The sequence below is a fragment of the Ischnura elegans genome, chromosome 11, assembly GCF_921293095.1.
Source record: "Ischnura elegans chromosome 11, ioIscEleg1.1, whole genome shotgun sequence".
Classification (NCBI taxonomy): domain Eukaryota; kingdom Metazoa; phylum Arthropoda; class Insecta; order Odonata; family Coenagrionidae; genus Ischnura; species Ischnura elegans.
The window spans coordinates 70,530,610-70,602,698 of record NC_060256.1 but is presented as its reverse complement, the minus strand read 5'-3'; the positions used below and the strand labels follow the sequence as shown (position 1 = coordinate 70,602,698).

General features: G+C 38.5%; 3 protein-coding genes across 3 annotated transcripts; 2 read left to right on the top strand and 1 right to left on the bottom strand.

Annotated features, from left to right (window-relative positions):
• Positions 1-29,068: 29,068 nt before the first annotated feature.
• LOC124168001 (DNA repair protein RAD51 homolog A) lies at positions 29,069-54,824 on the bottom strand. Its single transcript, XM_046546079.1, has 7 exons — positions 54,432-54,824; positions 54,203-54,340; positions 53,920-54,129; positions 49,539-49,747; positions 45,593-45,722; positions 41,184-41,305; positions 29,069-29,398 (listed from the first exon to the last, which is right to left on the bottom strand). Exons 1-7 carry the CDS (start codon positions 54,510-54,512, stop codon positions 29,275-29,277), a joined length of 1,014 nt encoding a protein of 337 aa, XP_046402035.1. The 5' UTR covers positions 54,513-54,824; the 3' UTR covers positions 29,069-29,274.
• Positions 54,825-54,914: 90 nt separating this feature from the next.
• LOC124168002 (N-acylneuraminate-9-phosphatase) lies at positions 54,915-66,241 on the top strand. The gene is made up of 3 exons (XM_046546081.1): positions 54,915-55,042; positions 59,496-59,670; positions 64,409-66,241. Exons 1-3 carry the CDS (start codon positions 54,932-54,934, stop codon positions 64,996-64,998), a joined length of 876 nt encoding a protein of 291 aa, XP_046402037.1. The 5' UTR covers positions 54,915-54,931; the 3' UTR covers positions 64,999-66,241.
• Positions 55,140-58,438, top strand: LOC124168000 (neurochondrin homolog). Its single transcript, XM_046546078.1, has one exon. It carries the CDS (start codon positions 55,617-55,619, stop codon positions 57,837-57,839), a length of 2,223 nt encoding a protein of 740 aa, XP_046402034.1. The 5' UTR covers positions 55,140-55,616; the 3' UTR covers positions 57,840-58,438.
• Positions 66,242-72,089: the final 5,848 nt, after the last annotated feature.

Below are 72,089 nucleotides of genomic sequence, written 5' to 3'. Positions count from 1 at the left end.
GGTGTGGAGTGATATTAAATCTGATCCATCCCCCCCACAAATCCATGTCCTAGTTACGCCTCTGATTGTCAGGGAATCGAGTTCAAGTAGTCACACTGATGAACATCCTGAAGTTATGCAAATCCCCTAAACAACGTATATTACTCCCTAAAAGCATGCTGCCCGCTATACACTCTGCAGAAATGATATTACTTCCTATTTGTATTAGTTGGACACCCTGAAGTATCACTGTCCATCTGTAAAATTCGATGCATTTTTGACCTTTTGATCATTGCATAAAAACTTATCCAAGGTTACACTTCATTTGGGCTGAAAACATTTTGCATTCAATATTTCTGGTGTTTCTCATTACGTTATATTTCTATGATCATTATACATATAGTTTTTATTAAATCCTGGAAAAATTTTAAGCCAAAATAACTGAAATTTCTACGAAATTCTTAATTTTTAAAGGTAGCCGGCCTCTCGCCTCACGATACCTTAATAATATTAATGAAAATAATTGTAGATTCAGACGAGATGTATTGCGATAGTATTTCTGGGAGAAATATAATCGGTAAAATAAAATAGATTCTGGCAGAAAATGATATTTTACCCAAATTTTTAATGTATCATTTATAGTTCAATGCGGTGAACTAAATTTTATTTTGATGAAGGCAAAACCACATTCACCCGCAGTCAGAAGCCAAAAATGGTCGGATCCATTATAACCCATAGGGTAGAACGAATTGAAAGACAGTTGTAAGGTATCCTTAGGCATATAAAATATGGATTAGTCTGGAAAAATTTAATAAATATGACTGTACACCGTGACTTTATTGTACTGTCTATCCCTGATTACAATCCCTAACTTTGATCTGATTGCAATTTTTCTAGATGTCATATTCATCCAGCATCTATTCCAATCAAGTATTGGTATATCGCGAATTAAGTATTGATTTACATATGCATAGTGAAAATATGAAAAATCGTGTTGGAAAACTGGAAGGAGTTTAATTTCACCTGGAAAAGTTAGGTAAATATGAAGTCTCGATTATAAATATGAAGTCACATACAATTCGAATTAATATTTCTTGAGATATTTCAGTCGTTAGTTACGGAGAATTGGCTTGTCCTCTATTTTTTAAGTTATCGCTTGTGATAGAGAGAAAAATAAAGAGACTCATATTCATCCGTTTTTCGATTCGCCATCAACCTCTCGAGGTATTCGCGACAAAAAAATTGATGGTCTAAAACAACTTTGCAATGTGTGTAAGGAAAATAACGTAAATTTACGTTTTGTGAAAAAACATTTCTTTATTCGTCTACATTAATATTTTCACTTTCAAAATAGTCTCCATTAGATATTATGAACTTGTGTATCCGCTTATGTAAGACTGTAAAAAAAAGGTAAGTGAAGAGTCTGATTTGGAGTGTAGCTCTTTGTGGTACGGAAATGCGGACACTTGCGAAGGAGGACTAAAGAAGAATTAACCCTTAACCGGTGACGTGCGGTCTGAGAGACCGCTGCGTTTCTCAAATTTAGAATATTTTCAAAATTAATATTTCAAAATATCTATAATTCTCGTTAGCTTCATATTTTTGCATAACAAGGACATCCCACTCTTAAAAATTAATGTTCCTTTTATTAAACTTTGTAAATTTGAATTTCAATTCGATTAGCGGTCTGCGAGACCGTACGTCACTAGCATAAGAAAGCATCAAGAAAGGAATAAGCTGGATAAATTTCATAGGTACTTACTACTTAGCCTTCCAACTTTAACATTTAAGGCTTTTTTTAATCTGGCGACATATTGATGCATATATAGAATAATTATAACTCAAGTGTTTTGGGCATTAGTTGTTTGAGCCTGCTTCAAATCACAATTTTTAATGACAAATTGGTTCGTATTGGTAGTGTAAAAATTTTAATATAAGTTTAAGAATAGTTAAGCATTCAAACAAAAATTAAACAAAACAATAACAATGGCGTTGCAACATTTTATGAATTTTTTATTTATTGCGGTCTCCAAGACCGCACGTCACTGGTAGTGTCACAAATATTTCACGTCACTGGTTAAGGGTCAAGGAGTTCGAGATGTGACTTTGGCGAAGAATAGAGAAGGTAAAGTGGACGGAGAGGAAGAGGAACAACGAAGTGCCGGACATGGTGGATAAGGAGAGGCAGCTTATGGATGGCATACGGATGAGACAGAATTTACGGATGGAGCGAGTACTGAGTGGGGAGGGGATATCGTAAACAGTGTTAGAGGGTAAAATTTTAAGTAGACAAAGGAGAGGAAGGAACGGAATAAGAATTTCGTTTAGAATGTAAGGGGGTAGGCCTTACTGTGAATTGGGGGGGAATTACGAGAAAGAAGGTGAGGCTGCTAGAATTATTATAAAGTACTCCATTGTGACCCGTCTTAATCGGTAGAATACTTTAATAATAATATGTCACTACTTCTTCCGATCGTCGAAACACTTCTCATATTCGATCCTTGGGATAGCCTGTAGCTCTGCCAGCCCTATTTCTATCAATGCCATCTATGGTGATAAAATTAAGGCCCTATAAAGGCTCTCTTTATTTTTTTTATAGGAAAAAATCACATGGAGTCATGTCTGGCTGATATGGAGGCTGGGGTATCGTTATAATTATACACTGTTTCAGGCCAAAAATTCACCAACAAGCAATGAAGTGTGAGACGAAAATTGCTGACTTCATTAAAACACGTCTAACCTTAGCGGATGCCGCAGACAATATAAGCATTGAATACTACTGAAAATGTATCATAATTCAGGGGCTTGTACAGCAATGTAATAAAAAATGTGAAGATTGGACTTTAAAAACTCGTGAGAAATTAAAAAATTTAGTTCCGTTTTTTTTTTAAGAATACACTTCGTGCATATAGACTTAATAGCCCCCTGCCCTATGAGTGAAATATTCCACCATCCAAAGATCATTCCATCTGTCAATAGTGAAATCGATTCAAGAAAACTTCGGATTGTTCATATTGCTGTCCATAGATATTATTATATTCCTAGTCACTGGCTACTTCCAAAGGATATTTGATCTTTTTTCATCTCATGACCAATCCAAGTATAGTTGCGCCATTCTTAAGTTTTTGCGAACCAGTAGCGCTATCCTCAAGTGTTCAACTCCATGGTACCGCATCTAAGTTGTTGATAACGGAGCTTAACCCTTTTTCTGATAAGTTTATGACGTCAAGCACTCCTGTCGAGCGGGTCAACGCTCCTGATTAACTATTTGTCGTCGCGGATCGGTTTCGCTTGATTCTTGGATTATAATTGAGGGATAAATTCCCTTCCTCAATGTAAGGTTATGTCAGGAGACGATGAATCGGAACTCATCTTACAATTTTTTAATGTCCAACTCATGGGCGTACCCAGCGGGGGACTGCTGTCCCCCCCCCCCCCCCCCCCCCCCCCCAGAAGCAAAAGTAAATTTAGTTCAAAGCGAAAGTTTTGAACAAATTTCTTTTTATCCAAGAAAATTGATACCTATTGGTGTAAAACATTTAATTAAACTAAAAATATTCTTTCAAGCAAATAATCTTTAAATATAATAAAGCGCTGTCATGATTGCTTTGAAATTTTGGTTTCCTTAATCTTTTCTGTGTTACAACTGTAACGACCACGGCATGCCCTCCGCTAGTTTTGATCCTGGATACGCCCTTGGACCAACTGATAAGAATATTGGTGAATGAGAAGGATTTTTTTTCGCCGCAACTAATCTTTCCTTACTAACTGCTGAACTCTTTGCATGAATTGCAATCCTCTGAGTGAACCACCCCATTGACTTCCTACACTGTCTCTGGTGATGCCCGTCTACGCTGAGCCAAAAATTGAGATGACGAAATGGCGTTTACCAAAAATTCCTGTCGAATTCTGTATTAATTTCCTACGATTCCATCCCACATATCCACAATCAAATAATAACGCTGCAAATATCTTGATATCCGCGAGACTTAGGTCTCTGATATCCCGTTTCCGAAGGCATTATTTCATTGGAATAACGGAGTATTACATTAATGAATTTTAATCATCACAGGTCAACAATCATAAGATTGGTTTGACGCAGCTCTTCACTCAATTCTCCTATCAGCTAATCTTTTCACACATTCGTATTTCTTCTCTTACACAGCCTTCTGTACCTGTTCCATATATTTTTCTCTCCCTTTTCCCTTCTTGCCATCAACTCGTTCCTCGACGATTGTCTTCATCAGGCCATCATGTCTCAAGATATGAATTGTAAATCAGAAAAAAATTATGAATGATACTAAAATTATAATTAGTATGACCTACAAGTTATTGAGTTCCATCTTTTAGTTCAATAAAGAAAATTTAAAGCCCTATTCGCTATTACTAGATAGAGAACAGGTGACCTCTTCATCCTGAGATGTCACAGCAGCTTCAATAAATTCTGTTACCAGGGATTGGAGTAATAGTGTCAAATATGTGACATTTCTTCAAACAGTTTTGGATTTTGAGTTAAATGTTTGCTTCAGTTTCGTAGTAATTTTCAACCGACCAAGGTTTCGACACTCATTCTCATTTTCAAGGTAAAAAGTTTTGAAAATGATATAACATGTCGGAACCATGGTCGGTAGTGAAGTTATATATTAAAGTGTGGAAACAACCAGTTATGGTTTATATTTGATTGAAATATGTATTAAACTTTTTAATAGTCATGGGTTACATTAGTGAAAAAGAATATTTTTATAAGTGAGGAAAGAGGGGGATCAAATATGACATTTTTACGAGTCAATTTGTTCCAAATTAACTCAGTCGTGCTCACAGGTTAAAGAATTTTTCATCGAAACGTCGCGTCGGCAGAAATGGAGTCCCTAACCAGGTGAGAAGCCCGAGAGACATTGACAGACACATGCCTCCATAAATTCATGCATAATGTCGTTGTCGCCTTTAGCCGTTTTTTATGCCTCCATTAATACCGTGATTTATTAGGAAGGGGTATTACTATTTTAAGTTCTTACTTCCATGTGTGTTGCCGAGTTTAGTTATAAAGTAATGTTTCACCAAAAGGTATCAATTTATTTTTTGACATTGTCTATATACCAAGTTGTACCATTCCTGCAATTTCTTTGCCTAAAATAAACCTCACAACACCATGCGTTTTTAGCAATTGTCTGTTCTCATTTAGTAGGCTGATAGATATGATCGCCGAGCACGTAATGATTTCCTGCTTCATCTCAGGCCATTTTGTGGAAATTTTAATAGAAATAATACACAGTAAGTACTCACCCTTGTATGCCTCTCTTTCCGCCAGTTTGCCTCCATCATCTCCGCCGAAAAACAGCAGTCTGATACGGCCTCTGTAAGAACTCAATTGCTCTTCCGTAATATTTAGTATAATTCATCAATTCGCAAAAGGGGTTGGTTTCCACCGAAAAAAATCCTTCTAAAATCATGAAATTTGTGATGAAGTATGTAGTACAAAAAACCACAGTATTTTCTGCCCTCTGAAAATTTAGTGACGAAATCAATTCTCTAGCTCAATACCCGATTCCCTCGCTGGATGGAGTAGTAGGATACTGATTAGCACCACAGGTCACTGGACAGTAGCGGCCAGATACTTTCCTGAAATAGTCAATCATTAGCATCGATTTTTCGTCTCCATTTACTTGGAAAAAAGGCAGTGGATATAAAATGGTAAATGAATCGTCTTTGAATTTGCAGAATGAGATTAAAACCCGAATTAAGCGGCAACCGAGCAGATTGAAGCGAAGTTGCCGCTTAAGGAGGCGATCGCTGAATATAGTTGGAGGTTTGGCAGATGTCGCTGTATCTGAGGTACAACAATAAAAATATATGGGATATATCCGAGATATTTGTGTGGGAAAAAGATAATATATCTTATACGAACGGATACAGCAGTAAGGACATGAGGAAGAGAATTGCGTTGGCAAAGGAGGGGTTCACGAACAGGAAGGAGCTTATTAGAGGTTCGTTATATAAGAGTTTAAAGAAAAGGTTAATGAAGAGGCTGACCTGGAGTATAGCGCTTTAGGAAGCGGAAACGTGGACACTATGAAAGGAGTACGATAGAAGACTGGAGTCGTTCGAGATGTAGGCGTGACGAAGACACATCTCATCGGTTGGGTCTGTCCAAACTGATTTACGCTGGTAGTACTGGTCACACGCCTTTCATCGAGCCTTGACACGCCATCATCTCCTGCCATCGCTCCGCAGCAAGAGAACGCCGATTGCGGCAAGAAGAAAGCGCTATTCCCATACTGCCATCGGCAGTAGGTCCTTAAAAGGACCATTTTTGAAGACGTCAAAAATTTTCCACATTCTACGCCAAAACCTTCCAGACACCAAGGGAAGTCGAGCGCCCTCACGGACGCAGGCCTCCGAGGCCATTAAGAGGACCTTTTTCAACAAACAAGAAGAAAACGCCATTCCCTAGTCGCAAAGAGGGCGCCCGAGGGGCTGCGGTTGGCTGCGTCTGTACCTACCATCAGGCGTAGTCACTGCGGTTCTCACCTTCGGGTGGCGCCGTACTTTACAAGCGACATTTCCCTTGGTCTTCTCGGCCGTTAGTACCCGGGCTTCTGGGCCGTTAGCATCGCCCATAGCACCCCCGGAGAAAGCGGCCGGGTCCACTTCTTAGGGACCCCAAACTGCCCTCCCTGCCCTCCACCACTTGAAATTGGCCGCCATGGACTCCATGGCGGCCTCTGCCGCCAACGATGGAAATGAAGAATCCGTCAGCAGAGAAGATGAAGACATGACGTATACTGATGAAGAGGTTGACTACTTATTCTCAGAAGCAGCGCAAAAGCCTCATACGAACCAACTAGAAAACGGAAAAAGCCGCCAATCAAGCCCTACTCCACAAACCTCAACTAACATTTCAACTCCCGCACCACCATCTTCAGCCACTTCTGCACCACATAGAAAGCTTATAACCATAACAGTTCCTGAAAAACTCACCCACGATCCCCGTTTTCGCAATTTTCTCAACCTACCTGCAGAGGCAATGCCTGAATTTACCTCAGATCCTGAACGGCCCCCTTTAGGGCCTTTTACAACTCCGTCTAAGCGTAGGCGGGTTAGAAACACGCCTTCGCCACCGTCTCCGGCTCCCATTTTGCTACAGAACCAGTTCGCACCTCTGTCAGCAGACGATACTGCAGCCCCTGCAAAAGAATCAACGCCACCCGCGCAACCAAGACTTCAGAAAACAATCCCACAAAAGAAATCATCAGTCCCGCCCATCTTTTTGAAGGAGCCCACGGGCTGGTCCGACAAATACCGAGCCATTAAAGCCGCCTGCGCATACCCACCAGTGTGCCACTCCACCGGCTCCTCGGTAAAGATACAAACATCTTCATCAACAGACTTCCGCGCTCTCGTGCGCCTTTTTACTGAAAAACAATGGGCGTATTTTACCTACCAACTACCGGAAGACAAAAAAACATTCCTGGTCATTCGCGGACTCCGCATAGACACGCAAATCAGCGAAATCAAAGATTCCCTATCAGAAAGGAACATCCAAGTTCAGGAAATCCGCCAGCTAAAAACCACCCGGCCCACTCAAAAACAACAGAAAGAACTGGAAGCTACTCCAACCGACGATCCTGCTTACCGACAGCAACAATACCCACCACGGAACCTTCCGCTGTTTCAGATTAAACTAATCCACCCAAACGACGTAGAACGCATAAAAAACGTCTCTTATCTCTGTGGCCTTTCGGTAACTATAGAAGATTACAAATCATCACCAGGACCGCCCCAGTGCAAGAAATGCCAGCGAATTGGGCACACAGCTAATTCCTGCGGCCTTCAAACTAGATGCGTACGCTGTGGCGGCCCACATTCCCACAGAGAATGTACAGTCGCAAAACCGGAACCGGCTAAATGTGCCAACTGCGGAGGGGAGCATCCTGCAAATTACCGGCAATGTCCAGCGTACAAGTCGTATGCCGAAAGACTGCAATCAGCCAAAAAGCAATCCTCTACCCCAGAAACGCCTGACGTCAACTCCACAACAACCTTCCCTTCTCTTCCGTCTCCTGCTCCTGCTCCCATTCAGCCACAACCACAACCCCCTGCTCCACCACAACCGACCTCTCAACCTTCTCTTCAAGAAACAATTGCCTCCTTCTTCACTCCTTCTATCAAATCGAAACTGTTCTCCTGGCTAACTAACCTTGTCAAAAAATTAATAACTCCATCGGAAAAATCCAAGACAGACATACTACTTGAAGAAATCATCCAGGCAGCGCTGTTATTCATCAATGATGGATAAACGCAAGGCCATTCAACTAAGAGCACTGCAATGGAATATGAATGGAATTGGATCAAAAACAGAGGAACTTATGAACATTCTACATGAACATGTAATTGATATTGCAATCATCCAAGAAACAAGGCTAAATAACAAGAAAAGAATCTACACCCCCGGGTATCACCAACTTCGTCGCGACCGCGAAGAAAAACAAGGCGGTGGCGTATTAATTTTAATCAAAACCTGCCTTATCTTCAGCCAAATTCCATTCCCAGAATTGGAATCCTTGGAAGCAATCGGCGTAACCGTCGGAACCAACATTGGTAGCATAAACTTTTGGAGCTTCTACTATCCCCCCAAAAAGATCAATATGAATGACCTCAAATTTATAACAGAAACATTAACAGGAAGAACCTTCGCCGGTGGCGACTTAAACGCGAAGCATACCAGCTGGGGAGCTTCAACCACCAACGCCGCTGGTAGAAAAATTCATTTCATTGCCGAAGAAAGAAATGCCAAAGTTCTCACCCCATCTACCTTCACCCACTATTCCGTCCATGGCTCCGCTGACATCCTCGACCTAGCTCTCACAACCAACCTCCCTGCAATAGAAAACCCTATCACTCTGGACTCATCTGCCTCCGATCACCTTCCACTCCTCTACTGTATAAACTGCTCCGCATCCGCCCGTATTCCAATCCCGAGAACTGGCATCAACCTTAATAAATTCAACCGTCTGGTTGCTGATAATATCTACAAGCTCGAAAAACTTCCGCTCTCCACCCGCACTGATGCCGACGCCTGCGTTGAACAGCTCACGGCAACAATCCGCGACTGCGCCGACGCTTCCAAATTTTCCATCCCAGAAGACAAAAATCCGGATGCTCTTCCACTAGAAATCCTCCAAGCCATTAAAAACAGAAACAAAGCCAGGAAACTGTGGCAAGCAATCAGAACAAAGGAAAACCACGACCACTTCAAGATACAGCGAAACAAAGTCAATCGCCTCCTGAAAAACCACCGCCAAAACCGTTGGGATAAAAAAGTCGCCTCCCTTTCCACGGAGGACAACTCAATCTGGAAGATGGCCAGAGCCTTAAAAAACCCCCTCAACCAGACTCCACCTCTTAAATCCGGAGACACAACTGCCTCAACAGACTACGAAAAAGCAAATCTCTTCTCGGACATGCTCGAGGCGCGATTCACAAACACCCTAGAATCCGAGCTTGAAGAAGAAGCAGAAGCACATTGGATGAGCCTAAGCTACTGTCCAAACGACCAGCCAGCTCTCACCTGCGACCACGAGATCATCGAAGTAGTCAAAGGACTCAAAAGGAAATCTGCGCCTGGCCCTGATGCTATATCGAATAAGCTACTAAAAAACCTTCCAGCCTCTGCCTTTTCCTTTCTTGCCACATTCTACAACTTCCTTTTTCACATCTCCTATTTCCCAACAGCATGGAAGCGCGCTAAAGTTATCATGCTGCCTAAACCTCAAAAACCTGCAACGAATCCTTCCTCCTACAGACCTATTTCTCTCCTCTGCACTCTTTCCAAACTGTTTGAAACTCTAATCCACAACCGCCTCAAACACCACCTATCACTAGAACATAGCATCAGGCCAGAGCAAACAGGCTTCCAACCAAAAACATCCACAACACACCAGATCCTGCGACTAACTGAGAAAATCGCAAATGGTTTCAACGCCCGACTCATCACTCAGGCAGTCTTTCTTGATCTAGAAGCTGCGTTCGACCGGGTTTGGACCTTGGGCCTCATCTTAAAAATCTCATCCTTCCCCATCCCAATGTACCTGCAAAAAACAATCAAATCCTTCACCACAGACAGAACCTTCTACGTTAAATTCAATACAGCCTCTTCTATTACCCTTCCTATTACCTCCGGCGTCCCGCAAGGCGCCATCCTATCCCCCACCCTATTCAACATGTATGTAAATGACCTTCCCTTAATTCCCGGCAACGAGGCTTTTCTTTACGCAGACGACACCACCTTCATAGCTCAAGGTTCAAACCCGCGAACAACATCTGACTTGCTTCAACGACAAATAGACGCATACGAAGACTGGGCAGACTCGTGGAAGCTGACGGCAAATCCTACCAAATGTATTCATATGACCTTTAGCAGGCGCCCAAAAGCGGGCACCGGAAATCCCATATATTACGGGACCAAAGAAATCAGAAGGCAAGAAACATCTAAATTCCTAGGTGTAACCCTCGACAGAAAGCTGATCTGGAACCACCATATCAACAACACCATCGGAAAAACCAAAGCCGCTGCAGCAGCGCTTGGGCCACTGCTCCAAAAAAGGTCGAAATTATCGCTAAAAACTAAATGCCTTCTGTACAAAACCATGCTAAAACCACTCCTATCTTATGCTTCCCCAGTCTGGCTAATGGCTTCAAAAACCCACCTATCAAGACTACAAAAAACAGAAAATGTACTACTACGGAAGATCGTGGGTGCCCCATGGTACATACGAAACAAAGATCTGAGGAAAGACCTCAAAATAACTCCGCTATTAACTGAATTGAAAGCAAACCTTCCCATATTCAAAAGGTCTCTCATACGCACAGGAAACGAAAAAATAATTGATCTCTGGGAATATACCCCAGATCTTCACTTTAGACATCGCACGCCTCTCTCTGCCCTAATCCCTGACCACATCCCCTCCCCATGAACAAAAATAAATAGAAACACTGAAATATCAATGAAAATATAAACAGTAGACGTGAACCCTGAAGAAACCCACTGGAGACAGCCAAAAGGCTGGGGCTAGTGACTCATAAATAAACAGAAATTCCGGCGAGGCGTGACGAAGAACGGAGAGGGTGACGTGGACGGAGAGGAGAAGGAACGACGAAGTGCTGACTGGACATGGTGGGTGAGGAGAGGCAGCTTTTAGATGAGTTACGGAGGAGACATATGGTATGGATGAAAAGATTACTTGGCGGGGAGGGTATGTTGAAATCAGTGCTAGAGGGTCGAATGTTACGTAAACGAGGGAGAGGAACGAGGAAAATAGGATTTTTTTTAGATAGAATGAAAAGGAGTAGGCCTTATTGTGAATTGAAGAGGGAATACCTGAAGGAAGGGAAGGCTGCTAGAATACTTCTTAAGTACTCCATGCAAACCTACCTTAATCGGTAGAATACTTTAAAATGAACCATACCAATACTTATGCACTTACGTTGGATTGGTGCATCAATGAAAACTCGTGAGTATGCTTCAGCAGTACCTCATTGGTTCCTTGTCGAGCCGCGGCGAGGCGCTGGTATCCCCAACCCGCCAGCCTTCTCCTGAGGGTTTAGTGACCTCCAAGGCCATTGAGCGGTGCTCACGATCTCGGATCACGAAAAACCATCCACACCCGAAGGATCATACGCCCCCTTCATCTCTTAATCATTTTATTCGCAGGTATTTTGGGGTCATAGCTGGTTGAACCCGTAATATGCCTTTGCCGGGTGACCATGCCTTTTCCGTTAGGTGCCCTTGCATTATTGTTCTCAACTGTCATGCCGATGATTCAGCTCTCTATGGCGCCTCAGAACCCATTTGAAGTGAGAGTGTTTCTCTTTTATTCGATCCTATGTATTTATTATTTCCTATTTGTGTGGTTATATCGGTATTCTATCGGCTTACCGTCATGATAAATTCTCTCCCGGCAGATGTTGATCCGTTTTCGTTATCAATAAAACATTTTACTCATTTGGCATCATCTCATTTAGCGCATAATTATATAATATAACTTGCTAAATACTGACGTTGTGGCCAATTTTTCGTTTGTTTTTTTTTTGGTTCGTTACTGTTTGATTTGAAATTGTAGTTTGCTTATTTGTTTAACATTAATATTTTATAAGTGCACATTACATTGACAGTATTGCTGTATGTGTACCGTTTCATTTAAAATCTAAAAAAATTTAAAAAGTATACGTGGCAGTTTACTCTTCTCCAGCTTAGGAAACATGATTTGATATATAAGATTTATGAGTGAATTTGACCAGATTGGTGACAGATCTCCAGGATAATGTAAACTGCGATTTCATCTCTGGAATCCGATAAGTTTTCTTGGAAAAGAACCAAAGGAAACTCAACCACCTGACCATGACATGGCTTGAAAACATTGGTATGAGCCTCGCTCGTAATATTGACCCGTGTAACAACTTGTCTTTTCATTAATTTGTGAATCAAAGGTTAGTGAAGAGATATGAAAAATCAAATTTGAGATCCTTGGATTACATTTAGCCAACATCGATGAAAATTAAGTTCAAATGGCCGGTAAATATGGTAGTAGTTCATTCAAGAATCGGATGTATCTACTCTGTTAATTACGTCAAAATATAAGGCATGACATTTCTATATAGAAGGGCAATCATTCCTTCATCTACTTTATTGTATTGTAATTAAGTCATTACTGCTTTTTCTAAATGGCAGTTTTATATGTCAAGAGTTTGATCTAAAAAGTTTGATATTTTTATGAACCTTACATCATAGGAAATGGCCTTACATGGAAAAAATATTCGTATTTGACTTATATGCCTTTTCTGAAAAAATTTATTATTATTGAATTAAGAAAGCAAACTCCAATAGTTGTTTTTCTTTGCATCTTACGTATCTACATTTTCAATTTACTTACACTCCCATGCCTTTAAAAGAAGAATCACACTCACGCTCCATGAAGAAAAGCTATATTTATTAAAGTTTGCTGATTAGCTTCGTGGGGATGTAATCATTGACTGGAAATATGTAATTTCTGATCATCATTTGGTTTTCTGAAGAAAACCGTCTTAAATTCCAATGAGCTAAAGTAATTATTTATATATATTTTTCGGTAGTTTCTACATCTTTTTGATAGATTATCAGCTGGGTCATCTTCTTTCCTATAAGCCAATCCAAATGACGATTTTATGTCAAACTGAACCTATTCTTCCCGGTACATAAGACACTTAACCAGGTATTAGAGAGCCAATAAATGATGAATGGGTTCATTTCTATTAAATAAATGACTTTTATCGTTTTTTACTGAAAATGTTAACTTGAGCAACGAGCAGAATATTTATGCATGGTTCCATTGTTTGAAGCTTGTTTTTATTACCTCAATTTACATTAACTTTGATGTTTGAGAGGAATATACGAGTGCTTGGTGTCCTCTCAGGACAATTCTCCAATGCTTTGAAAGCTTTATCTTTCACATTTCATTTCACCTAATCCTTGCCTACAAATCATCAACAAAATTCGCTAAGCCACTTCGAGTGTCCAATTTGGTCTTTTAACTCAAAATCTTTGTTGTTTTCTTGCCTTCATAGTCTAATTAATACTTGAGCTCACCAATTGTAAGAACTCGCGTTATTTTAAAGAAATGTCTATTCCTCCAACCAGCATGGAAGTACCGTACGAAATTTCCTCGTCATTCGTTAGCAGATCGTAATAAACACCGTATGTTAGAAGTTTTGTCACATCTCTTTCCTGAACCAAGATGCTTTATTTTTTTCTTTTTCGCTTCGCCATATTTTTATACATTCTGATATCATTCATTTTCTACAGATTGATGTCTGTTGACTGATTCCTCGGTTTGGATGGTCATCCCTGAACATTGCTGCAGGACGAAGAATGGCGGTAAGGTAAGCTTAAAAGGACGGTTGCCACCATGTAGCACTGCTTTTAACCGCTAAATCGTGTTTAAAAGAGGCCTGCAAGTACTCCTATAATTTTCCCTTTAATTAAATTTGAACCGTTTTTATAATCAAAGCTCTTAGTTCGTGTAAATCGTATCCGGCTCGATTTTGTGGATGTTCGATATATTCATGATAAAAGACCACAAATGATTTCCATACTTTTAATTCAAAACTCAACAACCGACCATGGTTTCAACACATTGTTTCATTTTTTTCACGAACTCTTAGTTTGTATTGTATAGGAAAATATAGGAAGCCAAACGTGTAAAAAATCATGTTTTGAGTTAATTTTTTAAATTAATATATACAAAAAAAATATGGAGTATTAGAATGCGTTTTGAAATAAAAGATAGTTGCACTAATTATTTTATGCAAATAACGCCCTACGGCTCAGAGAGCCATCTGGTACTGCTGACGATGTCTCTTTGAGTCGAAACGCGTCGTACGAATTAAAATTATTGCGGAAAAGTGCAACGAACATTTATTTTAATACGACGAACTTCCACTATATATAACGTCTGAATCGGTTGAATTTATTAAAAGGCAGTGTAAATGGCACATATTTGATTTTGTGAGGATAACATGCGTACATATATATATCTTTTGCTAATTTTAATAGAAAAGATACACCCTAAGTATGCCTCCTTTCGGCTAGTTGGCCTTCGTCGTCTCTTCTGAAAACCAGCAGTTTGATACGGCCTCAATTCGTTCATTTGCACCGCTCCGATATTGTCGTAGAGTCGTACTCATGAATTGATCTTCGGTCGCTACCTTCGTCGGTGAAGAGGTGAATTCTGTTAATTCTGTGAATGTGAGTGATTCAAACAGCCGAGGACCTAAAGATGAAAGAAACATCTTCCTCCGATAGGAATGCTGAGAATAGTGGCTTTATGTGCCCCTATTGGCAAATCATTACGTTTCTTATGGCTTGGACAATCAAAAAATGGCCTGAACAAGCCCAACAGGCCCTAAATGAAGGAAAAAAACATGCTACAATTAGCTCTTAACCCCAGAATGGATTAATACCTTAGACACTGAGGTCAGCAAATGCTAAGATATGCACAAACTCCAAACATTCCTAGGAAATTAGCTCCAATTATATTGAAATTTTTCCTCTTTTCATAAAGACCAGTAATTATGAATTGTGTAAGCCAGAAAATTCACACAGGGAAGCTACTTGAGCATGGAGGGGGTTAAAGAGGAGGGTTGGGATTCAGCTTCCGCAGTAATGTTTCAGGTTTTCATAAAAACATGAGCTTACAAATATTCGTACTATAAAAAATATTCTTTCGATTTATAGCAAATCATCAGTTTTTAAAATGCTTTGTCCAAAATCACGATTTAGTTAAAGGCGTGTTAATGGGATTGGTTAACATTTGCCATCCATGATGACTAATTTGTTACACTTTTCAGTAGACCTCGTCTATTAATATTCTAGAAGACTCTTTTCTCTTACCCTCTGGAATACATGAAATAACAGATAACTAGGACAGCACTTTCAGGACGTTTTACCACCCTCACTCATTTTAGGGTGCTGATGTTTGTTTAACAGATGGCTTGGGTACAAGGCTTCCTCGATTCATATTGTAATTGCCATTGATCCAATCTCTTAATACGATATCATTGAAAGTTAACTTCGTAGTTTCCATGCACATCACATATAAATTCCCATTCTATTTTAGACCTAAATTCATCACGAAAAGACATAATCAGGTGAAGTGGACGCCTTTTGAGAACGGAGAAAGAAACCTTAGAGATACCTTACCCAGGCGTTACCAAATCTTATTTTGTGAAGTATATTTTCATTTGATTCATTAGTATGTCTCAAAAAGTTACGAATTATATCAAAGAAAAAATAAACTGGCGTATATTGTAACAATTTACAACGCATTTTTTCAACTCGTCGGAACAAAATGTATATTTAAATTCGTTTCAATATTTAAAATCGTTTGGATGTCCTTTACCTTATCCAATTCCACCTGTAACTGCCTACCAGAAATCATATCTTGTTGCGGCATCAAAATTTTGGAATTCTCTCCCTAGAATACTCCAGCAGATAGGCTCCATTCATACATTCAAATATAATTTATACATGGCTCTACTCAATTGAGAGAAAAATTAAACTCCGCAATAAAATTCATCCCACATATTACGTTGTTAAATTATATATACGTTGTTAAATTTAACCCTTGTTTCTATGTTATCTCGTTATAATTTCTCCATCACAATGCGATAACTTACTTGTTTTTTTTTATGTATCTCATGAGCTTTTTGATAAGCCAATCATTGTAAATTATGTTTTACTCCAAGACTGATGCCCTGAGAATAAATAAATAAATATATATTCTACTCTATTCAACGTTTCTTATGATGGTGGTTTCTTGGTCAGTGTATTATGTTATATAAGAAAAATGTGGTGATAAGCAGCATTTCCAGAAACAAAAAACTATGGAGTCTTTTGAAACGACATGGCATGAATTCTAGTCATTATCTCAAGGCAGCCACTGTTCTTGACCCTTTGAGCCCCATGTCGCTAAGGAACTAACTGCTCTTCGGCCGCTGCCTTTCTTCAGTGAAGAGGCATCAGGAATAAGAGGAAAGATCGCAAGGGAAAGAAATTCAATAGGAAGGGGCTTGAAAACAATTATTGTGCTTTAAAGGTAACCCGCATTAAAGTGAATTTTAGGCTAAATATTGTAATACTCTCTTTGAGTACAATCTACCATCAGAAAGTTATTTTGGACATGATGATGATTCCGGAGATTATATTTATTGGTCATCAAAATAACGTTTGCCGTGAGTTTTCACTTCAACTCGATCATTAAATGGAGCGAGCGCTCATTACATTTAGCATTCAAAAGCTATTTTAGAAACTGGTTGAAGGAATTTTACCGGGTGTTTTAGTGATAGTCAGCATGATATCCTTTTAAATATTTTTTTTTAATTTTAACCATATCATGTTCATGAATGATCGCTGCGTGTGAAAGGTATGTACTTTGTTGTGTACTTTTTCTGTAGACTTAAAGAAGATATATTTTGATCTATCTGTTTGCTTTTGAATTTTCATCACTAGGCTGATTATTTAATCATTCTGGTCTTGCATTTATTATTTAACGCGTTGAAAAAGTTTAATAAGCGAGTAAGAAATTAAATTTAATACCAAATTTCACCATAAAAATCGCACCTCACCACCTAAGGTGAATCAATCTTGTTGATGTAAATTAAAACCGGATTTTTTTAAATAAGTGCGCGTAAGTTTTGTGACTGTAGCTGTGAAGCTGAGGAAAGAGAGTTTCTACAGGAGTTCAATTATTATCGGTCATCCAAAGCTACTGCAACACTTGAGTTTCCATACATGTGATACGTAGTCTAGACATGGACTTGTTGGGTAAAATCTCTGGCGAATTTCAATTAGGCTGCTAACTATCATCAAACATCGTTTCGGTTCTGTCAGCACTTACGAAATTTTGTTTGAATGTCATTAGGTATAAAATAAATTTAGCCTGGATATAGGCAGTATAGTGTGTAACTTAATTTAGAGTCGTTTTGGATATACTATATTGAATATTTTTCTAAGTAATAGAATACTTGCCATATATTTTCTCATTTTTTGATTCCCCACATTACGGCTCTCACCCATTTGCCTGCTCACTGACTGCGTAATTTTAACTGCTGTTATCTCATTCGTGGGTCTAATTTTAATGTTTTCTGATGATACAGAATCGTCGAAGTTCCCATTTTCGCATTGCAGTTCCTCCCACGACTAGCGTTTCGAATTACGTTTTCGATTTTCATTCGCAGTCTCCGAACTCCGCCACCGGCGCAACCACTGGCGCTGTTATCGACCAAGAGCTCACAGCGCCCGATTTCAAATCCGACGACGGTAACGGAAAGAATAGCTCACATATTTCATTAGGAAAAGTCCATCACTAAAGCCGGTCTAGAAATGTATTGCACGCAGTGATAAATTCTAGGAGATACAGGTTGGGATTTTGGGAATAGAAATCCAATATAGGCAATGTACACTTACGTAATGCACGGTACAAAAACGCTATGGAAACAATGAATGCGAGATAAGTGTTTTTGAGCATATCAGTGTTGTGACTAGAGCCGAATATCCAATAAAAGATTGTGAAACGTAGTAAATTCAATTATATTTAATAAACTTTTCTATTCTTTTACATATGTACTAAACTAATATATTCTACGACTTAATATTTATTTCCGACATCATTGCGAAACTTATAGCATAAATTAATTTATAGTGGGTTCGAATCGAAAACTCCCATGCTCCACAAATATAGCATAAACTCACTTCTCAAATTACTCATTGTTTGCGTAGAATGTATATTATTTTTATCACTTTAACCATATCAGTAGCAGGGGAGAGCATCTCACTGGGCTTCTCTTACGTCGAAACCCTTCGTGCCGCAAGGTATTTTCAGCTAAATCCGAAAGAAAGTCAAATCATAAGTGAACCGGATACGAGAGGCAGTAGCGGGACAGCTCAAAAAGAAACCTAGGAAGGCACCGAATAAAAAATGACTGCCACGGTGGAGGAGTAAAGACCAAGGAATGTCTCGACGGAAGGCGTATACCACAGCCCGCTGGACAGACTAACTCGCTGCGGCGCCGCTGACCTCGTAGGCATGAGCGATATATATCGAAGCACTTGACTAATCGATAGTTTGCTTTTGATAGACCTGCATTTAACACCGATATTCGACCATCCGATGCATCGGTAAAAACGCCTTATTCATATCGGCGGTGGAGTGTACATATTGATATAAAACGTAATTGATTATTTTAATTCGTGCCAGATGATGGCCCCGTGAGATTAACGCGTCGAACGCATTAAAATAATTTTGGAAAAATGTAACTACCTTTTATTTCAATTTGTCGAACTTCCCTCGTATCACGCCTGAATTAGGTAAATTTAATGCGTACATGGTAACTTTTGTGGACTTCAATTCACTGAAAAAAATAATGGTAATTTCCCTATGCCTCCAGGACAGAGCAAAACTCCTATATTTTTTCATTAAATAGACGCAGAACATTGTGCAAACTATCGTTAAATTTATCCGGAATCATAATAAATTTGTCAGTACATTTATATCAAAAGACTCCGGATGGATTGATAGAAGTAAGCCAATAATCACTGCATCATTAGCAACGTCAAATTCGTTACTTCACACTATGGAGTTAGGATATGAATTATTTATAACATGCTATTATTATTTTTGTATTTCTATTAGGAAACTCATATACTACAACGATAGCATTACAACAACTTTTCAATCAATAAATCGTTCGTCTCCATAAATACCATGACGTACATTTTTTTCTTTACATACATTATGTCCATCAATATAGTCTAGCCGAGGTGGGTACACCAAAGGCAAAGAGAAAGATATCCAAAGCCCCCAGAGGAAATAGAAAAAATGCGTTTTACATATTTTGTGAACATGATAATAAGTCATTTTATGTTTCGAATACTTTTTTATTAGATTATAATTTTTAAGTATGCAAATTTTGTATCTGAATTATACCAGTAGTAGCAGAATTCACTTCGCTGACCTTTTTCCATAGCGAAAACCTCAAATGTCGCAAAGTATCTACTGCTCATTCTGAAAGGAACATAGATTTAATATATAAGCTCCCTAATTGAAATACAAAAAAAATAATCACATTCGTTAAATAATTAATTCCCTACCTCCTAAGAATTCAGTATCGAATTTGAAGTTGCTAGCGATGTACTTACTAATTATTGGCTGCATCAGAAGTCATTTGCTTTACATTCACAGACAAATTTGTAACGTTTTTGACGACAGTTTGCGCTATACTGTCTATTTAACGGAAAAATGAACGACTTTTGCTCCGCACTGGAGGCATGGGGAAAATAATCGTTGTTTTTCTCGATGAAGTATTGAAGTCCACAAATTATAACTGAACCAGATGACACATGAGTCATTAAGCGTAATATTTATGCGATATAATCTATATAAATAAAAGATTATGTCTGATTGTATGTCCACTATGCGTTTCCATGCAACCGCACGGATTGCGACCAAAGTGAGAGCATATGTGTATCTCATGCTCCCGAACCCCGTAGTGCTTGCTACTTCCGGTTGCGTCTGATGAGTCCATTCTCATTACCGTTTGCTACGACACGTCATATGAGAGGTTGAGACGCCAAAGGGTACAAGTAATTTTTTTCTCAACGGAATTAGGTAAAGTTAATTGTTTGACATTGTTTGGTAAATTGAAGAAATACACAAAAACTTGGTTGCCAAGGGAGACGTTTGAGGCTCTGTTCTGCGCTGACATCTAGTGGAAAATCCACTACTAAACATCTAATTGATCTCTTTTTTTTCTATACCTAATTTCTGTACCTAACTCTGGGTAAAAAAGAAATCACTTGTACCGCTTAGCTTCTCACCCACTCATGTAACTTCTTCGGTTGGACATCCTGCCGGGTAGGCACACCTCTAGACACGCTCAAAAAGAAAATCCCATCTATGCGAATGTGGACTCCCAAGTTTCCCTCTTCTCTGTGTATTATTCTTCGCGAGCAACGCCGGGTGGCCTGCTAATATCTGATAAATTGAAAATACATTAGACAGGCTAGTATGAACCCAGGCCAGAGAAATGACATTCCTTGATGATGATGCGCCCTTTCCGAGTTACACGGACAGCAGTGGCACTTCGGCGGCATCGGACAGCAGCGCCGCCGAGGTCGTCCACCGAGGAGGGCCTCCTCCGCAGACATCGTCGAGCGTCCACAGAAACTCGAACCCCGTCCGACCCTTCGAAACGACCTCTTCCACTCGCCGCGCCGCATAGGCAGGCAACGCGCCCGCGGAGTGAACAAAAAAAAAACTACTTCGGCTCCCTCTCCATTCCTTCTTTTTTCTCTCCATCCGTGTTGGAATAAAATAAGTCCGCCGCCGGAGAAAAGAGGTAGGGCTGGCTCGGATGTTGGGTGGGTGGGACGGTGGTATGTGGGTGGGTTCCGGTCCCATGGCATGGGTGCGTCCCTTATTCTCCCGGGAGATGGCAGCACCAAGCGCGAAGGCAGTTCTCCGGGATCTCGCTACCGCGCAAAAACACACGCATACACACAATTTTCCGTAAATAAATTGATGAAAAGTTCTGCCCACAACCTCCTCCTATAGTAAATATGTATTTCTGTCACATTGGACTAGATGAGCGCGGTGATTATTGTTTATGTTTATTTATTCTAATGTTAAAGTACTTACGGTGAGTCTATTGACTTTAATTTTTCTTCTCGAAGAACAGATACATTAAAGAATAAAATTTCTCTCGTGCTTGAATATATCACGAAGCGCATACTGTTATTAAGTATTTTTATCTCGTGATTATTGTTTTCCTTTATTTTTTCAATACAAAAGAAATTCATTACGAAAGTATATGTTTAATGACTTAATTTTTTCTTCCCGTAGAGCAAATACATCAAAGTGCAAAACTTCTCTCGTAACTGACCATATCACGAAGCGTATTCTGTTTTTAAGACTTATTATCGTTATTCATGTATTGAATAGTTATAAACATTCCCGAAAGACTCGATCTAGTGACTTTTCCTTTTTTTCTTTCCAGAGAACATACGTTGAAAACACATCAGCTCGCACCTGTCCGCATTAAACCTTGAGTTTGCGCATGGTATATAAAAATACATGCCTCAGCACTCTCGACAGGCGCAGATATTACATAGAGGTTGGGCGCGAAGGTGGCAAACGTTAGATATGATAAGGAATCATTTTGTGAATAGAGGCGAACGAAATATGTCCTATCGCGGAAACTAAACCAGCGCGGGAAAAAAAGGATTTTAATCTCCCCACTCAAATTCCCGAAAACCATACCTTCCAATGTCCTTGTGTGCTACTCTGGCGCCACCATCGACCCGTGTCAGAACTACGTTCCCCTCTTTGGTCGTCCAACAAGACTCAGTTGCGTATTGGTGGCCACCCCTCTATACCCCCTCCCTATCTTCCCTATGCCACATCTTTCCCAGTCCTTCGCCTCACCCCCCTCCGCCCTTCATTTTTATTTCTCCCACCCACAACGCCATTCAACCCCACACTCCCTCCCCTGGATCCATTCGACTCCTTTCCACCTACCCCTCCCCTCAGTAAAAATCCTCCCTTCGCCCTCCATTCTCGATATATCCACCCTCCCCTAGGAAACTCCGCGGCGCTCCCACCCTATAACCCTCTGTGTCCTCATACCCCTCCGAAATACATTCCTCTCCCTACTCGTTCCCCCATCCAAAAAAACATACTACGCCGCCTCTTTCCTCCTTCCCCCCCAAACTCACCCCGCATTCTATCCATCGCCCTCCCCTACTCCCCCCACCCACTCCCCCATATCCCTTCCCCTCCGGGTCGCTCTTTCTCATCTCTCTTATCCTCCCCTTCCCCCCGGAGGAGGCGGCCTCAGGCCTCACACCCCTCCTCTCCCTCCGTTCCCATACCCATAACCTCTCCTTCCCCACCTTATCCACTCAGTATTTCGCTGACGTCATTCCCCGGCAAAGGGAGTTGGGAACGTTTCACGGGGGTATGGGATGCGGTGAGGAGGGGAGGTCGGAGGGAAAAGTGTGTGAAGAGAGAGAGAGAGAGAGAGACGAGAAGGAGATCTCGCAGAACACAAACGCCTAGTAGGCGACTTTCAACTGTCTTCCCCATCACGGCGCAGTGGAGTTCTCCGAATAGGGCGATGTATCCGCTATATTTGAAGCGTAGTATTAATTATACTTTCACCTCACTCCCACATACGCTAACACTGCATCTCCGTTGTGATTGCTTTTCTTCGTTAATTTATTTATTATCATATCTGTAAACTACGAAAGTCATTACCATTGGAGTAAAATTAATAAGAGTATTTCAATGGTATACTTTCTCTAAATAGAGTATTTTACTTCATAATCTGTGCATGTCTAGATAATGTTGTATTCGAATTGATCCAACCGTTCTCGATGTGATGTTTCCGCTTTTTTTTTAAATACTGTTTACTTAGAAATTTAATTTTGTGACTATCCTTTTTAGTTTGATTTTATGAGATTTTTTTCTGTTGCGTCGGAATGGATTTTCCCGATAAGAGGAAACCTAGGAATGTAAAACTAAATTATCTTAGTAACAATCCTCAGTAGGGAAGATAAAGCACGTAGGTTTCTATTTACAATTAAAATTGGTGTGTTATTATCACATGAACTTTCTATTAATTTTCGAGGTGGATAGGTCAAATCATTAGATCATAGCAATTTTGCGGAGTTAAATGCTTTGAAAAAAGAATGCATTACCTAATTACGTGTCCAACTAGCGCTGGCGAAGCAGAGTGCGCCCTCACGCGATGGAGTGGAGAACTCACTGACATTCGACGATCAAACCGCGCCTACCTCGTAAATCAATCGCATGAATACGCGGAACAAAAATAGAACCGAATTAGATGTGAATATACTCGGCGATCGAAAAAAATGGATGAAAATTGATAAATGACAATTTAACTGTCCCGAGTACTGAGCATGGTTATGCTTTCAAAAACCAAGTCTTTCTTCTCTAAACCTACTCAGACTAGAATTAACTGCATACGTCAATGCGTTCGGATGAACGCTAACCTCTTCAGCGGATTATGTGGAGCAGAGAAGGGTGGAAATTTTTGTGCGATATATACCCCCGTTACGCTATCCTATTTGTCCTCTCTCTCCTTTCCCCCGTCCCGCCAGTAACTTTTACCCTTTTCATCCTGCGTTTTCCGTTTATTCCAACTATATACGCCACACCATCTCAAACCAAACCACCCTCTCTCCCTCAGCATACACATTTTTTCCCTCTTTTCATTCTCCCCGCTCGTTGTCAGGGTCCCTAGCCCACCACCGCGCCATTCGTCCTTCTGCTGTTTTTCTGGCGTGCGCGCTTCTCTCCCTTTTTTTCTCCTCTTCTCTCTCTCCTCGCTTCTCTCCTATGCTGTCGCCATTGATCGAGGCTACCGCCCTCATTCTACCCCCCCTCCTCCAGGCCGACACTCCTTCGTTCCCCGGCCCCCCAACTCTCTGCCTGCCTGCCCGTCCGTCCCTGCTTCCCGCTCTCGCCGGGCGAGGGCAGCACGGGGCAAAGCGGCGGCGGCTCTGGATGGCGTCGGAGGGTGGGGTGGGCGTCGGGGAAACGAGCTGGTGGCGAGGCAAAAGGCCGTGGAGGAGGGAGAGGAGGGTAGGTTTTCCCTCGATGTGACGAGAGGGCGTAGGCGGGGGGGATGAGGAGGCCTTAGTTTGTGTGGGGGGCCGTATAGAGGGAGTTAAAATAGGGTATAGAGATGGAGAACGCCGGGGGCGGTGTAGTATGGGGTGGGTTTTCACCCTGTGTGTTGTGTGTGTGGCGTGTGGGATGTGTTGGTGAGCGCATGTGGTCCCTTCACAGCTCTTCCGCTCACTTCGTGGAATGGGGCCTCGCGATGAACAGCGTTCCTCAGTTCGCCCCCTCTCCTCACCTTTTTACCCCTCACCCTCTCTCTAATGCTAACTCACCTTCGCGTAGTCTTCTCTCTATATCTAACGGTTTTCCCTCGCCCACCGCTTCTTTTACCAAGGCATATCCACGTATAATCCGCGTGCATGCGTGGCCATGGGGGAGCGCGGAGGTTGCACGAGCACTGACTGCTCGGAGGAGGGCATTCGAAAGCGCCGGGCATCGCGGAGGGGACGCCCGGCGCCAAGTTCGCCTCTCTCACACGCACTGAGGGCAAAAAAGTACCCATTTTTTATGGGCCCATTTAGGTTTTCGCGGCGAAAATAACGGCGCGTAACGAAAAGTTCTGCGCCAGGTATGATTTTTCGTCCATAATAATCAACACTAAGACATTTTGGCGCTAATTATTGGTTCTACCAAATAAAAATTATTAAAATCCCCCTTTCACCATTAGAATACCTAGTAAATAATCATTCTTGTCCACGAATCCGTGAAAGGTATTGTAAACAAAATAATTTATTTATGAATGTATTATGTTATTCAAAATGGTCTATAAATTGAATATAAAACTTATAGTCGGAAGCTGTAACAATTACATCTACATAATACCCTCCAACAGTGGCGTAGCCAGGGGGGGCAATACCCCCCTAAATATAAAAATACAGTTATTTCCCTTCATAAAAGAAAACAAAATATTGAAAATAATGAATTTTAAAAACATTTCTTTAACAAATGAAGTTTTTTCGATTATGGAAAGTGTTAAAATTAGTCACAAACCTATTACTTCGTACCCTGTTTTTAAAAAATTTTCCCCCTGGTTTTGAACCCCCCAGAACGAAATTCCTGGATACGCCACTGCCCTGCAAGCCACCGCTAGGGTGTTTGGCAGGGGGTAAATATGAACTATAAAAAGGATAAAACAATGATTATTATGAAAATAGGAATAAAAATATTAACACTGTTGAAAGAAGATTATGGGTTTGGTACATGGAGGGAAAAAGAGCTACTGAGCTTTCTTGAAGTTTAATGCTGCTCTTATATTTCGCAGCAAATTTTCAGAATTGCTTTCGATTAGCGAGCGAAATCTCACGCAATGACCGCGCCGTATGCGCCATTAAAATTGCTGTACCGGTGAGTCCGGTATTAAAAATTCTTTTTCAGTTCGTCCGTGTGCTCTACGCGATGCAAGGCCCGGAAAATAGGATTGGAAGACGGAAAATTCCTCGCGCCAGGCATTGAATACGGCTCCCGGATGGAATTTTCCATCTTTCCCCACGAATACAACCGCCGAGGGGTAGCCTCAGCCAGACCGGGGAAGGCCCGCCCTAGCGCCGCGGCGCTTATGCCGACCGATGGACATTTCTCCCAACATCCCTGGATACTTCTTACACCCGGCGCGACCCGCAATGAGCCACCGCGGAGGTTCCCGCAATGGTCCGGCCCCGAAAAATACCTCTTGCGCTCCGAGTAAAAGAAGGCGCATCAAACCACAACTGATGAGGAGGGGAAATATGTGTGAGCGCATGTGGGGGCCTTCTTCGAGTCACTTGTTGAATGCCCCGTCGACCGGACAGCCGACAGTCTCTGTGCGTTCATCAGGGTGAGCGTCATAATTCTTTGAATTTCAGTGCTGCTGGACTGGCGCCAAGGTTAGCCAGCCAGCTAGTAGCCCCTCGCTGTAGAGCGAGAGAGAAGCAAGGCAGCTCGCTGTTGAAGAGCCGAGGTGGAGGGAGGTCGGTGGACTGCTAGGGGTGGGGCAATCGATATTGTGTGTGTGTAGAGTGGAAGGGGAGAGCGGGAGGAGTTGGGCAGACTGGTGGGTCCAAATGGGAAAGGGGGGTGAGGCAGAGTAATGGACGGGCTTGGGGAGTGGGGAAAGATTGAAGGGGAGGGGGTTGCCTTGCGTCTGAGCGCGGAGAGTAGGGTGGGGGAGGAAGAGAGGGAAGCAAACGAGAAACGGGATTGGCTGAGCTAGTGGCGAGGTCCTCTCTCTATCCCTCTCGCTCTCGCGTGAGGGAGGGGAAGAGTCTGGAAGGGGAGGGCACGGAGGGGAGGGGAGAGATGGGGGGGACAAAGCCGTCCTCCTCCCTCCTGCCTCCCCTACCGACCCCTTCCACCGCCCACAACCTTCCCCTCACCTCGCTTTGGGACGCCGTTTCACTTTATGCAGCTGTGAGACGATAACAACGATGGGCTATAGGACTCGGGGGGCGCTGGGGGAAAATGCCAGATGGGCTATAGGAATCGGCGGGAAGAGCGAGATTTTGAAGCGGAGGGAGAACTGGGGGTCGCCGTCGACGCCGCTGCCTGGACGGCCTCGGTTTGTTGAGGCGAGGAGGCAGGGGGAGGGTGGCTGGTGTAGGGTTTGGGGAGGAATATGGGGGAGAGGAGGAGGCAGAGAACTAGAAGCCCTCGAAAGAGGAAAGGGCCAAGAGCGAGGGCCACTGTGGCCCCGATTGTTAGTCCAACCCGAATCCATGATTAAACTACTCGGTTAAGGGTGTAATAATGGTGAAATGTTCTCCAAAGTAATTGGATGATTTTTTAACACCACGCCAGAGATAGCAAATATTATTTTTCCTGAGATGCGGTATTTGATTTGTATTTGTTAAAAAAACGACTATTTTCTTCTCACGGTAAAACACTGCGATTAGTCTGCATGAACAGGAGAGGAAATATGCACGTTCAAAATAAATTTTCAAAGACATAGAAAAGATCATCACCACGGTGCTAGACTTTTATAAGGATAATCCATAAAATTATATAAATATCAAGAGAAGGTTATCTGTTTTGGTGAAATGCATTCTTCCACTACTTTTACAATTATATTAGTAAATTCTTATCGTAGGTCGCATAAGGTATACTAACAAAATGTAGCACAATACGTCTGGAAATTTATTAATTTTTCTATTTGATAAAAACACCTTATGGGAACTATTTAAGTACATAATTATTTAAATTTTCCTCCAAGGACTCTGCAAATACTGTATAACGTAAGTATGTGTTTTTTTCAATGCAAATGCAATCTTCCATGCACGAATTATTGCAATACTATTGATTCAACAATACACTTCATTATTCCAATACCATTTTTCTAACCTGTCTCTACAATAACAACATAATCGAATTTCCTTTTTGTCCAAAATAAAAGAACGCTAGCGCAAACCGATCTGTATGAGGTGTTTCGTAAAAAACACAGAGGTCGTTCTGTGGTACGCGCGTCAGCGCTCCACTGAGGATTTTTTGGAACGGCAACCGGGGAAAAAAAAAACATTTCGGTTGGGACTTTCCGCAGGAATTATCAAGAAACGCGCAGTAAAATGTGAGATAATTTGCACGTTTCTAAAACTGAAAGATATTAACAGATTTCCAGAGTATCATTGATTAGTTCAATCCATCGTATTTCAAAAGAATTCTTCGAGCGCATTTAATGCTGGCATCTAAATCAGAGATGCTAATCTCAGGTAAAATCATCATCAATACTTTTTTAGCATGTAAATTACTGAACATATGCTGCTAGCATGTTAAAACTCATACTACCGATAAAATGTCAATCGATTACAAATATTAACCATTCCGTTACGTATCATTGCACCAATAAAATATAGAAAATTGAAGATGGTCACTCATTTCTCGGAGTAAACTTACTCCTCAAGTGATATGAGAGCAAGTTAAAATCTGACAGGCGAGAAGCGAATTATTATTCGTGATTTTGAAAGCAATTATTAAATTTCACCAACATAATTTCTAGCGATGCTTTAGAAAATCAATTTTAACATTTCTGCGTCATTTATCAACGACAATTACTTTTAATACAACGGCTGAAAGGCGATTAAATAAATGAACTGTTGAACTGAAGTGAACTTCTCTTATTATTAATCGAATCTTTTACCGATCCGCCGCTTTCTTCATTCGTCATTTGCGTCACTAAGTAGTTCCCGCTTTCGTCGCCAGATAGCAAGACCAGTCGCCGAGGCTATTTGGTGTAGGGGGAAGGTTACCGAAAACTTGTGAAATACTACCAGCAGTTTCACGGTAGTACTTCTATCTTCTGATACCTTATAATTAGTGATTTAGAAATATCAATATACGCTTTTAATACTATCGTGATTGAGCAACCTTACATGTGCCGTGACTATACTAACTTGTAGTGTTGATGTGCCATGGTAAAATTACGTACGCGGTCATCAGTGGTTTTACTTAGAATAGTGGAAGTGCGTTGTAGGATCATTCGATCCAGGAATATAGTTGCCCGAGGAGAATTTAACAAATACAGCGTAATGGAAATGTTATTGATTTTTATGGTAAGCCCAACTGGCGTTGGTTAACCTATTACGTCACATACGATACTAACATGAGCGATAGTAATTAAAATAACAGTATTTTCCCAACATCCTTATGTGATTACGGAAAAGAAAATTTTACTTACGCATTTTGTCGGAATTTATTTATTTTTTAATTTCAAACCTTTAGCATTCGAGAACGCGAGCTGTGGGAGTAGTACTAACCTCGGGTATCTAGAGAACCCACAGGTATATGACGTATTAAAGCGCCTGATTGCAATGTCATCGCATTTCCTTGAGGTCTTGGTCATGGCTATTCCAATTACATGCATTCTCTCCCAAAAATCAATGTATACGAATGATCGATGGATTTATTTACAAATACTTATAAAAATATACACTTTGTGGCCCCATGCGCCTTTAAATATAAACTAAACATAAAATCTGTATCACATTGGAACAAAACTAAGAACGGACAACTGCTGAACTAAAAATTAGCACATACACTCGACCATAGAACATTTTCTGGAATTTAAGTCACCAAGGACAGTCACTAGATATCTTCATTCCTTTGCGTCCCCGATACCATCTGCATTGATGGCAAACATAGCTTCAGTTTCAGGAAGGCATGGGGAGTCATATATCTTGCAAATCCTTGTCTCGCCTCTCCCCTTTCTCAAATAAAGCCTGTAAAGGATACATTTGGATGAATATTCTCAGTATTGCTAGTAAACATTTGCAACCTAATGGTAATACTAATTTTGTCTTCTTCTAGAACAGGTATTCTCAAAACAGTGTGATAAACTACATACTAACCACCTCATAGCACCAACTGTCAAGCCAGTCAAAGACTGAATTGCACCAAACATCTCTAAAGTCTCCAATTGGCTGCTCTTGAAATTTTAATTTTGTTTAAAATGAAATATATGATTTTATTTCGCTTGGGACACAGCAAAAATTATTTTAGAATTAATTTTTCTGGAGGTTTGAGATTTTTAATGATTTCTAGTATGTGCTCCCTGATACGAGTTTGTATAAATTGAAAAATTAAAAGAAAAACGTCACTCATAAGACTTCAGACATTCACTGGAGTTTGATAGAAAGGACAACTCTACATTTAAGTCGATGGTATCCCGAGTTATGCCAGTATGAACCCAGGGACTAAAAATTCTGTAAAAACCTTATATAAGCTACATACCATGTTAACAAAATTGCAAAATCATGACATAAAATGAATGGCTTATTTAACAGCCAGGTAAAAAAATGCACACCTCTGAAAATCTACTAGGTACACGAAATTAATGTAATGCACTAAAATTAAATAATAGAGCCATAATAGATAATAAGAGAGCATCTATTATAAACAAGTCTCTTTGATAGGCAATACAGTTAATATAAACACATAACAATAAGCCAAGTTACAACATGATGGAAATCTTATCAACACAACTCCCCAGATACAATTAAGCGCATCTCCAAATATTTTCAAGATCTAAATGGCATCATATATTGTATTCTTCGCTCATTAATGCAGCCTCTGAAAAACTGTTTTAATAGAATGACTATTCTCACAAGTGTAGTGGCATTCTAAGTAAAACACCATTACAAATAATTATTATCTCAAGCTCCCATTGTCTACCATTGCAGAACATGCCTAGAGACCCAGAAGAAATTTAGCAAGTCATAGGAGTCACAATGAGGATCTTAAATTATGATCTATCACATAACATCATTGAGCATTTAAGGCTAGTCTCAACATGGTTGGTTAAAGGTTACCAAATGATGATGGAGCCTTTAACTTAACCTAGAGGTGAATGAAAGTTCTGGCTCACTTATGCATAAGATCAGACATCAATACAAACAGAACCTTCTGCCACTGACAAATAAAGAAGAAGGCTGTATCATCTTATGATAAGCGCAAACCAGAAATTATAAAACTGGCTCTTTAAGATTCATTTAACTCTTAAGCAAGAATTTTAGCAAGCATGCCGATGTCGGAAATTGTCTAGTTTCCACAACCATGATTTTCAAGTCAGATATACATTGCACCCTATTGGAGGTTAATGCTGTTTTTTTATTCATTAATCCAATAATGTCAACATCATATGTAACGGCAAATTCCACATATTTTAACTACCACAACTTATAATGAAATAACGTAACACACTGAAAAAGATCAAATTTGATGATTTACAATGCAATTATAAAATGATTATTTTGGTCAGTCAGCACACATTGCAAGCATGAAAACTAAATGAAAGGTAACTGGATAAAATTAATCACAGGGGTCAAATCGCAAAAATACAGGAACCCATTATATACTGAATACCACCAGCAAAACACAAGTCCTGCACATAGTCCTCTGATAAAAATGACCTCATTAATAAAATATGAACCTTTAATTATCATAAACTCAACTTACATACATTAAGATGGTACGAAAAAAATTATTTTAAGGGGTAAGATGCAAAAATAAGAGACCAAGTGCTACAAGCTAATGGTAAAGGAGGGGGTTAGTACTGGGATAAAAATATTTATGAAATGCATGGTCATAAAAAAATTGAAGACTAGGAAAAGTTTGAAATACAAAAAAGCCTCATTTGTCAACAATGTCAGGGCATGGTAAAAGTGGTAATCCAAAGGAAGGAACCCTCTTACCCTCAATCTAATACTCTACACCAAAGACATTGTAGGAGAGGGGCCCTCACACATAAATAACAAAAATATACAGTGATAAAATGAGAAAATAAATTACAAGGCATCAAGCTATTTGATGCCAGTCAATGTAAAGGCATTAGAGTCGTTTTTAGGGGTGAAAAAAAAACAAAAAAATAAGTTTAAAACATGTGTAACTAAATCACCTGCTCTGTCATTTTCATTAAAATTAACAGACATAGAACATAGAGGCATTAAATCAAATTTATTTCCAATTATGCCAGCATTTAAATTCAAAAGCAAGGCTGACAAATATGATCCTTGAATTATATTAATCAATAGTGAATCTAGATTATCTCAATTTCACCGCCTAATATGACACAATAATCATAAAAAATTAGGTATGATGGCTAATGAGATTATTTCCCAATGAAAATAAAAATAAGAGAGCAAATTAGTACATGTATGATATCTGGATAAATGCTATAACTAATCTATTCTGAAAACCTCGTACACATTACTTCGTCAAACTAATTTGATAATTCATAATTTTTCTCCACGGATTTCTAATTTATAATCATATTTTGAACAGCGTTTGCAGCTGTATTTTTCCTCACAACGGAGGAAATGCAAAAAAGAAAACCGCACTAGCACGATGGTCTCGGGAAACTACATAAAGAATAAATTGAAAGTGGGAGACCAGTTAGAAGAAAATTACAATCGAAACTTAGCAAGAATTTTAATCACAAATACAGAAAAAAATACTTCAAATCTAGATCAATTTATGAATGTCTCGATTCATCTCTCCCGGGAACGTCACGACGCTAGCGCCAACCTGGTCACTTTCGGAAATAGGTCGGAAGGATGCATTCTTATGGAACGCATTTACGAGCTATAAAAGCTAAATTATTTCAAATTTGCCGTCGGTGGGTTTAAAACAAAAGTAAATGTAGAAGGAAGCAGGAAATTGCTTGACTTTGACGACAAGTATTTAAAAACCAATATTAACATTCGCTAGCGCTTCCGCCGGCCACAAGACGCACTATGTTACCCATATATTTGAATACGATATTTAGTAATTATGAGGGGCAACGTGAGATTATTCCTTGCTTTGTCTACGTGCCAGCATCAACGAAAATCGCATAACGAGACCACTGACCGAAGCGGTGCGAAAAATTAATCTCATCACAAGCACCGCTTAGTCTTATAACGTAATTATTCTCGACGTTATGTATTTAAAACGTAAGTACGAACAATTTTCGATAACTGAACATTATTCCTCGTAAAATGATTTCGCTAGTTCTTCACACAGATAGCGACTAGGCAACACGCGGATTCTAATAAAATTCTACTGATTCCAAATCGGTAAGCCTCTCTTGGACTTGGACGTACTTACATCCTTGCTCAAATGAAAAATCATGTCAAGGCGGATATGGGAATAAATTATCATTTATTCCTTTGCGCTAAACTAGTGATTTTCAGATTTTAAGAATAATATTTTGGCTGAATGTTGAGATCTTTAAACAAAACTCATAGGTTGTTTTCCACCATGATAGTCCTAAGTTTCCATGAACGTTTTCGAGAAGAAAAAATTCCCCGCATACATTGGGCTACCTACCACCTTGTTGAGGTGGAAAAGCCTGCAAGCTCCAATCACTCATTGAGTTGTTCTAGCAAGATTAGTCATAATTAATCCCAATCCCGGTAGAGTCACCAACACTAGTGAGGTACACAAAAGGTGATCTATCTGAGGTCTGGGGAGGAAAGAAGTCTGGGATCAAGTTGACTTTTTAAAAGAATTTTCTAAGGCAAAGTTTCTTTCATAGCAAGCACCTTTCACTCATAAGTTTATGAACCGTATTTTTACACCTAATTCTTTACCTTTTCCCTCATTGAGTGTTATTGATTTTACGTGTTTTTCACACACTATCTTTACACAAGAATTACACTCAAGATTTTCAATCTGCCACTGGTTGTCACACAAGTATCTCACATTATGATAGTTTCCGCAACATTTCACATGAATTTAAAAGAAAGGCAATAGGTTCTTATAATATTTCACACAGATTTCAATAATTCTACATCATTTCTGCAGATCTTTCAATAAAATTAATACTGCACTCTCATTGATATATCCCACGAGTTTCGCATGCAAATTTTATAAAGGCAGGAACAAGGAATTTTAGGAAAGTGATGAGGAAAGTTAAAATATAATAAGAAAGATAATACATGCATTGTGACTTGGTGAAATAAGCATAACAAAGCATTGTATAGCCCAAGCTTAGACAGCACTCATGACAAAAAGGCACTTAATTAGCTCCCAGATCATAGAATGGAGACGAGAGAACAGTAACTGAATTCATTTGTATGGGAAACAGCACTCCACAGATAAGAAACATGGACCATTGGAAAAGCTTGCCAGATGAGACGAGAAGCCTCCAAGACCTGGTTCTGGCAGCGGGTGCTGAAGATCAAATAAAAAGCTTGGGTGATAATCTAGGTGTTCCAAAAAGTGGGAAAAGAGAGGGAACTGTAGAGAACCGGATCGGGAAAATCTGGGAGACTAGAATATTGCACAGGGTTACCAATCAAGCATCAAGTTGAAATTCCCAAACTTTCCAGACTAATTTCACAATTTTTTAGACTAATCATGGAACCTATCTTGCAGAATGTTCAGGCCTTCCCACATGATTACAATATGATTACACAAATCAATATGATATGATTTTATGTGACTGAATGATGCAATTCATGAATATGATTACAATATGATAAAGAGCACAGTAATGAATGCCGAAACATGGAAAGATAAGAAAATGATGAGTGTGATAAAGCTTGAAAAAATAAAACATGAAAATTAGAGAGTAATAAGTTAAGACTGTGCAAGATGAGATAGAAGGAGAGCAGGGATTATTAGAGTGATGGGTGCAGGATGTGGGTATGTATGATGAGGTCAATAGTGGCAAAGGCTGGCTAAGATTTTTGACGTGGAAATGGGGAAAATAGAGTAGGGAAAATATCAGGTAAGTAACGAGATTCTGGCAATGAAAACTGAATCACTTTAATCTAACCCTTACATGGTGCACATGTTTATGCCAATTACTAATTGTAAGGAGAAGGAAGTATATGGGATAGATTGAGAGCAAGAGGAAATAATAGGGGAATTTATCAGTAGGCAAAACTGGATTTTAGTCATAGGGTACCGGAATGGTGAAGTAGTGGAAGTTAGAAATTGAACACAGGAATACTGAGAAAGAATATGAAATGAAATTGGGAAGAAATCAGGATTTCATAGAGGAAACCACTTATTCATGGCAAACATTTGATTTAGGCATCAATCAGTCGCAGGTACACCAGGAAAATGCCAGAGTAGATCAGGAATAATACTAAACACATCATTGTAAGAGATTTAAAAGTAACGTGAAAAACTTATACACCTTCCCAGCAGCAATGGGGATTTGGACCACGAACTAGTACTACCTATTAAGATGTAATACCAGGATCAAAACGACATATTAAGGCTGATGGGGACAGGAAGTGGAATGTAGATAAGAAGTTCTATATAGAACCAAGAAAAGAGAATATGTACCAGGTACTCGGGGAGAGTAGCAAGCGGTTAATTAATGGGCATATAGAAAGTAAAGGAATGGAGAAAAAGGATTAACTGTAATAGCCTAAGTGGTACAAAAGTCCATTGTTTACATCAGGGGCATATTTATGGGGGAACACAGGGGTAATACCCTCCCAATTTTATCAAATGGTAAATGCAAATGCATATCCACAAGACCCAAACGTGAAAGAAGTTTGAGTGTATTAATCGTAATGCATAGCACTCCCTACTGTAAAAATGCCCCTCTCTCCAATGGGGTATTACATACTCTTCGCACCCTGGTCATGACCCCCCAAATATGATGCTGAATCTGTGCCTGGGTTATGTGGAGGGCAGAAGGATTACTAAGTCATAGATCATAGAGAACATTACTATGAGAATGGAGTAGAGAAGGAAGTGAAAGAATGTAAATATAGAGAGAATACAAGAGAATGCATAGGGAAATATAGAATAGATTGCAGTGGGAAACAGAAGGCAAGGGTGGCAAGGATTTGCAAGAAAAATGATTGCGGCAAAATAGAAAAGTTGCTAGAGGAAATAGGTAAAGAGGGGGTGGCTAGAAGCAATATCTTAATGAATAATAAATTAATTGAGTAAAAATACTTTCTTACATTTTAATTTAAGTTTCATTTGTGGTGGCATATTAATTAGAAGCCAGTGGGGGTAATGTGTGAGAAAAATATTATGGTCATTTATGAATAAGGGAAGATGTCTCAAAAAAGTCATCCAAAACTGTAATAAAGTTTATGTTACATACAAATAAGAATGAAGACATTTCAACTAAGATTCTAGCTGGAAATTCATACTCACAAACATCAAATATGAGGTGAAATGAGCCTATTAAGGGTAAAGCTGGAATAATAACATTAGTTCTTCAGAAAAACCAGCAAGGAGCAAAAAAGTTTATCTTATGAGGTAAAATCACCGCATCAACCTCTAACCCGACTCTCTTTCCTTCAAGAAACAGATCCTACCATTAACACTACCCACTTAACAGCAAATTACAGGAGTCAGAGAACCTCTAGACGTGCTTGTCCTTCATAATACCAATTTCATCCCCCATTCTATCTCACTAATAAGGTGGTTTCCTATTATTTTTTTATTGCCTAGATTATTACTCCTGGAGTACGTATTTCACGCTTTTAGATTTTTACATGACAATATCTATTTTTCGCAATTAAATGAAAAGTGAAAATATTCAAGCGCGCGAAAACGTGACGCGTAAGTATGAATGCCGGGAAATCTCTCCGTGTGACGTATTTCGTTCCCGCTGCCGCCCTGTGAGGTGACCTTGAGGCGAGTTGAGCGCTGATACGACGCAGGCTGCTAGCGGGTAGCTGAGTACCCTGCTGGCTGGTAGCACTTGGCTTAAATAAGGATTATTAATACCTTATCAAATTAAGAAAACTTTCCGACCTTAGCCAGTTTTAAAAGGTGATTATTAAGACGTTTCCCTGAGCTCTGCGCCTCATGCATGCATTGGTAACCTCAGACGATGTATAACTCCTATCTTCTCGTATAGAAACTAGGTCCCCGTGACGTCACGTGGAGTGGCATCGCATGGGCGCCAATCTGGCCCTTTTCAAATGAGGATAAAAATGGACCATTGCCATTCGTCTAAACCGGTATTTCTAAAACGAAATAATTTGTATATTATGAATACAGTAATGGTGGGTAACGAATCGCAATCAATGCCTTTCGTTTTCTTTGATGAAGGAAACTACCCTATTATGGCACATATACTTCATGTAAATTAAAACAGTCCTTGAATGTGATCAACAGGACTCAAATGTCCCGACAAACTTGCTTCAGTTGAATACCATTCTTTAAGAAGAGCACTCTTTATGTTACAGGCAATACTCAACTTTTGTACTCTCAATGTTTGTAACATTCCCTCTTTCATACATTCCTCATTGCAGTGGCATATGCTTTGGGGGAATGAGAGGGGATGGGGAAGGGCGAACTCCCACCCACCACCCCTCCCCCATTTAGGAAAATTTTGGAAAAATGACATGCCTGCAAAGACATTTTACATAATTTTAGCACTTAAAATTTGGGTTTCATTAAAAGGTTATGTTAAAATTTACTATATAAAAAACTAAGTGAGGCATGGACAATGACCGCAGCGGAGAAAGCAAGGATAGAGGCCTTTGAAATGTGGTGCTACAAAAGAATGATGAAAATCAAATGGATCGACCGAGTTAGTAACGAGGAAGTCCTAAGAAGGGTAGGAGAGAAGAGAAGCCTCGTGAAAACCAAGAGCAAGAGTGGTTTCCATTTTTAACGTGGAAGTTGATCAGTATAAGCAATGAAAAAATTAACATTTTGGAGCACACCAACCCTTGCTAGTGCAGTCGTCGTATCTCCGTGTTTGAAATGACACTGCTTAAATACCTAACGCCATTATGGTGATAAAAAATTAGTCGCATGTCTATGCTTGCCGCAATTAAAATTAATGAAAAAGTTGACGCCGTATGATCACAAAGGAGACAAGAAAATACATAGCGAGAACAGAGCCTTGAACCCTGGTCCCCCGGGTGGTAGCCGTAAACTCTAACCACTACCCCACCTGACCCTCCTGTCGATGCAAGCGATATCATGAAACTATATGCGGCTTGTGAAAAGTACCGCATGAAAATTAATTAATTACAGCCAAACTAAGGCCCATTCAACGGAACCACTACTAGTTCAGGGATGTGTTCACCATTCCGAAGGCCATAAAAAATACGGCATTGAAAAAGGCGGAGCAACTTTCGTGGTCTCCCCTTGTGAGAGGATATGTACAAATTGTTAAGATTTCTATGGAAAAAATGCAACTTTTAGGTTTTGGCGAACAATGCTGCTTTTTCCTGGTGCTTGGCATCACGATTTTTAAAGACTTTTTAAGTACCACATACGTACGACGTTAATTGTCGCTTATTTCTTTGTTCCGTTTTCTTTCCTTCTTGAACTAGCAAAAAAAGAGTTGCTATGGTTGATTAAACGAAGAAAGAAATACAGAGAAAAATCTTTTGGTATATATAGCTAAAGCTATGTGCCATCGTTGGTTCACTTGTTCACTTATATTCCTGGAAGATTCAAGATCCATAAAAATCGTTGCGACAACTTTTTAAAAAAAATTCTCAAGGTTCCCATCTTGCAACTTTTTAAAGAAAGTACTTGTCCAGCCACTCAAGTGTATTGCAAAAGACAACTTTATGCATGCAGAAACACTGTAGTATGGAGACATCAAAACCTGCTGCCCGAGCATGTGGAACAATTAGTTTTCCTGCATCAGATTTTGTAAGGAAAAAATATTACATGATTTATTTACGTAAATAATATTAAACAGAATAGATAATTCACATGAGGATAGGAAAAATGAGAATATGTTCAAGCATGCATTGCTGTATTGACTAGTTCAGGAATTGCAAGACTTCACTCAACTCGATACACACGAATAGTTTTCAACTCGGCTCAATACTCCACTCGAGATCAAAAAGTACTGCTTGCACATCCCTATTACAAATTCATATATTACTTCACAATACTCCATAGCAATTAATAAGCATATTTGCATTTACCACGACAGTACATTTTTCTATTCAACTATTTCATGCAGCTGCCACATTAGTGTGCTAGGCATTTTTTATGATTCAGCAGACATTGGTAAGTGTTGCACAAAGGTTAAGAAAAGACTTAGCTGTTTCACAAAATAAAATATATTTGCGACCGGTTTCGATACAGCGTATCATCATCTGGCAATTACAAGTATCAGTACATACAATTTATACCCTTGAAGGCATTAGAGGGGTGGTAGAGTGGATGTGGAGAAAGGGGGGAACTTCGGAGTACCCATTATTGGATGCAATTAGTTTGATTGTGTTTAGCTCCTTCATCCTGTTGTAATTCGACGATGGAATCAATCATAATCTGTGAAGCATACAATGTATTGCTGATAGTTTGTGAGAGAAGAGGTGTCGTGAATTGCGGTGTATTATTTGGTGGAGGGGGTAAGGGAAGGGAAGGTAGGTTTGGGAAGTACGTCGCTGATGGGTCACTGCACGGGGTAGCCGAGGGTTGGTGTATGATGACGAAATACGGGGAGGGGTGTTATGGAGTAGTGAGTGTCATCCGTAATGGTTTCTCAGAAAAAACAATGAAAAGTGGTGAATGGTGAGAATACAACTGCTCGTTAACTAATGTTATGTTGGGTGAGGTTTGGCCCACTAAGTTAAGCCCACAGCTAAGTCTTTTCTTAACCTTTGTGAATCATGAAGGAGTTTCACCATATTACGCCAACCACCATCGCATTTTTCATTGGTAAGTGTGTTTACTTAGAGCAATTTGAAAGCGATATATTATATTCATGATTTCAATTGACATAATGAGCAGAAGCTAATATGATATGAGGGTCCAAAGAAAATAAGCATACATTTCATAGCCTAATTACAATGGAGAAACAGGTGCCATATATGCATTGAACATCCTGAAAGGACGAAACTTTTGCAGCCACTGTTGATTCTAGCAAATTCGGTCTCCCTGACCACTGCTCATTATGGACATTTTTCCACTCATTAGAAAACTCCTGGCACTATTTCCGCACATTTTTGATGGCCATACAATTCTTATCATATACCTACATTAACTGGTAGCAAATTTCTATCCGGGAAAACATTTTCGCTTTCAAAAATCGAATAACTTAGCATAGTTCACACCTGGCGGGCGAGCTAAGTGGGAGCTTCATCCTTGACGACTGCTACACAGCGACTAAATGGCTTAAAGTAACATGAGTGGTTTTAAATTTTAGCATAGGAACCAAGGAATGTAGTGCTGCGGTCAAATTTTTCCTAGCGACTCGTGTTCGGAAATAGCATCGTTGGATACCTTACTTTTCAATACACCCTCGTACATTAGTTGCCATGGAAAAAAACCATAAACCTCAGTAATAATCCCACAAAGGAAAGGAACCCATGAAAGTGAGGAAAGAATGGTTATAGTGTAACTCCCTTCCCCATCCTTCATGTTTCCCTTCCCATATTCTTCCTCATGCAGTGGGTCTCCCTTACCTATTTCATGTTCAAGATTTTCAGACATTCTCTTTTTGAGAGCTTCAAAGATGTCTTTTACATCACATCACAAATACTACCATAAAAGAAGGAAGCATAATTAATGACACCTTTTTGTAAACTAGGACATGATATAAGGGGTACATTTAAGTGTTATGTCCATAAATGCAGATTCCCTTAAATTAACTTGTGCAACAACAGTGAAAGAACTAAAAACACAGGGGAATTTTTAGGACTGAAGCCAAACTGGTAAGATAGTAGTGTACTTTAGGAACAGCAATTACTCACAACTAAGGTATTTCAATAACACACAGATAATCATAGTTGTTAAAAATATTATCATGATTATTTTCCAGTAGTTACACAAAACAAATAAACCTGGTGTAGATATGTTAACATGAGTCATTACCCAGCACTTAGGATGGCATCAAAGGGTTCTATTCTAGAAATCCGGGAGAAATATTTGTAATCAAATGAAGCATGAATAATTAGTTTTAGAGAAAATCCGTCTCACTGGGCTTGCTATTAGAGAACACAGCAACTTGTTCTTTATTTTGTATCTAGACAACCACTAACACTTCTTTTGAGTGTCAGGATGGAATTTTCTCCCAAATTGCCTACTTTTCATTTTATTCATTGACACACATTGAGTCCTGGTGTAGGTTTTGCATGGTCTATTGTCACTATGTTCTCTACCACGCTCTTGTAGAAATGGCCTCGCAGAGACTCAATAACATACATGTCTTCAACTGGTCACACTTTTAATACATAGTACAAAAAAGATGCAATTGCTTATAAAGAGCACAACTGCACTATGAAATCGCATGAAGAGAATAAAACCAAACAAAAAATGTTGACTGCCAACTTTGAGAGCATGTGACATACATAAATACAGAGAGAGGATAAGAAAGACTGGAAAATATGATGTACACCGATATTGTGGATGTGGATAATATCAAGAATTCATATAATGTTTCCACAAACAAGCACAAAAATTTAAACTCCAGGCAAGAAATTACTCTGTCCCCCTCTTAACGACAGCAACACACAAATTTGAAACCAAGGAGAAAAAAATGGCTATCTTCATCAACCATTCTTCACCATGGCCATTCTTCCTCCAATATCTTTGACAAAGAAAATATTAACTTTATAAACTTACCGAGTTGTTGAGGCATGCGCTATGATATTCCCTCCTATTGGCTTCTTAGGATCAGCAGCAAACAGGGCAGCACCATCCACCTGAGCCACAACTTGGTTGGTTATCACCACAGCCACACCAAACTTTGTAAGGAATGGTTTAAAAAATTAATACACTTACAATTCAAGAGTATAAAAGAAGGCAGATATTTTTTAAATATTCAAGATACTTTAAATTGACGCATGTTAAAATCTGTTTTTGGTAACCTTCATCATTCAAGTTGGAATTTGGTTCATGCATGAATAATCAATCCTTCGGCTTATTAAAAACAATTCCTGAGGAAGCATAAACAAATTTTCAAAACCAGTATCAGTAGACTCAAATAAAGTACTTTGTCAATCGCCTTGGTCTACACCATCTCCTATGTTGTCCCTCCCTCTATAATTCAGAATAAGGCCCTCACCCTTTCATGTGATCCATAAACTTTCTCTTCCTTTCCATTTTACTTGCATAACTTTTTTCCCCCTAACATAGTATTCAGCACCTCCACCCAAATAAGTACTCACTCCATCCAAACCCTCCTCTTCCTATATATCTCTTTTAAAAGTCCTTCCTCCCACATGTACTTTACCTAGCACTTCCTTATTCCTTTTCTTCTTCATCCATCTCAGTCTCCCCATTATCTTCTACACCCACATCTCAATTACCTTCAGTCTTTTCTTATACACCCTCCACAGCATCAATGTTTTCATGCCTTCCAGTGATGTGCTACAGATTAGACTGCACTAGCTTTTCTTTTAACTTCTCCTCGATGGAAGCTAACTAAACACAAAAGTAATCAAAGAAAAAAAGTTAGGTAGAAAAGGATGAAATAGGAGTCTCAATCATAAGATTTTGATGCAAGGGTATAAGATGAGGAGAAGAATAAGGCGTTGGGAATGATTATAATCCAGCGAAGCTAATTTAAAATTCAGGGGACTAGATTCTAGCCCATATCTACTAAACCACCAATGAACTGTATTACACTGAAGAGATACCAAAAAACATTCAAAAGAAAATTATAATTCAGAAGAGTGATTATCAAGATATGCACAGCATGTGTCCATCTTTGTAGTCTTCACTTCTGCTGGCATTGCAGCTGGCTTCTCCAGATCAATGAAGTGCAGGAGGCTTCTCAATGGTCTGTTTTCCCTGGCATTTTCCTCTCCCTTTTTCTCCCAAGTTGTTTTGAGCACTCTTTTCCATGAGTAGGAAAGCTTCCCTGTTGAAGTTTGTCGTGGATTTCATAATGTCTATCACTTCCCTAATGATGCATGAAAAGTATCTCAGATTTGATGAGATGCATCCCAGATACCAACACAAAAGGAAAATGATGTCACACGTATAAGTGATTGAACGAACTACAGCCGTTAAACAGTTGAAAGAAAATTAATTCCCCAAGGCCGTACTCTTTGGTGGGCAGATGGGAGTGAGAAGTTTGTTTCTCCTGCCAAGCAGGCCTCCTCAAAGGAGAATGTTCAAAAATATTGCAATTATACTGAACGAAATAAGTACCACTGTATCAAGACTAAACTTCTCACTCCCATCTGCCCACCAAAGAGTACGGCCTTGGGGAATTAATTTTCTTTCAAATGTCACACGTCTTTGATAGTCAAAATGAGGCAAATAACCAATTGGTAAAACGTTCTGCCAGCTTAAATACACCCAGGATTTACTATGTTCTATGTGAGTGTCGAAAAGTATGCTGGTGAGACCAGCCAAACTGTTGAGGCTAAGTTGAAGAAACACCAAACGCTTTCTCCATAGTCATGAAGTCAGCAGTGGCAGAAAATTGATTAAAAAACTACTTAATAGCCAAGGTTAAAAAATTCCTTGCCAGTCATAGGGCTATTGGGACCAAATCACTAAGGAAGCCATTGAGATCCACATACATCAACATAATTTCAATTAAACCCTTTCGTGCCGAATGCCGCACATTCGAGGGCAGGATTTTCTTCAGAAAAGAACAAAAGCCACATATATTTGATTCGAGGAAAGTGACCCCCGCAGACACAATAGACCGAACTACGTGGTCGGCCCTCAAGACCTAGCTTAGCACAAGCCCTTCCTTGGCCTCTCAGATCCACCCTCACCTAACCACTCATCGAATCTCCATGTGGTCACGGGTCACCCAATTCTATTTGCAATGTTTTTTTTTCCAAAAAATATACAGTGTGTCCTCGTTTAACGTCGTCCCGTTTAACGTTGTTTCACGATAACGTTGTCCAAAAATTGAAACCCTTGATCATTTAACGTCGTTATTGCTTCGCGATAACGTTGTTCAAATTATGCGCAGCGAAAAAAAAATGAATGGCGAATAGGACGCAAGCGCATCTGATGTATAGTAATTATTACTATATTAATGCGATTGGTAATTTTCGCTCGACAGAAAAGGTTGGTGTGGGTAGCGTATGTTAAATATGCGTCTGAGCGAATAATTATCGCCTCATTTACCCATTATCCATTTATTTTTCTGATGCCAACCGAAAAAAATGTCCACGAAGAAGAGTGACTATCCTGGCAGTTCTTCAGACGTGAAGAAAAAACGGCGATATTAGAACAAAAACTTGGTATTATTAAAAGAATTGAAGTAGGTGCAACTGCTGGAGAGATCGGTCGAGTTTTAGGTTTGCAGGTCGAGTTTTTACAATTAAAATATCTTCTGTTACTGAAAATATCGATGTTTCGCCATTAAAATACTTTCTTTTTAGTTTTTATATTTCATTTAATAATGCCTTCTTCCCAACCTTTTCGTTATGAAAATTCGTTTCGTTTCGAATGAATCGTTATCATGCTGAAGTGAATAATCGGTAATGAATGTTTCTCGCGATTTCCGCCGGGCTTAAGAATTCATACCATCACGAAAATTGACTCGCCCTTCATCCTCGTGCTTTTTTTTCGTTTTGGCCTGATTCAGGTGTCTCCCGATTGGTCACAAAGTCTGCTTAAAGTTACGGCTCCGATAATTGGCCTCCTTGGATCCTCGCCCGGGAAATTCTGGATTCTTCACGAAGAAATGGATTGTTAGGAACATGGCTAGGAACCAATTTAAATTTTTTACATTGTTTCTTATGGGAAACACTGCATCGTTTAACGTTGTTTCGCTTAACGTCGAGTTTTTCAGGAACGAATCAACAACGTTAAACGAGGACTCACTGTATATTTGTTGCTTATCTCATAAATCTAAAGTTAGAAATGAATTTTTTTCTCTATTCAAATGGAAATTTCAAACCTATTTCTAGCATTAATATCAAAGGAGTTCAGATCAGTTCTAAATTAGTCGATATGGAATAGAAATTAACTAAATCCATCAATATGAATGTTAGAACTTCGGTTCAAATTTCTTCACGCTCAGAAGAACACAGGGAATCCAATTTATATATTAAAAACTTGATGGGAACAACAAATATTTTTTTATATAAAACACGGCTATTTCACTCAGTTGACCACGGGATCGCACTGTGGAGGAGTCTTTTAATCTGTCCATGGCCTTGGACAGAGGCTGAGGAAAGGGATCGGTGTCCTGCTGAGATGGGTGCCTTTGGAGGGGTGCAACCCTCTGCCTTCCGTCAACTCAAGAGCTTCGTACAGAGGAGTGCAAAAAATATTGAAGGGACCTGCAACGTGGAAGAAGTTCCCTCCACGAGGCTCTGGTGCAAAATGGTTCAACACTGGATTACAATTTTGCATCACCCTCATTGCACAAATTGTGTAAAAAATCCAAAGAGAAAAAATCGTCAAGGCAAATGATGTTTTTCTCTGAGGATTTTTTGCTCTATAACTAATAGCATTTTCAGACAGCCTAAACATAACTACAACATGATTCAAGTGGAAGAACTCTCATCCCATTTGACCTGGTAGGACTAAGCATGAAGTGGCAAAATAGGAAGTTATCGGGTGCATAGCTATGGGTACAGGAACATGAACTTCATGTCTTGTACTGCACTGTGACAAGTGAGAGGAACAATTGTAATGTTCCCTTCGTTTCTAAGAAAAATTAACGTAAAACTTGTGAGTATTCATCCTTTTCTTTTTTCTGAGCTTTCCACACTGAAAAACACCCAATTCATGTATTCAAGCTTAATTTTGACATAGGTGTGAATTTTTAAATGAACTTTGCTCATATAACTTTAATACTTCTTACCAATAAATAGTCAGCATTAGCTAAAATGATATTCACTAACTAACAATGGAAGCAATGTTTAGTTTGGATCAAATTGCAATGATAGCACAGATTGACTCAACCCTATGGAGATCCAATGGTGTGATGGTATAAGTATTATACCTTTTACATGTTCCATTTGAGAGATATAAAGCTAAACATATCAGTAGGACAACAATCACAAACTATTGATTACCACTATATGAATAAAATGCTTAATGAAACATACCTCATCAGCTAAGCGAAGTAACATCCTTAAAAACCTAGCCAAATGCATCTGACGGGCTGAGAGCTCCCCTCTTCCAGCATAATCTGTTCGGTACAGGGCAGTTGCACTATCAACTATGAGAAGGGCATACCTGTATAAGGGAATTATAAATATTCAGTACATAAGAATGACACACAAATCAAATCAACATTTAATTCAAACGACAATAGTCACAGGAAGATTTGATTTGGTTATAATATAGCCATATAAGACTGCTTCATGAGAAAAATAATGTTCCACCAACTATTAATTCCCCCCCCAAGTGCTAGTTTTTCATTAAAAAAAGTATGCACAGTTCCGGATAGAAAAAATAAACCACTCAAGCCTGGACTGATGGCAACACTCTCAAAAGCTCTACTGGGGCCTTGATAGTGCCAACCCCCCCCCCCCCCCCCCCCCCCATCTCAAACACCATGTCTTAGGTGGGTTCATCATACAGGCATCACCAAAGGGCAAATGCTTAAAAATTTTCTTATCAAGAAAGGCTTTGTGAAGAAGACATAAACAGTATTTAGGAAAAACAAGTACATTTTTCACCATAAATCATCTGTTACTGTTTTTGCATTACACAGGCTTGTAATGTAGAATCTACACATTGAGTATTTAAGTTATTACGGATATATTCCAGTATAGATGAAAGCAATTTTCTTGCTGATTATTAAGAGATTCAGATTTTATCGAATATGTCGAGCAAAAAATTTCATCCGAATCCTACCTGGCCAGCAAATCAAAATTTCAACTCAGAGGATGATTCCAAATTGAGCTGAAACTAGAAATGATCGTATATTTTCTGGTAAGAATAATTTCCTGTCTTTTAATTTCTCCAGCTAGATTTTCTGGTTGATGATGTTTAAACAGAGGGCACATTGCGGTCAGCCAGTCTTCACTTGACCAACCCTCACAATTTTCACTTTTCATTTAATCGCGAAAAATAGATATCATCATTTAATAATCTGAAAGCGTGAAATGCATACTCTGGGAGTAATAATATTTCGATGAAGATAATAAAAAAATAGGAAACCACCATATTACTGTAGACTTTTGATCAACAATTTATGGTTATTTTTTGCAATTCCACATATTTTGAGAGCTGTACAAAACCAACTAGCTATGGTTGCTAGAGTCAGCCTGTCGCAACCCACCCAGACCCTATAATCCCTTCCCTCTAACCTTCCATGACAATAGGCTTTGAGGCAGAGGTGGAACCAGAGAAATTTGGGCACTTTATTATATCTAATTTTTAGATTATGCAACTTAGGAGCTAACTACAGGTTTTATTAATATCCTTGTTGAATGGTGATAACTCAAGTTTTTTGATTGGCGTTCCATTAATAATAGTGATTTCACGCATTTCAGAAGTCACAAAAACCATGGTAATTGAAACACGTTAGGAAGACAAGTAGGCAAAATATTTTGGTCTCACACTTTCAAGCTAGTTCATCCTAAGTCACTCACTGTCCTAAGAAGGCCTGGGGCGTTTATTGCCCAAACAGAATACACAAGTGGAGTGGATGCTGAACTGTCTCATCCTGAATTTTCACATCCTCTGAGGCACGACTTTCGGGATAAGTTCTGACTTTCTCCACAGAAAGTTGATACATTACTTTTACTAGCACTGTACAGAATATTCCCAGCAAATTTAAAAGCTGCCTACTAGCAATTAAATATCAGGGAAATAAAAATTGACAGTATGCTACAATCTGATCAGTTTGCATAAGAGTTATTTGCATAAATAAGTCATTACTTTTTACTTTGATGAACAAGTTTTTCATTTTGAAATTAGCATGCTAAAATAAGGAACGTATAGGAACCAATGAACAAGAAAGTGCCTTCTAAGGCATGAAGAATTAATCCAATGTTTCAAATCAATTTATAAAAAAGATCAAAAACTGCTATGTTTTCTCACAAAACATGTTCAGAAAGAAAGTGTACTGTGACCTTGTCAGACTGGGTTTGGTTGTGGTTTTTATCACTTGATTTTATCACTAATTAGTGTCCATGGCATACAATGTGGGAAGTGTATTAGATACAATTCAGCAGCTATGGTAGGTTGTTTATACATATGAGGAGAAACCACGGGCCTAGAACATGTTTGAGTAGAATTTGTCACATGCAAGTGCAAGTTCCTCTTTGCCACTCTTGAGTCTCATCGTCCTACTCCAGTGGCACTAAATTTGAAATTTTGGACATACTTGAATGTTGGTATCTCTGAAAGTTCAGAAGTTGGGTGCTCCCAAGGAGAGGACTCACTGTATTTATTCAAATCCATAGGTTTTTTGTGCAAAATGTCTAGGGGTATTATCTGCATTTTCATAATTTTGATAAATGTCTCTGTATAGTTGCAGTTTTTCTTTGAAATTTTTGTGCTGTCATATTATAATTCAATTTGCATTCCTATGATAATCCTGTAATACCAAATGTTCCGAAATTAAATATGAAAGGAAGAAGTCTGTTTCCGTAATTACTTCAGCCTAAAATATTGATACTTATCTACTTTTTCAGGGTACTCGAGAAGGATCATGGTATCCTCTGCAATCTTACGTTATTGTTCTCTTTGTGCCAGGCTGTGGCATGTGCTGATGCTAAGGTGACTCTAATATCACCATTTGTTGGACGCGTACTTGATCGGTAAGGGTATAGTGTGTGATAAATAAGTTTAGAGGAACTTATACCTTAGTATTCAACAAGAGGGTTAATAGTGAAATGTTCTATGATTTTTGCCTCAATCTGTTTAAAGTTAAGGCCGTTTTACAGTGTGAATTTTCATTGGATTGATTATTATTTGAATGAAATTTTGAGCATTTTTGAATTTGCTTGAACGATTCCATGAATGATATGAGAGTGCGGTGTCCATCTCACCACTGGCACCACCTTCGAATTTTTAGATTGTATACAAAAACCTAGGAAGCACAGAAACCCATATGAAAGCTCAAATAATTAATATGTACTTTTGTATTACATATAAATGTAAATTCACCAATATTAATCAAGAAAACAACAAATATACAAAACTAGCTGATCCAGACCAAAAACAGCCTGCACATAAAAAATGTTTTAATTTTTGAACTTATTATGTACTAGATTCATGTTGTAAATATTTTCTTAGATATAGAAAACAGTTAAAACAAGAATTTCATCACACTTGAAGGAGGACCCAACATTGACTACCAGAGTCGTGAAAAGGGATTTATTTTACATAAATTTTTTTTAACAACAAAGCAAGCAAAAAGCCATGAATTTTATTTTTACAGGTGGTGGGTAATACCTTAAGGAATATTAGAAAAAATAATTTAGCTTGATTCAGATATTGCTTCAGGTCAAAATTTGATGTTTAATAGAACCATGTTTTTGATGCAAAATTTTCTAAAATCTTATGAAGCATATGAGTTTAGAGAATTTCCAATATCCCTCGGATATTTCCAATATCCCTCGGATATTTTTCAATTAGTTTTTGGAATCCTCATGACTTCTATAGTAAACCTGCAAATTTTCATAAGAATCGGATGACAACTATGGCTGAGTCAAATTATTTCCCTCTGGAGACCGCATTCATTGAAAAACTGCAGTTTCACCCAAACTTCAAATGGTCGTGAAAAAAAAAGCTATTAGAGATAGCCTAGAAATATTTTACACTGTTTCATTCCTACACGGAAGGATGAAAATTGCCAAGTTTCATCAAAATCCGAGTCGGTGGGTGTCATGTCTGGATGAACTGACATGGAATGACCCCAAGGTTGTTAACACTTTTTTGAGTTACATCATATCTGAAGTAACCATTCATCCCTATTATCACAAAACTTATTTTCCCTTGACATACTTCCATGACTCATCAATAGTAACAGAAGACCTTCATTTTTAAGTTCATTATAACCCTTCCAAAGACATTCACCAATTGTAACACACATACCTTGACTCTGCCATCATAGCAGATGCTTGAATGAGTAGTTGTGTTTGATGATCAGTATTGTAAGCCCGTGCATAAACCACATTATCCAGCACATCTGTTCCAGAAAGTTTGTAGCGATCAGCCACTGCAAGCAGACGTTCTGGCCTAAAAGTGCCCTCTGTGTCAATATACAGACATTTGCCTTCTCCTCCATTCTGGTCAATGGGAAGCTATACGATAAAGGCAATAATACAGAATTGAATTGACTTAAAAATACAAAGAGACAAACAAATACATCATTTTAAAGGAAAGAAATCCATCATGAAAATTGTTATCTAACCAATGTAGATCTCCAGCCAAATGATATAGATGAGGTTAAAATCTATTTAAAAAGAAACTTGATAGAAGTATAGCTAAAATCTAAACTTTGTGCGATAATGGCACTTTTCCAGAGAAATGAAAGTTGATATTCTGACAAAGAGGGAAGGAAAGTTAAAAAAAAAAAACGAAAATGTTTTGAGTTCAACAGATTCAGGCTTCAATTGGTGGAAGTTAGACATATTTAAGTAAATGAAAGATCGTAGCACTTTTCCACAAGAATTTTTAATGCGTACAATGCGTTTCAGCTCACTGAGCCATCATCTGGTACAAGACATCTGGTCTTGTACCAGATGATGGCTCAGTGAGCCGAAACGCATTGTATGCATTAAAAATTCTTGTGGAAAAGTGCTACGATCTTTCATTTACTTAAATACGAAAATGTTTTGTTTCAACCCGGAGGGAAACGAAAATACGAGGCCTAGATTTTGTTTCATTTCTGCATGAAATTAAAATCACCAAGCAGTTTCATTTCGATCCGGGACGAAACTTTACTCCTGGGAACGAAACTTAATCAATCGAAACCCTGCTGCTCATACTTAAGTTTCATTCCCAGAAGTTGAGAAGAGGGGGATAAGAGGGAACAGTTTCGACCCATTGTGTTTAATATACGTGTAGAAAATTTTAAACATCGAGCTAAAAAATTGAATGGCCAGTTTGCGTTCACCGTTCTCCTGTTAGTAGTAAAAATATGAGTGCCCTGGTGTGTGTTTTGAAATTAAACTGTTCGAAGGTGAAGCACGTGGTCCCTTTGGTGCGAAACATTATCTGTGTTTGGTTTCGTCCCAGGGTTTTAGTTTAGTTTCAACCCCAAGGTTTTTTGACTCCGATTTCGTTCCCCCCTGAGTTTAGCTCCCCTGGTTTAAATCCATATCGTTTCTACATTTCACTCCCGGGAACAAAACTTGAAATTTTACTGGTTTTGACTTCCATTAAGTTTCAATTGCCATCCCTGCTGACAACGCACCAACACCCAGTGGCGCCGACTCCATGGGGCTTGAGGGGGCCCGAGCCCCCCCAAAAATTTATTATGGGGGGTGAAGCAAATTGTGTAAGGCTTTATGATTATCTCCTGAGTGTCCAGTTATCGAGAATCGAGTTTTCAGGTTTCTAATGTTGATCAGATGGCATCTAAAATGCTTTTAAAAACTTTAAAACTCACTCTATAGAATTTCCTGGGAAATGCCCCCAGATTGGGCCCCCCCAATATTTTTTATAAGTCGGCACCCCTGCCAACACCTAACTACACTGTGGGAACAAAGAATAGGGAATTTGATACGCCTCCTCAGTACATACAGGCATTAAATTTACTCATTGGTGGACAACCGCACTATTTTTTGTCTAAAAACAGACTGGTGAGGTGGGAACTGGTGAGCGAAAGAGTACAATAAGAGACTTCTATTAAGAAAATGTAAAATTTGATGAACCAAGAGTGATTAGCTAACCTCAAGGACTAAATAAAACTGGCTGAATCCAACAGGGTAGTTTCCTTCATCAAAGAAAACGATAGGCATTGATTGCGATTCGTTACCCACCATTAGTGTATTCATAATACACAAATTATTTGGTTTTTGAAATACCGGTTTAGACGAATGGCAAGGGTCAAATTTTATCCTCATTTGAAAAACGCCAGATTGGCACCCATGCGATGCCACTCCACGTGACGTCACAGGGACCTAGTTTCTACATGAGAGGATAGGAGTTATACATCGTCTGAGGTTACCAATGCATGCATGAGGCACAGAGCTCAGGGAAACATGTCTTAATAATCACTTATTAAAACTGGCTAAGGTTGGAAAGTTTTCTTCGTTTGATAAGGTATTAATAATCCTTATTTAAGCCAAGCGCTACCTGCTAGCAGGGTACTCTGCTACCTGCTAGCATCCTGCGTCGTATCAGCGCTCAAAGCCTCGCCCCAAGGTCACCTCACTTGCGGCAGCGGGAACCAGAACGACGTCACACGGAGTTCTCCCAGCATTCATACTTAGCCGTCGCGTTTTCGCGCGCTTGAAAATTTTCACTTTTCATTTAATCGCGAAAAATAGATATCGCCATTTAAAAATCTAAAAGCGTGCAATGCGTACTCCAGGAGTAATAATCTTTCGATTTAGGCAATAAAAAAATAATAGGAAGCCACCCTATTGATATTGTGTTTTGGGAGAAAAGATTACAAAGACTAAAGGCCGTTTTACACGGGGCATGGAATTGCGCAGGTTAGAGCTGCATTAATTTCTAAAATGGCGTGGAATTGCGCGAATGCATGAACGAAATTAGAACAGGGGCTATTTTGCCGTCTCGCATCCATGCATTCTCGCATGTGTTCTAGCCATTCACCGCTTTATACGACGCAATTTTGATTGCGCCTTCGCACGTATGTCAGATTGCACAATTCCGTGTACCGTGTAAAACGGCCTTATAAGTGCTTAGAGAGACAATTTTTGCAAAAGGCAGCCTAAAACCCAGCAGGAATTTTCTATAATCCATGCACGGAATACCGAAATAGCCTTTAGTCATTGTACATTATCATATTAAATAAGACTTTCCTTAAAAACTATTAGACACTATTACATAAATATGTTCTTTTTTAAGGCTATCTCAGTGATTTGTACTCTTGAAAGAAGATAATTCCAGATATGCCTGCTGATAAAAGCAATTACTTTTCAATTAACTTAATGTCTCATCCTTCCTATAGGCTAGCTCGGGAATTGCAGCTACTAAGTAATTACAGCTAGTTATTCAATATCCATTTTTGCATTCAAGAATTAATTAAATCAATATTACAATAAAATGAGTTATGAGAATATACCATACATAGCACAAACCAGGATTGTAGTAAAATGTATTAGTCTCATCTATCAACTAAACGTTCATCAAACAGAATGAGGCCGAATATGGATACATACTCTTTACTCATTAAGCCATATCACTGTAACTTCATTGGGAGCAATGTTTCAAAACCAATACCATTTAGCAATGTTGGTCAGTAATATAACGTTCATAAGTACTAACTTAAGAAGCACCCTGACTAAAAAAATACAAATTGAACAGAATATGAACGGGTTAAAAAAACTATGAAAAATAAATCACAGAATAAATTCTCATGTGGTGAGCAGATAGTATCCACTTGCAGTCTATGTAAACACTTATGAATGAAGAAGTACCATTGAATGCAAAATGGAAAGAGCAAATCTTCTAAGGCTGACTTTAAGCAGTACAAGATTTTAAGAGGTAAGATATATTATGGAACATGGGAGAGGTAGAATGTAATTCCAAGAGAACTAAATAGACACCAGTAACAATTAATAAGGATGGAAGATAACAAGAGCTAATACATCATTTAAAGTTAAAAAAAGATTGCAGTGATCATAAATAAAACAATCCTCTTCTTCTAAATAATACCTGATAGTTAAGGACTAATTTTCCATAAATCTATCAATGACTTTGTGCATACATCAATATTGAATTACTAGGGAGGCGATGAAATGTACTGTAATAACGGTATCATCACCCAGGAAGTTGGTTCATATCCATAAAATATTACATCATTCACAAACTCATGTAGAGCCAATTTAGTTTCACGCTTCACCCACAACTAGCGAACTTTACGAACACATTTTGGGAATTCCAGTCGCGCAAGTAACAGTATTGCTGATTAAATTCAAGCTACTTTTATAAGCATCGTCGTAATAGGCACAGGTGCCATAGGCCGGAAGTTGGCATCGGCAAACAGCCTATTTATTATACGCCAATAAAGCAAGGTTGCACTAGGCTAGAGTACTTGTATTGATTCAATACAAGACAATTTGTTTATTTGCCCACACCTTTTACACTTATCATTTACGTGTGTTTCACAAGGCTTGCAGGCTTATACTCACGGTTGAAGTATTAACACGTTTCTTTTCAGGTAAACAACCACAACGTTGACAGAAAAGCACCAATAAGAAATTAATTAGCTTTTCTTTATCACATTAACGAATGCGAGAATAATGATGTGTCAATACATGTACATTTGTTCATCATTTACCTGACAAGTCACGGCCAATGTGTGACATAATTGTGTTTTCCCAGTGCGGAATTCACCAAATAATTCGGTAATGGATCCAGTCTCTATTCCACCACTTAGCAGTCTATCAAGTTCCTTCGAACCAGTAGTGAGCTGTATTATTTCCGATCGCTTCTGATGAAATTCAGTAGCTGTAGTAAATCCCATCGGCACCAATTTCGATGCCTCTGCCTGCAAATTAATACACATAATGAAAATTCTGCGACTTAAAACATCCACATTTACCAGTAATTAAAATCCTCACAATTATCTTGTCAGCCTTAGCCTCACTGATTCCTTTTATTGTCAAAAGATGCTTTTTAGGCGTAAATGCAACTGCTTCCACAGTATGGAATCCAGCTTCTTCAAGCTTTTTCACATCCGCTGCACTTATACCAAGACCCTGCATGTAATTTCAGAATCTTATAAGGGATTACCGGACATTATTAATCCACCAATTACCAACATTTATCTATGCCTGAGATAACACAAACCTCTAGCTTGTTTATTGACTGAGGACCAAAGTCCTCGAGCTCTTCGGCTTCTTGCTGGAGAGGATGAGCGGCAGTAATCATATTGCCGTGAAAATGAGGAACTTACCAATAAGATAACCTGATTTTAGTTTTATAGCAAAAGATCCTAACAGACAGGACGTTCCAGAAAAAAATCGAGCAGTGATGATACTCCAGCTTTTAGACTAAACAACCTAATTTTAAAAAGTATAATAGCATTATTGCTGCCTGAGTCCGATGAGAAGCATTAGTATATTCATAGGCAGCTACTTCGATAACTAGCTCAACTAATATTTATCCGTTATAACATTAATACTTGAAATTATCTCCACTTGAAACTTGAGAATATCACTTCACACTAAAAGAACTCTTGTTTCAACTTGAGAGACGTCAGATTTTCCGCCAAAATAACGTCACGTCCGGTTTATCATTGAGGAAATAGCTCACCAACCAATGAGGTATAAGATACTTTTGATAGGAAGATGGCCGCCTGTAGCAGACGTATTAGGTCACCACTTGTGTCCACTATTTTCTTCGACTTGGACAACACCCTCATTCAGACTCGAAAAGGAGATAAATTAGCTTGTGAAAAGGTAAAGTAAGAATTTGTAATAATTTATTATATTATTTGCGGCAGCTCATGTTGTATTCGTCGATTTCCGACAGGTAACTTGAGTTATTTGCTCGTCCATTTTACCGCATGCATTTCCCCCTAGGCGTCGCCAACGAACTGCTAGCACGCATTTCGTTGCCTACGTTTTTTATTTATAAAAGCATGAAAACCAAAATAGAATTGGTGATAGGAGGAATGAACATGAGGGGAAACCTTAGCCAGGAACTCCTAAATTAGAATCATCCATGAGGGTGTGTCTCACACGTGAAACGACTCTAGTCGAGGAAGAGCAAGTGTTTAAAGTTTGACAATTTTTCTCTTCAATAAGGGCAAGAACTTGCCAATTTTCCTTGTGAAAGCGTTGATTGTAGGTTTGGGAGACATTTTAGAGGGTATCCTAACGGCAAAGTGAGTTTATTTGTCGTGTAAGTTTGTCTCCTAAGTACACCACCACCTTGAAATATCCGGCACCCTCTACAGCAATTGAGTTCCTGTTATTTCGGTTACCAGATTGGTGATTGTTAAATTAGTGGATCACAAAAATAACAGCCAAAATGGCAGATAAGTTACCTGATCCGGTCAAGAAATGTGTTGCCATTCTGAAAGTTGCTGATAGTGATACATCTAAATTTGCTGGCCTGTTTATGGTTACAAAATTAGTGAAAGGGAGTGATTGCTCTTCAGCATCGAAGAAAGCCATTTTTGAAGCTATTGGATTTAACTTTCTGAAGAAGCTTTTGCTCAGTTCTGATGTGCCTATAGATTGCCCGCCATTAGTGTACAAATCAGTTGCATTGTCAATTCTGAGTTGCTTTTGCTCTGATCCTGAAATTGCAACGCATCCAGATATGCTTGCAAATATTCCTGTGTTTGTTGACGTTATAGAAAAAGCTGAAGAATCCGATGACGATGACCTTTTGATGGTAATTAGTGAGAGTTACGAGTGCCTCAAGCACATTGCCTGTTACTCTGAGGGACAAAAAGCTTTTTTGAAATCTGGAGTTACCTCGAAACTCCTGGGTTTTTACATCGAGCAAAGCTTTCAGTGCGATGAAGCTTTAAACATCTTCGTTGTATTGGTTAGTCATTTAGGCCCTGTGGCGTGGGGTAATGATCCCAAGATATTCAACAGCATTCTAAATAAGATATCATTGGACTTCAAGTCCGATCAGAGTGAGAAAAAGTTCGAATTATGCACGATCTTGTATACCCTTTTGTACAATTGTCCTAGAGACTTCATTGATTCATCGACTGATGAAGAAATATGGCCTAGCAGCACATACAAAGGTATCACAGACATTCTTACCAGTAAAATTGGGAAAGCTCAGCGCGATCCTGCTTTAAAACTCGTATCTACTATTGTTGAACTCCTCGGTGTTGAGTGGTGCCTAGCTGATGAAGAAAGGCCGAAACAATTCTTCCTTCTCCTTGTTCAGCTGTGTTCTGTTGAAGTACGTATGCAACTGGAAGATCGGTCATTGAAGCAGGTCATTGGAAATGCGGAGCTCATCACATCATGCTTCACGGTGATGGAGTTGGCGATTGCATTTGTTGCTTCTGGCGGTAAGATTGATTTGGAAGAAAAGGAAAAGCAAACAATGTACACTGGCCTCAAGGGAGCCTTCAATGCAACCACTACGCTGTTGACGAAAATATCCAAGGAACACCCTGATGGAGGCAGTGGTCCTGAGAGAATATTCACCTGTGCCCTTGTGAGAGTCTTGGCTGCATGGTTAGCCCAAGAAACAACTGCCAACCGCAATGCTGTTATTGCTCTTCTTCCGTTCATACTCAAGGTAGCAAATGAAACATTCAGAGCCTCGAGGGCTCGTAGATTGGCTTCGAAAACTGGATCTGCTGAACTTGATGGGGAAGATAGCAATCCCTGGGGGCACGTAGACGTTCTCAGGTTGTTACTTCCTGCATTGTGCCATCTTGCTGTTGATGATAAGGCCCGCAATATATTGTTCCAGGAGGAAGAGGAAGAAGTTCTATTCGAATGCATTTCCTATCATTGGTCCATAGTGAATTATAAGCGACCAATCGTACCCAAGTCTGAGCGCAAGAAGGTTAGAGCCCCAGACATGGGTCCTGATGCGAAAACCCTTGCTGAGATGGCAGATTCCCGAGTGGCCATGATTTCAGCATGCAACATATTCATGAATCTCACCGTCTTGGAACCTAAACGAGTGGAGTCATCTCCTCTGTTTGACAGACTCATGAAATTTGTCATGGATGCACTTCCTGAAGTGAAATCCACCCCGGAAAACTTGGTCTTGCAGGGTCATTTAGCAGTCTTCGGTCTTTTGTTGATGAAGCAGTTAGCCAGCAAGGCACGCAAGAATGATTTCTCCATCTGTCGTTATGTTCAGTCAGTCATTCGCTTCTTGTGGGATGCGTATGTCATTGATGAGGGACGAGAGACAAATGTCTCAACAGGTTCCTTGGTTGTGTCAATGACCTACAAAGAGCGCTGGATAGAACTGAGCGAGCTATGGTTCTTGGGAATGCAAACAATGAGTGGGCTGTTGTCACAGCTTCCTTGGGTATCTGAGTTTGCTGTAGAAACAGGTTGGGTTGAAGGCACTGCAATAATGCTGAGGAAAGTCAGGGTTGGAGCCTTGCCACATAATGTGCGTGCAGCCTATGAAGATTTTCTCTGCCAGTTGCTTGCTGCTAACAAGGAAGTAGCTGAGGTTCTGAAGAGTAACGATATTCTCACCACATGCCGCACTCATCGGCTAATGGAGCTGGGGAAGCGTCTCTTTGGGGAATAAAGTGACGTGGACGTGTGAATTTTCTCGTCAGTCTCCTTATCTGTTACTTATTCACTGCTTTAGATGATGTGAGAAGGCATATGATACTCGCTGGTCCCCTGTGTTCATTTTCATACCTACCACTTTAATTTACTCCTTGGTGTAGCTATTGTTTGGCATTGGAAGCAGAGCAGTGGTGGAACGATGTTATAGGTTCTTGAGTTAGAGGAAATCCATCTCCTCTCGACAAATCTCCTTAGGGTGGGATTTATGGGTGACTTGTTATGTTCTCCCGAAGCGTTTATCTTTTGGTGTTTTTCCAGTGTATCACCTGTTTTGGCAGCTGAGTGTGTGGTGAGGCAGGCAAGGCTCTTTGCCATAAGCTTCTGCCTCTGCCACCTACTCCTTCATCACCATTCATCCCGGGAGCCAGATCCTCAATACTCCTGATCCTTCTTCATCCCAGGTCCCAATTGGTATTAAAACGTGTAGAAATGTCCCTCCACCTGATACTCCTTCATTTTGCCTTACCTTGATAGTGCTTCAAGTTCAGAACAATATGGAGAGTCCAGAAGGACTTTTGTGAGGATTTTTATGTTGCATTTTGAAAAATCCTATTTCTCATAGAGGAAAAATGGTTGCTGTCTATGTGCAGATGCACAAAAAATAGGCTGATGAGCCTGAAAGGTTTTGTTGCTGAAAAGACTGAGTAATAACATGTCTGCTAGTCACTTTAAAATCAGTACAAAGTGCATTACATTTTTGTTTTAAGTGAATGCCATCGTGACTTATTGAAATTCACAAATGGGACTAATATTTAAGTGAATGTTTTTTTGTGTATCTATTCTTCTTATAGTTCTTGGTTTAGTGTGTCATTAATTGCTGTTGCATTTTTTTCACTCCCAGTGCTTTTATGCCTCTGGACAAGGTAATGTTAGAATGTTTGCTATTTTTTTTGTCTCACCACACACCTTAATTTTTCGGCTGTAAACATACTCCAGATATATATGCTGTCTGACTAGAAAAACTCATGTTGTTCTTCCAAATTTGCATTTACTAAAAACTGTAAAAAGTAAATATTCTAATTGAAATTAAATGCTTCATTCCAAATCAGATATATTTTGATGACTCATTAATTCCAGCTTATGGATGGAAATTTCAATTTCTTATAATTATGGGTATGGCAGCCCACAGATTAACCTTTTTTTGTCTTTTTTAGTACTTTATATGACTTTGTTAATGTTGCTACAATTTTAACAATCAAGAAAACAATTTTATTCTGTTTGGCATTATTTTTTGAAGATGTTGTTTACTCTCATTGAAGTTTTAAAATTATGTTAATTTCAATATACTGATTCATGTGTAATAAACCATCATTATTGTACTTTACTAGAGACACAATAAATGAATGTTTTGAAAACACAACATCACTCTTTACCTAAAATCTGCAGAACCATCAGCATTTCTTGAGAAATAGAAAGCAAACGTTTTTATATTGACTTGCTTAGTTATTAAGAACTCATATACTCCTAGGTAGCATCTTTAAGGGTTTTTTCAAATCTCAGAAAATCCAACACTGGTAAGAATCATTGGCATTATTCAGTGTACGCTAAATTATGATTGAAAGTAATGTAATTTAGATAAGCATGTATGAATTTAAGCAATTTTATCTTACAGCTGGTTGAAGTACTACATAGTGAATATGGAATTCCACATCAGCAAGCTGTGCAAGCATCTCAAACATTCCTCCAGAACTTCAGGCTCTGCACTGAAAACCCTACCATGTCTCTGAATGAATGGCGACATCTTCTTTGGGCCCAAGCACTCGGGAATGACTATAAATCTATTGCTGGTGAGGGCGTATGCTTAGCATGTTTCTATATACGTATGTATATATCGTAGTTGATGTTTACTGGGCTAGTAACTGAGACTTGTTCATAGTGCCATATTGCAAGTTCATTTATACTAAACCTATTTACTTACTTCCACCTCAAAATGGGAGCGAATCAGGGTGAAATTTTAATTGGGTGTATTCCCAAATTTAAGCTTATTCTCTTGGTTATCTCTTGGTCTCTAATTTCACCAAGACTTATCTAATAATTACACTTGCTTATCGCCAATGGCTTAGACATTAAATTCTTGTGGAAGAAGTTCTAATGTATACTTTTTTATTTTAAATAATAATATGTATAGTAATGATTTATTCTTGTAGTACAGTAATAGTTATTTAAGGTGCAGTCTTTTAGACCATCCTTAGCAAGAATGTATGCCCAGTAAAACATTCCAATCAGGATGTTGTCCGTGAATCCTCAGTTGCCAGTTACTTGGAAAAGATATACTGAGTGCATACCATGGCAGGGACGTCTCAGCCTCACTATATCCATATTTTTTTGCATGTTAAGCATAATCCTTATGGCAGTACACTGCCCATCTCTCGTTATAATTCAATTCTCATTATATCCATACTCACTAAGGCGAGCTTCCTCTGTAGTGTGCCATCATTGAATAATCCATAGATGTGAGTGGGATGATTTGTTTGTTGCAAATTTTATCCTGCCATGGTCATATTCTTGTACCTTTATGCATAATTGCCAAAGTCACTTGTCTGTTTAGCACTTTGAATTATTTACTTCCTGATGGGTTCTATCAGCTATTGTAATTAGGAAATTAATAAATGAAAAGTATTTTTAGGAGCAAACAAGGAAAATTAAATTAGAGATATTGAACGGCTAAATTTCTGACAGGATATGAAATAAAATGCTTTGCCCTTTTTCACATAAAGTTTTATTTAAAAAGGAGAGTCAACTTTTTCACTGCACTTGCAGTATCATCTGGACTTGCGTAGGAGTTAACCATTCCGGGATAAATATTTATGTGGAAAAGCGCAAAGTATTTTACTTCATATCCTACTACAGATTTCCTCAAAGTATCTGTCTCCACAGTTGATTTCATCAAATGTCTGGCATCTTGGAATCTTTTTTGAAATGTGGGAATTTATAATTAGTTAGCGCCGTATACTGTGCAGTACAGTTGCCAGTGTGCTTGGTTGAACAATTGCTCCGTCGGTCCAAATGTATTTTGGTGCACTATCAGCACGCACTGAAAACCTGTTATTACCAACTTCTTAGGATATTATGGAGAAAACTGCCAGGGAATATTCAGGCAAATGATGCAGTAAAAAGTTGTGATAACCCTGGCAAGTTATGATCTAGCAAGTGGTTAAGTTTTACTTGTTACCAGAAAGTGCACATGGAGTGGATAAATTCCTCATAGGGAAAGTTATTTACCTTCTCCTGGGCATGAAGGTCTGTGGTCATTTGTTAACATATGTCTACTGCCCTCATTTGGTGTTCAAAGCTTGGCTTTGGCCGTATGACAGCAACACTGAGTGCTCAATATTGCTGCCTTATGGCAATAAAGCATGGCATGGTGGCTAAAGATGAGAAAGCAGCATATAATGTTTTCTCATCTTTAGCCACCATGAAGTGACAGTTGATAGCATATTTTTAGTAAATCCATTGGTCAAGAGGACATTGCATAAATTCGAGGAATAAGTAAAGGTCAATGAATTTTTTCTCTGTGAAGTTTTCACTCTAATGATTTCTTTTTGTGAGAATAAGTTATGGCATATTGTTTTCTGATGGTCAGGTCATTATTGTCTTTTATTCTGTTAGAAGATTTGGAACTCAGATCGTAGGGTTTTCTTTGCCTTTTCTTGGTTGAAGTGCAAAGAAGCATTTATGTGGATGTAATAGGAAAACTGCTTCATTTAGCTCAGTTGCATGTATAAACATTTTTTTTATCATATTTACCAATATGTATCAATTTCTTCACACTATGTCAGGATTTCGTTTTTTGTTGGCTGATAAGAATGTAAGCATTTTGTAATTTTGGTGGAACTTTTTCTAAATAAGTAATGTTACCACATACTATTCTCAATGAGCATCATTAAGTGAGTAAATCTTATTAATAATGAGTTACTTGTACCTAAGTGTAAAGATGCAATCTCTCATCTGTTAGTAGAATGTGTATTGAAGAGGTCTGCCAAGTTCCTGGAAATGAAATGTCAGAGAATAACCTTTGGGAATGGGACAGCTTTTCTTGCCAAGGATATTTTTAGATTTATGATGACACTTTCACTTGACTCATGGTTATCTTATTTCACTCTCCTATTTGGTATTTTAAGCCTTGAAGTGGGTACATTGCAAGCAACTGAGCTATGAAGCTAACCGACTATTCCAATGCCAAAATATTTATCAATACCGTTATAATTGATGGCTGATTTCCAGAGGTCCGTGAAAGTGGTTTTATTTTTTGCTAAAATTCGTTTTAAAACCACGTGATTTCGGTATTATAGAAAATCTTGGTGGTGTTATTATAATGCTACAATTTTTACACGTTTATAGGTGTTTTATTATTTTATGGTACACGCTTCATGAACACTTATACCTTTATTAAGCATTTTACATAAAATTTGACACAATTTCAATTGTACAACATTTCTGATAAAACTAAATGAAGGGAATGGTTCAAGTTATACTGGTTTAAGGTATATGAATGGTTCAAGTATGTAGTCTCGGCAAAGACGATCGTCAAACGGTAAATCCCCACTACCTTATATGTGTATACTTCGAGAGCCATTCCAGAATTTTTTGATTGTCAAGTTTCTCTAAACTAACTAAAGCCATTATAAATGCTTCATTAGTAGCAAAAACAAGCTCCCCCTTCACTTTCTTTGACTGAGTGACTGTGTGTCCAAATGATAGCTGTCATTATGCCCCTTCTTTCGCACGTTTATGTGTATGGCTACTGATGTGCTTTAAAAACGTGTCATATCTTTCAAATTCAAATCCTTCTGAGCTGAATTTACTTGCCCTGGTATGAGCGGTATCACTAGCTTTCGGCATTTTAAAATTCCTTCGTTCGTTATTTAAAGCTGGAACCACGATTAAAGAAAACAGTCCTACTGCAAAACACAACCACTCACGGTGGTGTTTACGAACTGAATGCTGGGTAGCTCTAGTGTAACCATATTACTGAATAATTACAATTTGGCCGAAATGTTTCATGTTGTGGTTTCCCTTTCGGTCCCCCTCACCCAGGTGTTGTGGGAAGGTAGGACAGCTGCTAGGTATAAAAAAAATCCCTTAGTTTTGATTACAGCTGTTGCCAATCTGACAGGAAAGGCAGTGAAAGCACACATAATTAAAAATAATCGGATGCAAAGAAACTTGAAAATTTATTTCCCATTTATCAATGCTGAAACATCTAGAAAGAGACGCTTTCTCACCTGAAGAATTAGATATTAGATTTGCCCAATGTCAAAATGATTTTTTTTGCATTGAAACTCAGTGGAGAGCTGAACATCCGACGATCCGTCCGCTAATAGGGAGAACCCCATCTCATCCTATCCTTTCTCTTCCTTCCTTCCCTACCCCAAACTGCTAGCGCTTCTTGCTTTCAAATAACCATACGTGTCTATGGATGTCTTTAAACTGATCGAATGGTGCAGTTGATGGCCGCCATGGGCACCACAGCGGAGACTTGAATGTGGAATCAGCCGCATTTTGATAAAAGTTATTTAAAGAATGCGAGATATTGTTGCAAATGAACAAATGTATCAGTTTGTGCGCCGATAACGTCAGGAATATTTACGGTTTCTGTTTTTTTTTTTTTTTATTATTATTTAAAAACCTATTTTAGGAAACAATGGCAATATTTAGGAAGTAAGATATGCCGTCGCATGTTCTCTGATAAATTCTGTGCATTTTGGTACCTCATTTATAGAGTTTGGTTGCGTATAAGTTGAGAAAAGGGTATCTATACAGTAGAAATAATATAGAAGATTGGGGAAACAGAAATGTTTGTGTAGAGAAAGTCAAGGAATTTGAATTCAAGACTGAAGTAATAACCTCATCAAAGGCCATAATGTGAACTTTTAAAATATTTAATGGAAAAACAGTGTTAAAAGCCACCAGTAATCTTAATTTCAAAGTTTGATTCCTGCCATTTGGTATTGGCTTTCCTCAACTTGTACATTTAGTAAGATGTACAGCAATAGAAATAAACACATAGTGACATCAGCAACGTAGTCATAAGTGCGTTTCAGTTTTGACATTGTCCTGGAAATTGGGATTGAAAGATATTATAGAGAATGCCAGCCTATTGCTGGGATTCTCTAGGATTACTCTGTGTAGTGTTTGCTGATGTCAGTGCAATTAACCCATTAGATGGGCGGGCCAATATATAGACTCTATCGAAATATATTTTTGAATTTTATGATACTGCAACAATTACAATTCTTTTTCAAATGTGGTGAAATATTTTTACCATCATCAACTTTTCAACTTAAATAATGTATAAACCTGCAAAAGGATGAATATTTTAAAAATATCTTCATTAATTTTTTTCTTAAGGTGCTCCATTTCATTAAGTCCTCTCAGCTTTTTTCGATAATACCCCATGAAGTTTGTCTGCCTTAAGAGAGTTTATCATCATGTAGTATTTTAAAATGCAAGTATGCTATCACAATGTGACCTTCATTGGTTTTAGCCATGTGTTGATGCCTTCAATGCATTATATTCCAATAGGAGAGGTAAGCCTGCTGTGGGCAAAACTTCGGTATGAATGCTTGGCCCCTCCCTCTGCTGTGAGAGCCCTTCTGCGTCAGCTTCATCGGCGGCACTTTCATCTCGGACTCATCACCAATGGTCCATCTCGCGCCCAGTGGGAGAAGGTTCATCGGCTGGATCTTGCAAGGCTCTTTGATGTCATTTTAGTATCAGGTGACTTGCCTTGGGAGAAACCTAATGCCCACATATTCCATGAAGCTTGTCGCCTCCTTGGTGTGCCACCATCGGCATGTCTGATGGTCGGCGACAAGCTTGAAACTGACATTCAGGGTGGGAAAGAGGCGGCATTTGGTGCCACTGTGTGGGTATTGCCTTCTAAAGCAAATGGGAATGGGTTAGGTAATCACCCTCGGCCTGATTACACTCTAGAGAAGGTCACTGATATTCTGCGATTACTTCCTCCGACTGCAAATTGGACGAAGGAGGAAATGAGTCATCCAACTGCATCTCCTGCATGGCGTAATGGAAGAAGAGTGTCTCTCACGACCCAGCCTCCTGACTTTGAGGACTGCAACAGTAACTTTAGCAATGCTAGCGATGGGAGCTGACGGGAATTGTTGGTTTTAATTTTCCGAAACCATATGATTCTGAATTCTGGTTAATTGTAATTGTTGCTGAAGATTGGGACCACATCATATTTGAAACAAGATGCCATCTCAGCAGTAGGACATGTATCTTTAGTTTTCACTCAGAATTTATGGTTAAAATTCCACTGTGTTGTCTTAGGATTTGCATCTACTAATTCCACTTCCTCGTGGAAAATATCTTCTGTGCTCTCTTTGACACCTGAAGGCATATAGGTACCAGTACATACTTCTCTAAATTGCCCTGTAATTTAGTTGTCATGTCACACAGTCTTAAAATTTTGCCAATTTAAATTTCATTCTTGCTTCTCAAACTTAATTAGTGACTAATGGAGAGGTGGTTATGATGATCAGTATGTTACAAGGCATTGCTTAGGCATTTTGATTTACTCACTATGGCGACTCTTGAGTTCAATATCTTCTAATCCATTTAGTAATTTATCTTCATGCCAAATTTCTCTGCAAACTTCTATGTTGAGAGTATTGGTTTGCATGTTGTCATTTTAATCTGAATTTATATCTTGATAGCATTAATTTTTATGTAAAACTACTCTTGAGTAAGAGTATACATACTGCAGGGGTTTTATGATCACAGTACATTTAACTCATACAACTGTGGGTAAACATTAGTTCCCTGTTCTTAATTGGTATTCAGTGTCACCTATTGTTGTTAAGGTGGGCTGTCCGTATTTATTCCAAATTAGCTGGCGAATGGGTAGGTTAAGAATAATGTGCCATGATCATTTAATTAGTTTCTTATTTTATTCCAAGTAATGAGCATGAATTAAGTGGTATTTAGTTTTTAATTTTGTTTGAACTAGGATTTATTATCCTAGGCAGTGTTGCATTATAATTGATGGCTTAAGATCGAACTACATATATATTTTGGTATTTTTGACGATGTGTCGATGAGTATAATATTTCTCACTCTTATACCTATTTGAGAATTACTGTCTTTTTGGGAAATTCAGAACTGCTCATTACAGATAGCCAAATTTTGATGCCATTGCCTTGCCAAAGCTAATGTGTGTTTTAGCAGCTGAAATTATTTCATTGAGTTCCCAAGTATACAATGCTGCTACATAATCAATTTATAGTTGAGCTGCTGGACAGCTGAACCTGTTAGGTCATCTGTTGAGGTAAACTGAAACAGATAGGAATAATTTCCTCCCCCTTAGTTACCACCTTGCCCTTGAATTACCTGTTGATCAGGGGCCGTATTCTGTAACTCCAAACCGATCGGTGCGGCACCGATTCGTCGGGTGCGACGTCACACCGACTCCCGGTAAGAAGTCGTGTGATTCTGTACGAACCCGGTCGGTGCGGCACCGACGAGAGGACGGGAGATCGTCGGTAGCCGTACCGACAGCAAAGAGGTGTCGGTACGGCCACCGACTAGTGGGTTTCATGAATTCCCCGGTGCGCATTGTACGTTTTATTTTGTTTTTACCTCATCACCGAGTAAATAATGAGGTTTTCTCCAATGTTATCTTTTTCTGCCCCTTCGAATACGCCTCTATAATTCACTGTGTCATCATCTATATTAATTACCTTGACAGAAATATAAGATAATGGTTAATAAAAATGAGGTTTGCTAACATATAATGACTCTCTCATTTATGTTACCGCACTTTCACTCGCTTGTAATAGGCTTTATTTCTCTCTATCATCATTTACTTGCTCCTTTGACATAAAAAAGATATTTTTGATTAAATATGAGTTTTGCCGCAATGTTATCACTTTATCTCACTCTGAATAGGCAACTATTATTTCACTCAATCATCATTTGGCGTTTCTCTCGGCATAGAAATAAGATCTTTTTATTTAAGTATGAAGTTTGCCACAACGGTATCAGTTTCTTTCATTTTTAACGGGCAACTATATTTCATTTCATCGTCAGCCATTGATTCCCTTGACGATAAAAGAAGATATTTGTTAATAAGTATGAGGTTTACCGCAATATTATCATTTTCTCTCACTTGGAATGCGCAACTTATACATATGTATTTCACCCAATCACAATTTATTTACTTCCTCGTCATTACACTTCTTTTAATTGCACCCAGCTCCATATTTTTATAACAATTTCCTAACTTGTTCCTCTAATATTACATTTGCATTTGAATCCTACGTTCACGTTCCATGGTATGCTATTTTCGTCTGCTACGGTGCCAATGGCATAATCTTCCGTTGATAACATTTATACGGAACTTACTTAATGACAACTATATTACCAAATCATGAATAAATAGCATTATACGGAACCAATATTTAAAAAAAGAAACTACGATCTCAAGGATAGTTTCAATAATTCATTCCAGCAACAACAATCTCCATCACATACAAACTTTATTGTGATGTTGTAATATTGTTTCCTTCGATTCTGTAGGTACAGCATTACTACCACACATTATATAAGCATTGTTAACAACTTATCCAATATCGTTTATCTTAATCTAGCAATAAGTCGTAATTTCCGCAAATAAAAAGATTGAGAATGATGACAACAAACTGTGCCAATGAGTCTTCACTTGTTTTTACCCTTCTTTCATTGGTGGAGACACGTCAAACTTCGGATATATTCGGATTTTCCCTGTTTGGGAAGGAAGGGGAACCGTACCGACTGGTTTGAAACCGACGACCTTACAGAATCGCTGAAAGTGTCGTCGTCGGTGCGGAATCCGTTGTCGGTACGGTTTGATGTCCAGTCGGTGGGCTTGAAAGGGAAACCGACCGGTGCGGCACCGACGAAATACAGAATACGGCCCCAGGTGTGCTGTGTAAAATAGCTTGAAGCTGTAATGATCAATTTTGAGATTATTTATTGATAAAATTGATCGGAATTGTGCATGTATAATCTGTCAGTTGATGTTTAGACCATCAAAATCTAGCTATGTGCTATGGTTGCTTGTGTTTTATTTTAACTATAGGAAATGATGCTCATCATATATATGTTTATGATTGATCCATTTGATAGTTTTTTTGTCACTGAGGTTATTGCTACAAAGGGTAGCAAATAATGGAATATTTTTGTTGTTTACCCTGCACTAAAGTTCTGCTGTCTAACTAATTTAAAATGGAAAACATTTACTCCTCCCATACATGAAGAATGAATTTCGTCTGGAGGTATTCTAAGAATCGTTTTATAAAAATGTTTGTATTGTGATTTGTCGTAGGTCTCTTGCCAGACAGATTTTATTCACTTTTCTTTAATGATCTACATTTTATCAACCAATCGTAGCTGAGCCTAAGTCTAAAAGAGACTACAGAAACTGAAATATGAGTCTTTTCCTTGTTAAGAGATTGAGCATGCCCATCAATAGGTACTGCTCCTGAGTGAAGATGCTTAGCCCGCCATTTCGCGTTATTAGCAGTGAATTGTTTTAGGTATATCATTGTTTAATCGACATTTCATAGGCATTCCTCTCATTTATGTATAACTTGTTCCCACTTATATATTGTTACTTATTCCTTTACATATGTATTGTGGGAATGACTTTTCTGACTCCCAATTACAACGTTGCTAGTTACAAATGAATGGAGTAACTGTGATGCATGTTGACAAAAGTGTTTTTTCTCTTAATTATCATTCTAAAAACCCTTCCTGAGAAAATTTAAAATGTTGTGTTTGTTGTAACATTGCTGTAAATACCAGTTAATCATGTTTCAGCATGGTAACTTTGCAATCGTTTTCTTGCGTCATGTTAGTTACCACTTGAAAGCCGTTTGAGGTATATAAATAGTTTTTGTCATTTTTTTCTTCAAATCATGGACCTCATTGCTTACATCCATTGAGAAATGGATTATGCCTATGATTTATTCTTTGTTAAAGCCAAATTTAGATATAGGCTGATGTATTGATGTTCAAAATTTGAATACTTACCTTGTGCATTGCTGAAGAATGATTCTTTCCACGCAAGATAATTTCAAGATTTTCTGAATGCCATTCCTCTAACTTTCCATTTAATAATCTCTTCTATTCCTACTTAGTTACTTTGTAATGAAGTTTGACAGTTTTTCCATGAAAGACTGGGAACATTTTTAACATTCAGTTTTTTTTTTAATATCGTCACTTTTTTTGAAAATCTAATGTCATTTGACTTGTGACAAAGATCATTAAGGTTGTGAGGTTCATTGCTTTTCATTGAACCGTTCGAATTTGTAGTTTCATCATTCTTTTTTCCGTTAACTGAGGCCTATGAGAATTTTTCTTGAGAAATGACATTATTTTTTCTAATTTCTTTGCTTGGTTTTTGAATGTAATAATTTAGTGTAATATACAATTTAGCTCTTCTATCTCTTTTCCATGATTTGTTCAAAAGAATTCTTTGTTATTGTGTTATCTGAAGATATTGAGATTTTTTAAAGAGGCAATGTCATTCTGCCTTGGTTGCACTTATTTCACCAAAATTAGATTTTTGGTGGAAATTCAGTTATTTCGTTTTTGTAGTAGGTTGAATGTATTCTATTACTACATTTTGTATTAGTAGTATAAATTTTCCTTTGTATTTATCTGTTAGTAGCCATTCTTGAAGTATATTTCAGCCTTCTTTATGCTGATCTTTGGTGCAATTTATGGGGGATTGTATTTTACTTGGAGGGAGTAAAAGTTTTGTACCCAAAGAGTATCATTTGAAATTCACCCTTTATAGTAACAGCAATTTCTAGAGTGCATTTGAATACCTTAGGAAATTCAGAGCATTGATACATTTCCTTGCTAGTATGTGGTGAGCAGGGAAGTCTGGGTTCAATCCCATCTTAACCCTAATTTTTTTTAAAGATACATTCTTAGGTTACTCCTTCCTAGTGAACTCCAAGAATTATATTTTCCCCTTCAAAATTCACTGAATATTTTTCTGCCCATGTTCTAGAAGAATTTTTGTACTTATTGGTTTTTTGTTTTCATGTTGAATTATTACTTTTGTTGCGTGAGATGGCCTGCCTCATATTTAAATAATGTGATGGTGAACAATTGTTTAAGTTTTGTCAAGTGGAATTTCAGGAATTCCTCAGTTTTCAATGAATTGGGTTGTCAGGAGAATTATCATATTTGGGAAAAAAATATTATGCACAGTTTCTCTTTGCCATTGTTTATCTTGAGATTCATTCCCCATAATTGAAAACATTTTCTAAATTCAGTCAAGCACTTATAATTTGGAACCACCAGGATCCCAGTAACGCCTGGCTAATGCTTTTGTGGACCCCGGTGATGCATTACATCGCACATCGAGAGTTGGTTGGTTTTTCCTTTCTAACCAAGAAAATTTTTACTTTTCGTGCTGTAAATATAATTTTATACAAGGTTTTAGCAGAAATGGTTCTCCTAGTGTGATAAAAGTAAGGAATAGTGTTGTAGTAACACTGTTGTATCATTAAAACATACAAAATATGGATTCAATTTCAATTTATTTCCTAGAAAAATTATCAATTTCCAAGATTTCTTTCATGGACATTTTTAGTAGCATCATTCTTAACAATCCAATATCCGGCCTTTTAAATGAATTTTAGATGGAATATATTATTGTCTTAATCATGGGTAAAAGTACAGGTGTAACTACATAAATTGATTAGCCTTTATTCCTTAAATATGAATTAATTTGCTCGGAAGTATAACAGAATAGAAGTCTGAAGTTTTTGACTAGCAGGACTTATCATTTCAGTGCAAGGGGTTAAAGTGCTGTTGGTGCATAGTGTAATTGTTGTGGGGTACGTACGTTGAAAATTCTTCAGTTTTTTAGTCTAATATAGAGCTTAAAAGATAAGTATTAAATTTCAGCCGGATAGAAACTATTATTGCCTATTTTTTCTTTTTTCTGATTTTCGGCCTCAGCAATGCTGAAGGATTACAGATTTTCAAATTAATGGTGCTTGACTATATTAATGCTTATACTGTCTTTTGAATCTAATTACCCTGACCAGGAATCAACCATAAAAAGTATTTACAGAGAGCTTCTATCATCTGCCTTAATGGAAGGAAAAACCCGAACGTATAATTATGGAAGACAGAGAATTCATTTTTCATTTTCTAAGCAGTTTTGCTTTAGTTTGTTGAATGAAATTGCAGATAATTGAAGCTCTACTGTTGTTGAAATTGTGCACCCTAATGACCTATTGTTAGTAGTACATATCACACTATGCAGGGAAACTTATTTATATCTTTATATTTAATTTAATTGAATATTTTTGAAAGCAATGACATTTTCAATTATCTTTATTGTGTGTGAAAGGTTAATATGTAATTATTTTCCCGTTTTGCCATAGGTTTAGCTTTGTTTTTCGATCTTTGCCAAAGCTATTGCTAATTTTACAATGAATTTGAGTATTGTTGCATATGGGCAGCCTGGTTTGTGGATTTTTGAAGTTTCATTACATGTTTCACTGTATGAAATTAATGCATCTGCTGAATATTTACTAAAGCAGGCTATTCTTATCTTACTAATGCATATTGTATAAATGAAAGTGAACTTCTGCAATATTTGTGTAGTTGGTGCTTGTTGGCAACTTCAGTGCCGTTGGGTTGGATCTTTGATCATTTTTGCCCTAACTTTGGTATCTTCTACATCTTCAGGATTTTATATTATTCAATTGTGAATAGTTTATTTGCTGAAGTTATTTCTGTGGGAGTATGCCATTTCTACTGTTTGTGCAACTTTGATGGGAAATGACTCTTCTGAAGTACCAGTATTTTTTCAAAAATTCTGTCTTTGTTCATGTTTTTTTTTAGCTGTGTAGGTATTCCCTCTTTGTAATTATTTTTAATATCTACTTTTTCTCATACAAATAATGTCAGATTGTGTTACCGGATGGTTATTCAATACCATTGTGGTTTACTCATTGTAATGTTGTTTTGACCTGTAAGTTATACATCTAGTCCAATGACCCATTTCAATTATTTTGGGACATAACAGTTGTATGTCATTTCAAATAGTTATACATTTCTTACCACCTAAGTATTTCCCTTAATTGGATCTTCATTTTTTGTAAGTTTTTTTTGTTTACACCAAGTTAATATTATCATGCAGTTTTTGGAGTTATTTGAGAGCAAGTGAGCAGTA

Bases quoted from the DNA above. Each gene is read 5' to 3' on its own strand.
- LOC124168001 (XM_046546079.1), bottom strand. From the start codon at position 54,512: ATGATTACTGCCGCTCATCCTCTCCAGCAAGAAGCCGAAGAGCTCGAG. The intron at 54,341-54,431 runs GTTTGTGTTATC...AATTACATGCAG, and splicing joins AGTCAATAAACAAGCTAGAG to GGTCTTGGTATAAGTGCAGC. The intron at 54,130-54,202 runs GTGAGGATTTTA...ATTAATTTGCAG, and splicing joins CTAAGGCTGACAAGATAATT to GCAGAGGCATCGAAATTGGT.
- LOC124168002 (XM_046546081.1), top strand. From the start codon at position 54,932: ATGGCCGCCTGTAGCAGACGTATTAGGTCACCACTTGTGTCCACTATT. The intron at 55,043-59,495 runs GTAAAGTAAGAA...TTTATCTTACAG, and splicing joins ATAAATTAGCTTGTGAAAAG to CTGGTTGAAGTACTACATAG. The intron at 59,671-64,408 runs GTGAGGGCGTAT...ATATTCCAATAG, and splicing joins TGACTATAAATCTATTGCTG to GAGAGGTAAGCCTGCTGTGG.
- LOC124168000 (XM_046546078.1), top strand. From the start codon at position 55,617: ATGGCAGATAAGTTACCTGATCCGGTCAAGAAATGTGTTGCCATTCTG.